The sequence below is a fragment of the Periplaneta americana genome, chromosome 10 (genome assembly GCF_040183065.1).
Source record: "Periplaneta americana isolate PAMFEO1 chromosome 10, P.americana_PAMFEO1_priV1, whole genome shotgun sequence".
NCBI classification, from domain to species: Eukaryota; Metazoa; Arthropoda; class Insecta; order Blattodea; family Blattidae; genus Periplaneta; species Periplaneta americana.
Genome location: NC_091126.1, coordinates 82346870 through 82418958, shown reverse-complemented (window position 1 = coordinate 82418958; position 72089 = coordinate 82346870). Strand labels below are relative to the sequence as shown.

Genomic DNA, 72089 nt, shown 5'->3' with positions numbered 1-72089 from the left:
CTCCCGGCGACAGAAATATTCTGGACTCTGAGAAAAAATGAGTTGCTCTTTTGGTTGGTGGTTGTTTGTATGTTATGACGTAATACATAATACACAAACAACCAACCCCAACCAAAAGAGCAACACACCCCACCCCTACAACTGACGAACGCAAACGTCGGAAATCAAAATCAGCTGGGGCAGCAGTAGTTCGAAAGACACTGAAGATGACACCACACTGGTGACGAAACGGGACCCGTCTGTCATAATATACATAGGCCTAATCTCTTTAAAATTATAACACTTTTAACGTTTCAACTAAGAAAGTTTTAAGTAAAAATAAATATCAGTTCAATTTACTACAGATACAGATCATGCCAGTTTGATAATATTTTTTGCTTTAAAATTTGCTAGTCAGTTGCTATTGATTCATTATATCATTTGTCTTGTATATTAGTTTTATTTCGCTGGGAAGTAGTAAGAAAAATATCAACGAACCATTACTTATTCTTAATGGAAAGTAGAAATAATAATTTTAGCTTTAGGTCTAATATTATAACTGTAATACTTTCACGATTCAAAGTAAACTTAACTATTTATTAAAGAACATACTAGAAAGTTCCGGAGCTTCGGGTGGCAACGCCATGCTCTGTAGGCAACTTCTCTGCCTTGTCCGTGTGGTATGCGACCTATCCTCCAGGCGTAAAGATTCAGTGTGACGACCGATCAAAGGGGAAAGTAATGCTTGAAGTTTTCTTCTATATCCAGGGTCTCGTAAATTTAGAGTTTATTCCTGAGGGTCAAACTGTCAGTATGGAGACGCATGTTGCAATTCCTCGACGTCTTCGTGATGCAGTTCGACGAGAAAGACCCAATTTGTGGCAAGGACAGAACTGGGTTTTTCATCATGACAATACCCTAGCACATCCGTCGCTCTTGGTGAGCGAATTCCTCGAACACAAAATACCTGTCCTTTTACAGGAACGGATTATTTTTGTGTTTAAATTTTGTATTGAATAGGAAGTTTATATTATGGCGTGGATTAATCCCATTAGTGTTGTGAACATTTTAAAACTATAAGTTGGTAAGATGTATGGTGAAATAGTCGGAGGAGGAGTAGAAGATGAGGCATTTGCGTATGAACTCCTACGAATTATACATGACAAACATAAAAATACAGGCCATCTATTGTAACATGTGACAATTTAGACATCGATAGTGATTCGGACAGTGGCGGAACTTTACATGAAGGAAGTGTAGATTCAGAATCTGATCCAGAACCTTCCCCTAGTGAATACGAACCTTCAAGACCTGAAAAACGAGTGGTCCGCACACGAAAAAATGCAAATGTTCTTGACAGGTACAAAAAGGTTACGGAACATTGTGAGAGCCTAAAATCTCGCGGAAAAACAAGAATCCGATTACACCTAAAGCAAAAAATTTTAAGTGTACAGTGAAATATGTAAAAATGGCTATAGAATATTTCAAAAAACCTCCCAATTCAAACACATGGAACACTACAAAAAAGAAATGCTATAGGCGTTCAAAGTATCCCGCCAACAGAACCGAACTGTCCACGATTTTAATTTAGAAAACCCGGGCTATACTGCGTGTTCAGTCCAAAGTGTGTCGTGGCTCGCTGTATGTCGTCATGTGGCTAACCGATGAGCCTAGAGAATTCAATTTTCCTACATTTCCGCAGAGGCGCATTACTTATGTGCCAGAGAAGTTGCCTAGAAAGTACGGCGTTCATTCTGAAGAGTACTTACCGATACGTACGGTAACGCCGGTAGTGGCAGGAATGTGAACTGTTTGGAAACACGTACTGAGGTGAGTTTTTTCTTACTGTCGGGCTATGGGGAGAGCGTTAAGACGATTACTTACGTACAGTATTTGTTGACATTAACTTCGACGATCAACATGGACACGGAGCATTTGATTTGTGTTGTGGAATGTTGCCGTACGCAACCGATGATAACAAATACCCTGCGCACGACTTCCCGCGCAAAACACAGTTCGAAAGAGCACACAAACCGTACAGACCGCCATCTGTTGCTACGACGTTCAAGTTTTACCGTACACTTTCTCAAGTTCAGAATGAACGCCTTGATTAATAGGCAACTTCTCTGACATAAAAGTTGAAACTCGCTTCAAATCGTTGACTCACAACAGTGACATCATGACACACTTTGAAATGAACATCCAGTATTATCAACAGTAATCTCACTAGAAGTTTTGATTTATCTAGAGAAAATCAAAACTCGAGTGGGATTCAATTGACTATTACACGATTAGAAGGAAGTATATAAAGATTAGAAGTAACCAAGTAATCCAATACCACAAAATATTAATTGACTTAAGAAAATACAACTGTCTTCAAATGTATAATTGTACCATCTCAGAAATATATATATTACGCTAGATGGCAGTAGTGTGTTATGATTAGCTCTTTTCTTGTTATCAGTTGGGCCAACTATGGAATCTTCATTGAACACTGTGGATGGTTACTAATCAAGAAGACTTTGTTGATTCATTTTCATTTTTATCAAAACAGTTGCATTTCACTTCAATTATCCGCATCCCAATAATCAACGTCACTTGAGAGATGATTTTCAATAGATCTTAGTATTAAACAATCTCTCATACGTGACTATCCATAATATCATATAGCAGAAGCTATAACATAACCTAAATAATATAAACAAGTGCTAGAAAAGTTTTAATTAGGGATGATGAAATAAACAAGAAAAGTTTTAATTAAAGATGTTGAAATAAAAAATAAACGTGAATAATTTTAAAAGGAACAATTACTTAAAATATAATTTTCAAATTTGAATGTTTTAGTGGTTGGTGGTTCAGTTGATGTTATATTGAACGTGTGCGTAAAAGAAGTGGAACTCGTTGATATACATGGTGTATTTCTCAACTTATTCAGGATTTCCGAATGGTGCTCTTCATTTATTTGTAAATATGGTTTCAGGGAAGATGCATATCTATGACTAGTGTTCTTTATTTATTCTTGTTCTTGAACGCCAATGCGAGTCATATTTGAAACTCCTGTGCATCGACTGGAGTGGTATATAATTTTCTGTTTTTTGACGTCCAGACAAGTGCAATTTGAAATGTTAGCAACAAAGGAACAAATCCTAGGGTAGTGATAAAAACAAACAAATGCTAGGGAAGCGATAAAATTGTGCGATAAGCAGCCATGATTGGTTGAAAGACATCGTTTCGTACCGTTTTATTGGTCAAAAGTAGTATGACGTAGTAAAAGTGTAATAGTCAGCAAAAAAAACACACTTACAGTTATCGGCTACTTGCATCCGATAAGTTTCTGCGACATTTTAAGAAACAAAACAGAATAAGCCCCAGAAAAATAACAAAATTTGTTTCTAGAAAATATGTACAGGATGAGTCTAAACTAATTGAAAGAGCAAAGGATTTTGTGACAGATATAAACGGAATTATTTCCGAAACTCCGTACAATGCTGACTGTGTTCAACACCGACCAGTTTTTATTATTTTGAATACGAGATATCTGGTAGGACTTCACAGACAGGTGCAAAACACACCCAAGCAGTTGTGCAATTATTATCTTCTATGACGCATTCCTATACACTATACAGGTCCATATTTCACCAGCTGGCATCTCAAGAACTAGATTTTACCTTTGTTTCCAAGAACCGAAAGGAGAGTTTGGACCCAAAGTTAAACAAACTATTGAAAGGGAAATTACATTTAATCTTGTGTTTGATGCTAGAAATTCAGGGAAACTCACGAAAATCCATGTGAAAGATGTCTGATGAGTGTGTTCATTCCTCATGTTAAGGATGATATACTACGTCTATAGGATTCATGGAGTGGACAAACTGATAAAAGACATATATTATTTTAATGTACCGAAGTACATATGATATTTCCATGCAGATATTCTGCGTCATCATACGATGAAAGAGTAATGGATCCACTAAGCCACACCGGATACCCACCGCGGCGTCGGACAGAATCGTCTCAGATTAAGTTCCACCTCTTGGGTTCCCTCTAGTAGCCGCCCTCTGCACTACGTCATAGATGTCTATGAACATAGAACTAAAGTCCACACATGTGCTGAGGTGCACTCGTTATGAGTGACTAGTTGGCCGGGATCCGACGGAATAAGCGCAGAAGGCGGCCACTAGAGGGAATCCAAGAGTTGGAACTTAATCTGAGACGATTCTGTCCGACGCCGGGGTGGGTAACCGGTGTGGCTTAGTGGATGAAGCTTCAGCACGTAGAGCTGAAAACCCGGGTTCAAATCCCGGCGCCGGAGAGAATTTTTCTCCGTTCCATTACTCTTTAATCGTATGATGACGCAGAATATCTGCATGGAAATATCATATGTACTTCGGTACATTAAAATAATATATATATGATATGCGCAAATCACTTCGTGATTTAAGACGGCACTTATTCCGTCGGATCCCGGCCAAGTAGTCACTCATAACGAGTGCACCTCAGCACATGTGTGGACTTCAGTCCTATGTTCAGAGACATCTATGACGAAGTGCAGAGGGCGGCCACTAGAGGGAACCCAAGAGTTGGAACTTAATCTGAGACGATTCTGTTCGACGCCGGGGTGGGTATCTGGTGTGGCTTAGTGGATAAAGCATCAGCACGTAGAGCTGAAAACCCGGGTTCAAATCCCGGCGCCGGAGATAATTTTTCTCCGTTCCATTACTCCTTCATCGTATGATAAAAACAGTTTTAATGACCCTGAAATAAAGATGCTTTTACATAATAAAACAATTTAGACGAAAATAATTCCCTCCAAAACCACAAGGTTCATACAGCCACTTGACGTTTACTTTTTTCGGCAGTATAAAATCGTAATTCGGAGAAGAGAAGACCATTACAACACAAAATTATAACTGAAAATAGTACAGAAAATTTGCATGATAGAGTCTTTATAATAAAATTACAATCTGTTGTCTATCATCAGTTCTGTTCCCCCGTACTGCAAGACACGTTAGTATACACGTGGCAGAAATCTGGATATGCAACAAACAAACTGGACATTCACTTTCGAAATATTCTTCAAACTCTACGTCAAGTTAACAGTAGCGAATGCGAAGTGGAAGACTGTGAAGAAGCAGCATTTGTTGAATGCCTGTACTTTTCCATGGCCCTTTGTCAGAACCACTGCATTTTGAATCCACACTACCATCGATAAGGTGAGAGTAGTTTGAAATTTAAATTGGACACAGTTACGCACTAATAAACCAAACGACAATTTGAAAAAAAAAAAAAAGAGATATTTGAGAAATCTGTTGTGGACTTCATTATTTAACTCGGAAAAAGATCAAGAAAGCGATATCTGCACTCTGCTTACATTTATAAGCGAAATTCTTTTATTGCTTAATATTTATTTTGATTTGCAATATTAAATGAACTGCTGATCCCTTGTTAAAAATCGATTATCCTCTTTGTGTTATTATTTAACGATTTTTTTTGTACTAGTATGAGTATATACAATACTTCTTGTCTAAAATTTTTTATAAACAACCAGAGTTACTTCAATGGTCAATATCTCGAAAACAGCTTATTGTCGGTTGGTCTCTTATTGCGTAACTCCGTCCAATTTATATATTCAGAGTGTAATATGTTACAATTGTACGAAGGTATTACATTAAACAAGAATGAAGAGTATAGATTTAGAACTTGTTCCTTAGTGTTTTGCTTGAATTTAACGCATGAATGGCATATCTACATCATTGTTTAAAGTTTTTACATATCGTTAATAACAAAAAAAGCGACACAAGCGACTGTTACCACGTTATCATACAAAAATTAGCTTTTAAATTCAAATAGCCGCGCCCCAGTTCGGACGGTTCCCTTGTAAGTCTATACGCCTGGAGAGTATGCCACATACCACACGGACAAGTAAGAGAAGTTTCCTACAGAGCATGGCGTTACCACCAGAAGTTCCGATACTTTCTCACTCTGCTACTGGATGTTCAGTTCAAAGTGTGTCATGGCTCGCTGTATGCCGTCATATGGCTAGTCGATGAGCCTAGAGAATTCAATCTTCCTACACTTCCGCAGAGGTGTATTACCTATGTGTTAGAGAAATTGCATAGAAAGTACGGCGTTCATTCTGAAGAGTATTTACTGATAGCCTATGTACGGTAACGCCGGTAGTGGCAGGAATGTGAACTGTTTGGAAACATGTACTGAGGTGGGTTTTTTTCTTACTGTCGGGATATGGGGAGAGGGTTAAGACAATTTCTTACGCATTTGTTGACATTAACTACGACGGTCAACATGGACACGGAGCATTTGATTTGTATTGTGGAATGTTGCCGTACGCAACCGATGATAACAAATAACCTGCGTACGACTTGGTCGCGCAAAACACAGTTCGAAAGAGGTTATGGTAGCACACAGACAGTACAGACCGTCATCTGTTGCTACGACGTTCAAGTTATACCGTACACGTTCTCAAGTTCAGATTGAACGCCTTGATTAATAGACAGCTACTCTACGACATAAAAGCTGAAACTCGCTTCAAATCGTTGATTCATAATAGTGACGTCATGACACACATTGAAATGAACACCCAGTAGTACTGTCGGTGACTCAGGAGAAGACGAGAGCGGACTGAGGAGGAAGGGATGTGAACAGACAACGTACGACAACACGTGCAATATTTGTACTGCAGTAAGCGGAAACATTAGGTCTCCTTCTGTTCAACTTAGTTTTAATTTCCATACGCATTGTTACTCATGCCTCCTGTATGAGTAATAACCTGGCCACTGGGATGCTTATCTGAGCGATGTTTATAATAATCAACAGCGATAGTAAAAAAGGTCACATTCTTTCCGCTCGTCTTCTCCTGAGTAACGGACAGTAGAAGATTCAATGCTAGGGTTACATTTCTTCAAATTGTGACGTAATAATGATTTCATATACCATATTTCCTGAAATATCCCGCGCACTCGAATAAGCCGCGTACTCCAATTTTGAAATGAAAAATAAATAAATAAACAAACACACATTATAAAAAACCTTCAACAAATATATTCACAACAAAGAAAAACACCATTAAAAACAAATACAGTTCAGTTAATAATAAATTTTATCAAGAAACAGGATCCTTCTGTCTCAGGTGAATCTTACACTTACATTAAATTTACGGGCTGTAATACGATTTTCACGTTCCTCCGCATCTTCGATATCTATAAGTTTTTGATGCAAGTAAAGGATCGTAATCTCATGCCTTTAGTGGTATTCATTTTCATAAATGAAAATGTAAGACGCACAAACTATATACTTATCAAGCTTAAACTTCATTCTGACACATGCACTGCTAATCCAAACGCCATTTAACAATGTTAACAATTGAAATACCCACTCCGGAAGGTAATAGCGCAACCACCTTGAGAGCTGCGAGAAGAAAATTCGAGCAATGTTGCCAACTTTATTTCAAATGAGCTGTGCACCCGTATTTTTCACTTGTATATTTTCCTAATAAAGTACAAGGGGTATTCGAGAAAATACATTAGACCAGTGGTCTTCAAAACACTGCACGCTCGGGCTAGCGTCTCTTACCCGCAGATAAGATACAGTCCTAGCGTGCAATCGTCGCTGCTGGCGGGTATGCTGTCTCTCTATCCCTTGTGCACGACGGAGCAGTCCCTTACCCTCCACGCACTCTACCCATTTCAGCGAGTGCTGACGACCACTGCTTTAGACTAACGCATTTCACTCTATCAAACTTGTGAGAACACGAATTCTAATAGCGGAAACATATTCATAACAGTACACAGTGGGCTAGAATAAACTCAAAATGGGGCAAAATTATTTTATGTCTCTATTGTTTTCTTGGATGCATAAAATCAATAGTTATTCAATAGTTTTCACTTTTTAAGTTAAAAGTACTTTCACATCACACAGTTGTTTTTATTCAGTATCTGGCTCCTCATCATTACATTTTCATCACCGACATTTTCTTCATGATTGACACTTTCTTCTTCTTTTTCTTCTTCAATAGAGTCTTTCAGTAGCAGTAATTCTTCCTTCCACAGGGGAGTTTTGTGCTTTTTGTATGACTTTCTGATACCTGAAATGAGAGGATCGAGAGATTTGAGAAGTATGTTAACTAAATCTGTCATTGTGTTTTTACGAGAACTTTTCCTTGTGTGGGGCTCTCAATATATCTTAATATCTTTATTATGAGCCTCCTGAACCTCCTCAGATAATTGTCCAATTTGAAGCAGAGCTGAGTTAATAATCTGAGACCCATGGGTGAGACTTTTGTGTAAGCTAGCTGGGAGGTTAAACCAGGGATACTTCTGAAAGAACAGTTTTGCATTTTCTAGCGGATATTTATTGAAATAATCAACTTTCATGTCTCTCCCACTAGAAATTATTCGAAGGACAACTGCAAAACGTATAATTAATTTTTTATCTCTCCCGGTTATGGATGATGTTAATTTGGGATTTGAGAAGAATCTTCTAGCAGTAGGCCTATTCCCGTAGTTTGAGGTTCCACTCTCCTCTGGTTTTGGTTTGCCCACAAGAGGTCCCATTTCATTTCGAAATTGACTCTAAATTTCTTCCTTTCTCCTTTTCATAAGTTCCTGGTCTTTGCCTCGGGCTTGCCATTTCTTAAATTCAATTCTGTATGCTACGTGCAATAAACATTAAAAAAAAGCAGATCCAGGCGTCGAGAGTAAACAAACGGAAGGTAAATGCACTGTAGTCAACAGTTTCTGTTGAATCACACCAATACGATTCATTTCTTTCCGTGATGCTCCACAGACGTAACACACCTGAGCTGATTAAATCCCAATAATAGACTTACAAACTTTTCCGTTTATCATTGTCAGCATCAACTCATGTTTCATTTGTAATGATTTGATATCTATCGCGATTATCGTGGGCACAAGAATTTCTATCTGCTCTCTTACATGAGCAACCTCTTCATTTATTATAGGTATCCTACAAACAAAACTCAGCTCGGAATCCTCGCGGCGCGCATGCTATACCCCTCTTACTTCCCTGCAGTAGGCTTGAGAGCATGCTGGAAACGGGAGCATATGTCATCTGCGCAGACAGTCACGCCCGCTGGTTTCTGCGCACCGAGTTCTCCTTGTTAGATGCCTATAGTTCTGTTGATTACTGCTGCAGTTTACCTAATGCGTATAGGCCTGCAGTATTTGGTTGAAGAGTGTCGAGGATTTTTCCAGTACATTCTTAACACATTAGAGTATTCTTACTCTGCATGGAGAATTAGAGGAGCACAGGATGTTAAAAAGATGTCACTGTCACTATACTGTTCTCCTTCTCTAAATAACTTTGTATTGATGTTGTCCCGTACTGTCATTGCAATCCCACTTATTAAACAATACGAAATTTTATGTTTATGAAGAAAGTGATGGAATTATTGTTGTAAGGCTCTGAATAATTCGTCTGGCTATATGATCTAATAAACTCTGTCATTTCACTTCTGCACTTATTTCTGTCACAGTAATATCACTTGGATAGCAATGCAGCTTTGCTTCTCGAACTTCATTGTACATTGGATATGAATCTACATTTCCACGTTTTGCTTGTAGTCTCAATAAAATCTGCTGGTACGTAGATAATTTCGCATCCATTAACAGGGCTAAAACGTCATCACTACTATATTTTGCAACATTTTTGCAGGAACCACTATTCTCGTTATATGCACTTAGAAATTTTGCTGCACGGATTGGTGTACTTAGAGCATTTTCCATTAGTTTAGTTGCTTCTCTTTACCAGAAGCCTTCAGACTTATCTGAGTAGCAAGAGCAAGCGCAGCAGGATCAGCAGCTTCTCTGAGATGTTCAGTTTTCTCCTCTTAGTCTTCTTAGATGATTCATAGAACAATTTTCTTGGATGACCAGAATGACTATACAATTATGAACACCCAACAACATGTTCAACATGAAATTTATTATATGGAGGCAGCTTAAATTTTGATCCAACGAAATGCCATATTTTTCTTCCTATTTATTTTTCACTCTGTAGCAATTTTGCTATCTTTTATTAAAATTACTGCAGAATGAACTAATTTTTTCTTTAGTTCTGAAGAAAAATCTTGTGGACAATTTTAACGTAATCTTAATTATGAAATAAAAACTCATGTACTGCTGTCTTATTATTATTATTATTATTATTATTATTATTATTTCCATGATTTCACAGTGTAAAAACAGCGGCCATCTGGAATAGTAATGAATAATACTGTACGTAGGTATCTGAATTTTCGAACATTAAACAGAAAAGTGCAATTAGTTGCAGCTGAATACGTCTTTTCTGAAATCTATAGGGTCTGTTTAAACCATCTACACAAAAGTTTTCGTAACATCGAGTGACACGCACTTTATAACTCTCTTTAAATTTTGAAAACTAAAATATATTAGCTTAAATTGTATCTGTCCGAGTTATCACAAATATTTACATTCTATTTAAACCAATTCAAAATTACATATATTCCTAATAAAACCTACTCTTCGTTCTAACATTCTCAGCTATTGTTATTTCTTTATTCATGAATGTGACCACGTAACACACACCACTGTCTCGAGCGCACGGCCTAGGACTGACAGGTGCACTATCGCCTGGTTACAATAGCTCTCTTTCGAGGATGTAGCCACAGTTGTTAAAAGGTGTTATCATGCATCATGACTTTAGTGCTCACCAACATCTCTGCTATGAGTATACACTGTCAAAAGTATTGTAAAAAAGTTCATTTTTCAATTTTGTCTCATTTTTTACTCAGTCTGGCCCACTGAGCAGTAGGACAATCAATTTATAAATGCGATTTCAACAAGTACATTATCTTAGCAAATTGAATATAAATATTGTAACAGATGAAAATAGGAAAATTGAATATTTCCAAGTATAAATATTATGTCAAGTGCAAATACGAATGGAATATTGCTTTGCGACTTCTTCCTCGTTCTCACGAGTTGTCAAGTAATTATTGCAAAAATTAAGCTGTCCGCAGAAATTGCTAGTGATCATTGCCTTTTGTCAATAAATCAATCTTTCTGACATTCTTTGTCTGGAAAGTCTAATACTTCCAATATATAGAGTGTAAAAAAAAGTATCCAATATTATAGGTGGTGATAGTGTACATCAAACCAAGGAAAATATTTCTAATAAGCATGGGTCCTACAACACATACTTTCTGAGATCTTAACACTTGTTCATAGAAAGTGTTCAATGTGACGTCCATTCCTCTGCCCTTTGGTGTAAGGATCACGCATTCTTTGAAATTGACCTGGTTGTTCTTGTATGTGCTGACATGCATTGAAGACGCGATCCTGTAGTATCTGCACATTGTCGATTGCAGTGGCGTAGATCAATTCCTTCATGTGTTTCCATAACCAAAAGTATAGGGGATTTAGGTTCGAGGAACGAGCAGGCCAAGTTGTGATGCCTCCCCGACCAATCCAGCGCTTTTGAAATGTTAGCGTCATGTGTTCACATACATTGAGGGGGAAAATGTGCTGGTGCACCCCGTGCATAAACCACATCTGTAGTCTTTGCTGACATGGCACATTCTCCAGCAAGATAAATAATATGTTAATAAGAAACAACTGATAACGCGTCCGAGTTGATCTCTGTGGCAGCACGTATGGCCCTTAATCTATAGCCAAGAACATGTGCCCATACGTTGATCGAGAATCGGTGCTGATGCCGTGTTTCTTCAACTGCATGGTGATTTTCATCAGTCCACAGATGCTGATTAGGAAAATTCACAACACCATCTCTGCTGAACCCCGCTCATATCCGCAACCAGACTTTTGTTTTCACTTCGGACTATGTATTCCTTAAGGAGATTCAAGAATAACTTAAAAAGTTGTGTATAAAGTGCAAATTAAAATTAAGGTGACATTTAACATTTAATTTTTTAAGGTGACATGTATTTATTTAGCCTGACGAGTTACTCCCTTGGTTTGAATTGTAAATTATTTAAAAATAGCGTGTAAGACGGTCTTAGACTAGAAATGTTTAGCTTAAATGTAATAATAATAATAATAATAATAATAATAATAATAATAATAAAAATAATAATAATAATAATAATAATGTTTTATTTTCGCTGGCAGAGTTAAGGCCATAAGACCTTCTCCTCCACTCAACCAGCCTTAAGTATAAATAAGGGTGTAATTATTTGTCTTATTTGAACTGTTGTATCAGTAAAGCGAGGTGAGTCAGTGAAGTTATGGTTTTACAGTGCAGTGAATAGTTCCGATCAGTGATTATTTATAGAGTCAATGAAATGTGTTCTATAGTGTCAGTGAAATGTGTCCTAAAGTGTCAGTGAAATGCGTCATAGTGCCACTACAGTGAGTGAGATGAGAGTAAAGTGAAAGACTATTGAAACTTATGTAGGGCCTATACTTATGTAGGTTGTATTGTAAAATTAGGTTATTTTATGTTTTATTATTAATTGTAATTATTGTGTTAAATTGTATTGTGTATTCTTATTGTATTGTGTATATAATTATATTGTGTATTTTATAATTGTATTGTGTATTGTAATTTTATTGTGTATACCACTGCCACCGGGTGCTTGCCCACTTGCAGTGTAAATACATACATACATACATACATACATGCTTACATACATACATAGTCTTTCTCGTGTTAAATATTACTGTACCTGGTTAACATGTTTCGGTTTGTTACTGTTAACATGTTAACATGAAACCTGTCAACCAGGTACAGTAAAATTTAACACGAGAAAGACATATAATACACATTCCGAAGTGATATAATGTTAAAAGTAGTGTAATCAAGACGTATAATTTGTTTTCAGTATTCCTTGTGACGTATCAGTATTCCATGTCAGGGATGTTAACTACGGTATGATTCTCCGGTAGTCTGCTGTATTGCAGGGCAGAGGAATGCACTGTCATAAATGGACGTCGCACTGAGCACCTCCTATGAACAAATGTTCAGATCTCAGAAAGTTTATGTTGTTGGACCCACGTGACTGTTATCGTAACAGCCGTTTTTTGTAGGGCCAAAAAATTAATATTTACGTAGATTCTTCGAGCAACAATGCAACTGTAGATTTCCGGCCAACAAGTCGCTCAAATGAATGCGCTCCTTGTATAATGGAAGTTGACTTAATATGAAAATGTCACCATATATGTCGAACTTGGAGTCAGGCCACAAAGGGAAAAACACTGGAGGAGAGGGTTTTCGATCCGCTGCTGTGGATTGAACTTCGGCGTAACTCAATGGTTAGAGCGCTTGGTACGTAGAACCAAGGACACGGGTTCCATCCCCGGCTCCAGAGAAAATTTTTCTCCTCTAATATTCATTGTTACCGTAATAGAAGTATTCTGTAGGACCAAAAAATTAATCTTTACGTAGATACTTCATAATTGCTTCCTCATTCTATTCTCGAGACAGCGATACAATCGATAGTCGAAACGATTCACAAAATCTCTGTCATCAATGATTTCATTTCAATTGCAATCAATAGTATGTTATTACAGAGCACTGGAATCATTAAGGGCCCTATTCATAGACATTCGTAGCGCGGGCTTTCGGTGGATGATCAGCGAACTAACGTTTTTCGTATTCATAAACCAGTGTCAGCGATATAATATGAATCCTATTTAGCACGCTCGTAGCGCGGGCTAGCGAAATGTCTATGAATAGCACCCTTAGAAAATTATACCGCAGGTAAGTACTTTAGGAAAAGACTTAGTTAAATCAATTGTTTCTGTTATTATACTTCCCGTATTCATTAATCACCGCCACAAAATGTAAGAACTATCGTTTTTTATTAAACTAAAATGAACTTTAATATTTCGTTAAGCATTTACATTTAATGTACATATTCTCAGCCTGAGCGGAAAAGAGTAGTACTTATCGCTTGGATAACATGGCGCACTGGATTGAGACGGTAGCCTACGTATTACCAGAATATTTGATTAGATTTCTCGAATGTCAAGGGCATAAACTTTCCACATCAAAATGAAAGTAAAGGATGTGGAAGAGCATTAGGGGTAAGCCTAGTCAAAATTAGTTTTTGCACAACAAACTTCTCAGTTTTGTCGAAATTCGACAGACTAGGTTACTTTGGCGAGAGTCCGTTACGTGTTTGGTGAGCATGCCATTTTAAAAATCATGTTACATAATCAAAATGACGTTGACTACCGAATTATAATTAGTTACAAGCGTGCACCATTCTTTGTGACTAATAAAAGCAGTATTTGCTGTTAAGTTACTGCGACTATTACACATTTACTACGTCATACTACTTTTGACCAATAAAACGGTACGAAAGGAAGTCTTTCAACCAATCATGGGTACTTATCTCTCAATTTTATCGTGTCCCTAGCATTTGTTTATTTTTATCACTACCCTAGCATTTGTTTCTTTGTTTGCCAACATTTCAAACTGCATTGGTCTGGTTAAAAAAAAAAAAAAAAAAGGAAATTACAAACCACTCCAGTCGATACACAGCACTTTCAAATATGACTCGCATTGGCATTCAAGAACAAGAATTATTAAAGATCACCAGTCATAGCTATGCATCTTCCCTGAAATCCTATTTACAAATAAATGAAGAGCACCATTCGGAAATCCTGAATAAGTTGAGGAATAGAACATGCACAGTTGTCAAAAGAAAAAGTGGCCGCTCTCTTGAAGCTAAGTTCCCTTCGGGTATCTTCGCTACAATTAGGAGACAGGCGATGTTACATGTTGTTGAAGCAAGTTGCGTGATATCTACAGTTATAATGAAAGTATTCTGTGTGTTTTTCGATAGCGTAATGGTAGCGTTTCGGCCTCTTATTCGTGAGGTCCTGCGTTCGAATACAACCTCGTGCTTTTTATGTTCTTTTTTGTTTTGTTTTTAAGAGAGAGAGAGACAAAATATACATAATTGCTCCTTTCTCTTTTACGATTATTTTAGTACGTAACTAACATCAGGTTCATTAATGTATTATGCCATGACTATCATTATGACATTGTGGCTGCAAATGGAAAGAAAAAAAGATTTTATTCTCAACAAAAATATTTTTCGTGTCATAAAGAAAACAAGCTTACTGGCGTCTGCCTTAGAACATTCAAACAATTAAGCGTTCAAAAAACAAAACAAAACGCCACGATTCAATATTTAGTCTATCTTCCCCTTATCTCGATCACATATTGCAGTCGAGTGGGCATGGAATCGACTAGAGTCTTTTTAAATAGCGACTGATCTCAGCCATGAAATTCTAAGCATCCTGGACATACATAAGTGGTCTGGTCATGGGCAAGTCTTTCATTGCAAACCCAATATTCTCCAATCTCCTATTTTCTGCCTTCCTCTTAGTCTCCGCACATGATCCACATATCTTAATGTTGTCTATTATTTGGTATCTTCTTCTGCCCCGCACTCTTCTTCTGTTCACCATTCCTTCCAGTGCATCCTTCAGTAGGCAGTTTCTTCTCAACCAGTTACCCAACCAATTCCTTTTTCTCTTTCTAATCAGTTTCAGCATCATTCTTTCTTCATCCACCTTTTCCAACACAACTTCATTTCTTATTCTGTCTGTCCACTTCATACGCTCCATTCTTCTCCACATCCACATTTTAAATGTTTCTATTCGTTTCTCTTTATTTCGTCGTAATTTCCATGTTTCTTCTCTACACAGTGTCACACTCCACACAAAGCATTTCACTAGTCTCTTCCTTAGTTATTTTTCCAGAGGTCCGCAGAAGATGCTCCTTTTTCTATTAAATTTTCTTTTGCTCATGTTTGCAGTTTTTCTTGGGAAGGATAAATGCGGTAACTTCCCGTTGCTTTCCGCACACCACTGTCTCTTTCGAATCTTAATAGATCCCAGACGCCTATTTGACTAATTGGGCCCTCCGGACTTCACTCAAATTCACCGCAAGAGTTAAATATTAGTTCTACCTGGACCTTTGACCCGATCAGATACCCGGAAATCCCAATTAACCTTTGCCCTCCGCTTTTACAAATCATCAGAAAATCTTGGAGGGGAATTGGGCCAATTTTTCCGCAAATGTTTCTATACTTGTGCCCTCGTAGTTCAGTCGGAAGAACGTCGGAATTTACATGTCAGCGTCTCAGGTTCAATTCCTCGTCACTCCTTTTCATTTTATTGTGTTTCAAGATAGTATAATATAATAATATCAAAAGAAAAAACTAACATCAGTATTATGCAACTGTTTTGTTCCAAACCTAATATCAAATTTATGTTATTTATGTCGCTAAAGAACGATAACAGGATATAAATGATAACTTTAATATTATTTATATCGCTAAAGAACGATAACAGAATACAAATTATAATTTGAATATTATTCATATCTCTAAAGAACGATTAAAGAAATAAAATGAAAACTTGAACAAGGCCCGAACTCACAACCTTAGAATCATTAACCAAGCACTCTACCGCAGGTCTACGAGACGCAGACAGGGAATAATTCCATTGTTCCGAAACTACTTCTACAAGCACATACATCGTGTAACATCGCCGTGACCCGAAGTGGACTTTGAAAATATTAGCTGTTCACGAGTGCGGCCACTTTTTTTTTGACAACTGTACATCAGCGAGTTCTACGTCTTTTACGCACACGTTCAACATAACATCAACTGAACCACCAACCACTAAAACATTGAAATTTGAAAATTGTACTTTCAATAATTGTTCCTTTTAAAATGATTCCTGTTTATTTTTTATTTCATCATCCTTAATTAAAACTTTTCTTATTTCATCATCCCTAATTATAACTTTTCAAACGCTTGTTTATTATATTTAGGTTATGTCATAGCTTCTGTCTGATATGGATAGTCACGTATTAGAGGTTGTTTAATGCTAAGATTTATTGAAAATCATCTGTCAAGTGAGGTTGATTACTGGGATCCGGATAATTGAAGTGGAATGCAACTGTTTTAATAAAAATGAAACTGAATCAATAAAGCCTTCTTGACTAGTAACCTCCACACAGTTCAATGAATATTCTATATTTGGCACAACTGATAACAAGAAAACAGCTAATCCTAACACACTATTGCCATCTAGCGGAATACAATGGTACAATAATACATTTGAAGACAGTTCAGTATTTTCTAAGTCAATATTTTATTTTATTAGAATACTTCGTTACTAATAATCTTTATATACTTTCTTCTAATCGTGTAATAGTCAATTAAATCCCACTCGAGTTTTGATTTTCTCTAGATAAATCAAAACCTCTAGTGAGATTACTGTTGATAAAAATATCTTGAAAACATTGATATATAACATCTTTAGGAGAAGTGAAAAATCAAATTATGACTGAGTCAGAAAGGTAATGCTCGTAATGAAAACGTCGATATATTAAACTGTGCTGCATATTTCACTTCTTCTTGCACTGACAACGAGCAAAAGTAACACAGTGTCCCAGATATTACTAGTTCTTAAGAAAAAGGATCCGATGAATAAGCTAAATGTTCTAATGAATCGATGGTTATCAACTAACAATTCACAAAAAAAATCTAAATTCTATGACCTGCATGTGTAATAAACTGGACTGATTTTAATTTTTAATATGTATTTAAGAACTAGTAAATGCCAGTCAGTGTTAATATCAATCTTCTTTTCGCTCTTCCACATTCATTTCATCATTCAAATTTAAAATGAAGAGCAGTAGTTTGGTAGTCAATCATCGAGTGTGTGTGTGTGTATGTATATAAAGGAACATAGTCTGCGGACCTCTGCAAAAAAGAGTGGGTGAAGAAAGAATGATGTGAAACTAAACAGGAAGAGAAAAAGTAATTTGTTGAGTCACTGGTTGAGAAGAAACTATTCACTAAATGATGAATTGGAAGGAATGGTGAACGCGAGAAGAGTCTGGAGGAGAAGATGATATCAGATGATAGACGACATTAACATACACGGATGACATGCGAAGGCAAAGAGGAAAGCAGAAAATAGGAAAGTTTCAATAATACTGAATTTGCAGTTAAGCACGATCCCTTGGGCAGAAAACTATGAATGGGGGGAAAAAAAACACACACACACACACGGTGAACCGTAAATAATGTCATTATTTTCAGGAGGTTATTCTTTGAGATATTTCTAGCAAAAATGGTTAATATGATATTCCTAATTTTTTCTTCCTTTTCGAGATAAATATATTTTGTACGAAACATTTCATTCCGTGTTTTGGGAAAGCCATTAATATTTAATTCCACACACGCTCAAACAATGTAAGAGAGCATTGTATTATTTATTTTTATTTATTTATTTACTGTATGTCTATAATAGGGCAAATCCCCAATTACAATAGACAGTACAGATATTTCTTTAAAACATAGAATTGCAGATAACATGAAAAAAAGATAAAACAGATACAAATGCAAGATTCAAGTGTAAATACAAATTAAAGATGAAAAATGAAAAAAAAAAAAACAGACAAATAGATACTACGTAAATAAAAGACACAGATATAGATATAAATGAAAAATACAAAATAGAAATAAATGAAAAATAGATAAGTATAGATATCAGAGCCAAAAATGTAAAATGTAGGTATAAATGGCAGATTACAGAGTGACAAATAGCAATATTATTTAAAATCAACTCCTTCAGTATATTAATAAGAAAATGTTTATATTTCATATAAGAAATGCTGAAATCTAGATCCCATGTTTTACATATTTCATTGAAATTTGAACACATTTTTAACACTGGTGAAATTTATGTGCTGAAATGTTTGTTTTTTTTTATAATATAACAGTTGACTATTTCTTAAATGTAATGTTCTAGCGTTAATCTAGATTTGTGATAATATTTCGCTGTTATCCAGTAGACCGTTGAATATTTTATATAACAAAAGTTGCTCAGAAAATAATCTACGACTTCCAAGAGACATTAAAATAAATTCTGCAAGTAGATTGTTGTACGACATTTTGTTATGATAATGGATAATTCAAACAATTCAGTTTTATCCTTTAAATGTGCAAAAATTTGATCCGAACAAATGTAATTGTTCGTTCTGCAAAGAAATTTAGAAATGTTACGTTTGTTCGGATTAATTTTCTGCACATTTAAAGGACAAAACTATTTTTTTTTCAATCACTTATGGTCACAATACACTGCTCTCTTAAATTTACTGACAAGCAAACGTTCTGATGGGGACAGGTAAGAAAGTTAATTTTTTTTCTTCCACCATGTTAATAATGTCAAAAAAGTGCTTATACAAATTTTGGCCACTCGACCGCCGTAAAAATTAAGTTCGCCAGGGGCCGTTAACAGAAAGAAAACACAATTTCATTGGACAAATTTATTCGAACAGGCACAGCAATTGTTGAGCTATTTTTCAACATATTTTTCATCGGAATTGAGACATTTCTCATATCATGGGATCGACAGAGAGAGGTGCAGACATAGTCAAACGCTGGTTCCGATCTGAGGCAACTGACTTCTACGACACAAAAATTGATCCCATGGTATGACAAATGTCTTAATTCCAGTGGGGGATATGTTGACAAATAGCGCAACAATTGCTGTATCTGTTTCAATAAATATTTCCATGCAATTGTGCTTTTTCCTATACACGGCCCCAGGGAAAATCACTTTGTGGACGGCCTCGTAATTGCGGTCGAGTGGCCAAAATTTGTATAAGCACTTCTTTTGACATTATTAACATGGTGGGAGAAAAAACATTAACTTTTTTATCTGCCCCTATCAGAACGTTTGCTTGTGAGCACAATGGGAATTAAATCAGTGGTTTTCACAAAACACGCTTTGGAATGATTTGTTTTAGTTGGTTACTTAACGACGCTGTATCAACTACTAGATTATTTAACGTCAATGAAATTGGTGATAGCGAGATGGTATCTGGCGAGATGAGGCCGAGGATTCGCCATGGAGTACCTGACTTCCGCCTTACGGTTGGGGAAAACCTCGGAAAAACCCAATCAGTTGTTCGCCCTAGTGGGAATCGAACCCATGCCCGAACGTAATTTCTGATCGGCAGGCAAGCGTCTCAACAGACTGAGCTATGCCGGTGGCTATGAAATGTTTCGTATAATGCATTTTTTTTTTCTCGAAAAGAAAGCAAAATCGAGAAAAATTGTATTAAACTTATTTGTTTCAATATCTTAAAGAATAACCTTTTTAAATGAATACGTATAAACACATACAGATATACACGCACACACAGATATAAAGAAATAATTTTCATCGTATTTAAGTTTGTAAATCAATTCTTCTTTATTCTTATACGTCTGGTTGTAAAAGGTCTCCGAATTTCAGATTTAAGTGAATAGAAAAAAAAAATATAAACAGAAATACCCTCAATGTCACAAACTGTAGAACAATAGTTCAAAATTAATTTAATTAATATGTATGTGCAATTACTTATTGAAATTAATTCCTGTCGTTTATGGAAAATATTTTATTGGTTAACTCGAAACAGAATACTGATGCACTTTTCTTACACATTGTTCTGTTCCTGGTCGATGTCTCCGGGATATGTGGAGGATGTATATGTCGCACTTGGTGCAGATATTGTGATTGCAACTTGAGAATTTGATGCGGTGGCCTTTGGACGAGTTGACAGATCGATCGGCACATCACTTTGAGATTCCTACAACAGGAAGAAGAAAATTTGATACACAAACATGAGGGGATAATAAAGTATACTAGTATTCAACAACTTTCACAATTGAAGGGTTCAGAGCATAGTGGGCCAAGCGCCATTTATTAAAAACGGAGAAAACGAGGGTTAAAGTTAAGTGAATACCATAGTTTAATGAAGAGTGACATATCATTTAGTTTGAATGTGTATACTTTTTATTACGTGCTATATTTTTCCATTGAATTATGGCAATAACTTCATTTTAACCCTTCTTATCTACAGTTTTAGTGTATGGCGCTTAGCCCACTATGGTTCTGAACCCTTCAATTGTGCGTTTCGTATCATAACACAATGGTTCCCAACATTTTTTGACTGACGACACACTTGACTGAAGCCCACGATATCGCGACACACTTATTTGTTTTTATTAATAATGATATAATAACAACCAGTTATTTTCTTCTGGAAAAAAAGATGATGGAACTCTGTGTAGAATATTTTTAGCGGATGGAGCGATGATTACTGTTCACTGCACGGGAATTTTGTCGTTTTTACCCTCATTTTTTTAATAGGTTACTTTACTACGCTTTATCAACATCTTAGGTTATTTAGCGTCTGAAGGAAATGAAGGTGATAATACCGGTGAAATGAGTCCGGGGTCCAGCACCGAAAGTTACCCAGCCGTTGCTCATATTGGGTTGAGGGAAAACCCCGGGAAAAATCTCAACCAGGTAACTTGCCCCGACCGGGAATCGAACTCGGGCCACCTGGTTTCGCGGCCAGACGCGCTAACCGTTACTCCACAGGTGTGAACTTTATCCTCGTTTTCGTCCAACTAAGACTTTCAAGGTCTAAGCGGAATTCAAAGAAAAATTATACTAAAAACGTAGATATTCACACATATTTCGGTTTCATGATGAATGCAACAAAAAGTGCCGGAACGCCGTTACAGCGCGTACCGCGAGAAAATAATCACTGATAACTTCTATGTAGTGTCGGTCGGACATCCAGTGTTCTAGGTAGATCGATGTTAACACGCAATCGAACATTCTTAATAAACCACACACACAAGCAGCAACTTGATTGACATTAGAAAAAAACAAAGGTATGTGTCAAAAATCCCAACCTATTTATACTGGATGTCGGATAATAGATTTTTATTATCGTTTTTGAAAACTCTGCTATTTGAATTAATGTGAAGTCTGCGCTTTGTGGATTGCACAGAGTTTCTCTATACGTGATCTTATGGTTGACAGGCCAACAGATAGATCAACTGAAAGATGCAGCAGTCTGTTCCTTTGTTTAGATTTCACAATTTTTATGCTAGAAAATGCTGATTCACATAAGTATGACGTTGCAAACGCCAGTTCTAAATGTAGTTTTAGTTTATTCGGCACCATTGACTGATTTGATAAACATTTCCGTATATAAAACACTCGGGATTTTGTTTATATTCATCTTCACGCCACGTAAAACCATATTGCAAATATTCATCACTATATTAACGAAAGGCAGGGAATTTTTTCTCACATTATTTGAAATAGCACTGCTGTCATCTGATCCAGAACTTGATTCAGATTGGCTTTATCGAATTAAAAATCTGTCTATGATAAAATCTAAATAAAACACTTTCGATAAAATAGTCGCACTATTACCCACTCACACGTGTACTATGTACTGAAACTGACCAATATGTTTGGACGATTCTAAACTCCGTTTATTACTAAGTGAGAAGAATAAACGAATTACTAAGCATTGTTGGAGGTGTTCACTTTTATTCGAATTATCGCCAGACAGAAAAATTAAACTGAACATTGTTGCAGGTGTTCACGTTTCATTGGTAAAGTCTGTCTCAAAATAAAGTGTACCATATCAAAGACTTTGTTGTAAATAAAAAAAATGCGTTATAAAGAGAGATTCTGGATGGCATAAAATTTATTTTTCAATTACAAAATTTCACGCACACTCCATGGGGCTGCGCGACACACCGGTTGGGAACCACTGTCATAACACATAAATTATAAGTAGGTTTCTTAGAGCAAAATTGAGATATTTGTCACTACCCACCCTCTGCGTGTGTGGGCAATGGGCATTCACTGTGCAGAGAGACTATAATAATAATAATAATAATAATAATAATAATAATAATAATAATATAATAACAATAACAATAATAAGAGTAACAGTAATAACAGTAATAGTAATAACAGTAATAATAGTAATAGTAATAAAAACAGTAATAAAACAACAACAATAATGATAATAAAAACAACAGTATTTTACCAGCAAAATTGCATTTAACTCTTCTGTCAGAAATATGTCACAAATTAAACCCCTGAAATTAATGACATGGCCCACGGTTCACACCGAATTATGCCTCCAATTGGGAAACAGTTTGGAGATCCATATTAAGATTTAATGTTTTCTATTCGAATGAATATGCCTAATTTATTGTCCATCGAATTAACGATAAAGAATATTAAATATATTATTATTTATTCTGTAAGAAGAAAACTGTCTATACACTTACCGGTATCAATTGATTTCAAAAGTATAAAAAATTAGGGCTTAATATATAGAATTTATTTTAAAAATATATTATGTTACATTTAGTGTAGGCCTAACCTAGGTAACCATAAAAATTCTCATTTGCTAAATCTATTTTACTCCACTATTGATATTATGTCTCTCTTTTTAAGTTTCGTAGAAGGCTTTTATGTTTCTTGCCAGATTTGTTTTGTTAAGGTTACCAGGCACGTTTGAAAATAGTATTTGAACATTTTGATCTAAAATCTGATGATCACACTGGAATTGGCGCCAAGTGTATCTAATCTTTTCACCTTTCTACAAAAGTTGATACATGATTGAACATTTTAAATGCATCACGATGGACGAGTGACGTGTCCAGTTTTATCGTGAAATAGAGCATTTTTATTATTTGCTCACTTAAAGTTTTAGGATTTTTAAGCTGAAAACATGACCCACTGTTTTAATGGAATTGTCGATGAAAAGGTCCTAAATTGTCATATGCTGACGCGGCCTTTATATTACACACTAATCACTGATAGACTCAACTGCCGTAGTATTTCCATATCTCAGAACAAACATATTCACCGGCATGTCTGTATGTATTTTAAGTACTGTAAGACTTAGCAATATCTGCGTCAAATATGCATCTCATTCTGGCAATTTCCTATCTCTCTCTCTCTTCTTTTTGCAACATTTTAACACATTCCTGTAATTTATTGTAATTTCATTTCACACACGAGGTCACAAAGTGGGCGTACCCCATGTATTACGATACTACGATGGGTATGGTTGATTGATTGGTTGACTGCTTGATTGATTAATTGGTTGACTGATATGGACATGTACCTGACAGTTTAACGATCCAAGACATCGGTATGAAGACATTCATTTTCATAGCATAGCTGAATTCTGCGCCATGTCCTGGCAGATGTTTCGCTGACATAATCAACGGCCACTTTGTTGAAGGCATCTTCCACACCTGATCGTAATTGTGCTGTTGTGTTATAGCGGTGATTTCGCACTTCGTCCTTGATGAACACCCAGAGAATATTATCAGGTGTTGTGAGGTCAAACAAAAGGAGCTTGATCATCTGCAGATCCTCTTCCAATCCATCGGTTGGGAAAGGACGTATTAAGGTAACGGTGCACTTGCAATGCGAAGTATTGCGAATGCACGTTTTTCCCATCCCAACATTGTTGCTTTCCTTGGCGGTTCCACACCAAAACGGTCACGAAATGACGTCTTCACTGTTTCCACGGTGTCGCCGATATGAAAATTTAAATTACGGTTTATTTAATGACGCTCGCAACTGCCGAGGTTATATCAGCGACGCCAGTGTGCCAGAATTTTGTCCCGCAGGAGTTCTTTCTCATGCTAGTAAATCTACTTCGCCGGTATGACTTCTTTCATGAAGCCAAACCACTGTCATTGATCTTTGTTCGACGGTAAATGGACTCTGGTCAGCCATGTTTCTTTATAACTGCACGGTTACCATGGTAGCATGTTTAAGTCGAAAACACCGTCTATCTCATCATGTAAAATAATTCGAAAAGTGAGGAGGGCAGCGATCAAGCATGTGATACGATGTTAAACGTCACTTCCTTAGCAAGAGAGATCAACAGAGATGATATGAGAGGGAAGGTTGTAAATGGAAGTCCCGCACATATTGTGTGAAATGTAACACTACATTGTGATTCAGTGTTTTCCTGTATTTCATCTCAGAAATAAGTAAAATGGACAGTCTGTAGCTTCAACTTGCACAAAAGACCATTAAAATATTGCATTGTTGTTCTATAAGTGTCTTGCTCATTAGTTGTACTATAATAAATGCATGTTCAAAACTATGATAGTATTTGTCATAAAAATATTATTATAACCCGCTGGCAGCGCTCAAATGAAGATGGATCCGTAAATGAGTCCAAACATTTTTCTCAGCAATGTAACTGCAATGCAACTGGTTTGTATGTATTCCACAACATAAATTCAAAGTTGCAACTTGTAAATTAAAAAAAAAAACATTTTTGGTCCTTAATGGGTTAAAAAATGAACCGTGGGACAGAAGACGAGAAAATAAAAAATCAACAAAGCGATATACAAAACAATTAGAGACGGCGAAGAAGCAGAAGAAGAAGAAGAAGAAGAAGAAGAGACAGTGAAAAATATGAACGTATTACCTCCATCTCTTCCATGTGTTCGGTGTACTGAACTCTGTCAAGATCCTCGGCTTCATTTTGTGTTTTGCAAACGGCTGCATTTTCCTCACGCCTGTAATCCAACACACAATATGTTACAAACGAATCATCGACCTTTTTATCTTTACCTTCTTCTGCTACTCCTGATCTTACGATTTTGTTTGATAATCGAATTTCTTCAGACTTCTTCAATGCATTATTTAAAAAATGCAACTTTTAGAACTCTATTACACTAGGCAATCGATTGCATGCAACTGATTTCCAAAAAAGTTGTGGGGAATTGGTTTAAATGGGAGCTATTACACTTACTGCAATTAGTTACACAGTCGGAAATCGAATGCAAGTTAGTTACAGGCCACGATTACGTAATTCATAATTAGACTGTGCTAAATTAATTATGTCTTTATATTCCCCGTATTTATTAATCAACACCATTAAATGCAGATTAATATTTTACTTTATTAAATCAAAATGAATTTGAATTTTTCGTTAAGATTTATATTTATAGCTAATATTCCCAGCCTGAGCGGAACAGTGAGATTCTTTTCGCTTGCGTAATGTGACGTACTTGGATGACGACACGGTAATAACAGAATATTTGATCAGATTTCTCGAATGTAAAGGTCATAAACTTTTCACGTTAAAATGAAAATGGAATGTGGAAGAGAATATGGAGTAAGACTAACTAAAACTAGTTTGTGCACAACAAACTTAACAGGTGTGTCAGAGTTCGAAACAAGGTTCTTTTGGTGAGAATCCGGCATGTCTGGTGAGCAAGTTACATACCATCAATGTGAGATTAATAAACGGAAGTGTAATGAGTTACAAATATATAACACCCTGTGTGAGTAATGAACTTATTAAATAGTGTTAAGTTGATGCAATAAACATAACTTCATAACACGGAAATTTTACAATTAGCTGAATCGAAAAATGTAATTTTATTGTTTGAGTCAGGAATGTAATTCTCATGACGAAAATTTCGATGTATCAAACTGTGTTATATATTTCACTGCTTTTGCATTGACAACGTAATGGCGGAATGTCCTAGATATTATTTTCTGTCTACTTCCCTACAAATGGAAGCCAATATATCAGCTAAATATTCTAATGAAGCGATGGAAATTAACCAGCAGTTCTTAAAAAAAAGACCTAAACACTATGATCTACATTGTAATGAAATAGCCCGATTTTAACTTTTAATATTTAGTTAAGGACTTGTCAATAGACCGCAACGCTAGTCAGTGCTAGTGTAAAGGCTGGTCTACAATAAAGCGAGAACGGTAACGACAACGAGAACGAGAACGGAAATAGTTAAAATAAGTGTATTTAAATGTGAACATTCACAATTAACTTTCATATTCCCGTTCCCGGGCTCCGGTAAGCTTCTCGTTAATTGTGAATGCTCACATTTAAATTACATTTTAACAATATTTCCGTTATCGGTCTCGTTGTAGTTTCCGTTCCCGGTTTATTGTGGACCAGCCTTAAAACTCTTTTCCCCTCTTCCACATTGTTGTCATACTTGAAATATTAAACGAAGAACAATATTTCGGGGTCAATCATCATGTGTGTACATACATATACATTTACATAATAATTCACTTTGCATATCACATGCGATTTCTCTCTTACAAGTCTACTTGTAAAAGTTATCCGATGTTATGAACTATATGAATACAAACAAATTATTGATATCGAAACAGAAATACTGCCAATGTCGTAAACTGTACAATATTTGTTCAAAATGAGTTCAACAAGTATGCAAGTGTCTTCAATTTCTTATTGAAGATAACCCTAGATCATATATGTAACAGATATCTCATCCTTATGTTAAAATAGGCAGCACTTTGAAGAGAATAACCGCCAGGATCGCTACCCGTCCGCTGTAAAGGAACACGAGATGGCAGTACAGTCGCTAATGCAATTCAAATTGGAATTATGACGTGACTCCTTATGTAATAACTAGATGGCAGCATAGTAAACCTGACAAAGTTGTTACTGTCAAAGCCTATAAGGCCGAGCTATCTGGGTATATATGATCTAGGAGATAACTGAGGACCTGGATACAATAACAGCGTAAGTCTACTCACGCTGTTATTGCATAAGCATCGTTTTCAAAATCCTTAAAACTTATGCTCTCTGATAAATTTCTTCTTAATTCCGTACGCAGAACCTAGAGATCAGGAGTTTACAGAAATGGTTGCCATGTGCTACGCTCTTATTGCACGGAACAAAATCGATATCTTGGATACAGCGTGAATGGCGCCTACTAGCGAGACATGTGTGAGAACAGTGCATAAAAGTGACGAGAGAAGTAAAAACGTTAATGAATCATACGTTAATTAATACAAAGAATCATCCAAACTTGTTTTCCAATCACAGTGCATTCATGTTCATCTGATAAATTAGTCAAAACTTGTATTTAAATAATATTTGTGCTTTCCATGCAATAACAGCGTATGTTAAGAAAATTTAATTATTTATATCCTTCAAAGGATCCAAGATATTCAAGTATAAACTTTAAAAATGCCTTATCTGATTGTTGGAAACTATTTGTGTAACATTTAACCTCACACTAGTGTTCAGTGTTCAGTTATTCAAAATTAAAACGTTGTCTTTCAATTTCTCAAAATAACTTAAATCTACTTACGCTGTTATTGTATCTAGGTCCTAAATTCCCGTTGATTATGGTAAATATTTTGTTCGTTAACTCAAAACGGAATATTTGTGTACTTTTCTTACCGATAGCGTTGTTCCTCATTAACCACACTGGGATAAGGAGTACTTGTTACTGGATACTCCTCGAAGCTGCCTTCAGAATGTGATGGTATCGTCGCAGGATAAATTGTCTCTGCGACTGGCACATTTCCTTCATTTTGCTACATCAGAAAGAATAAAATTTCTTACACAAATGCCAGGGCAAATATGTCAGTGTTCAATAACGTATTTCGTGAATCCCAACAGATGAATTGAGAGTACAGAGAGCAAAGTTCGGTTACTTGTCACTGCGTACCTACTGCATCTGTCGGCATTCACTTTGCATGCAGATTCTTGTTATTCTTAAAGTAACTTCCGTTTTCATATAGCGTGCGTAACAACAGGGGCAGTGGCGCCGCTCTTGCGGTGGAGTGTACCTTGAATAGTACGCGTCGAACAGCGGTAGAGTCAAGGTCGTGTCTTTGTTCCTCTCTGAGCCACGTGCTGTCAAAATGCGTGCTGCAATCGCAAGTCCCGCAAGGTCTGAGGTACGTTCTGTAATAAGATTTCTTGTGGCCAAAAACTGTAAAGCTAGTGAAATCCATAGCCAACTTTGTGAAATTTATGGGCCAGACGTAATGAGTGAAGGTGGTGCCATATGTTAAAAAATGGGTGAACCAATGTCTATGATGAAGAGAGAAGTGGTCGACCGAGTATCGCGAATGCAGATCTGATTCGTTTGGTTGAAGAAAGGGTTAGAGCAAACCGTAGGTTCACCATGTCGAAGCTTAGTGAGGATTTTCCACAGATTAGTCGTACTCTCCTGTACAAAGTGATTACCGAAGATTTGGGCTACCGGAAACTTTCTGCCAGATGGGTGCCTAAGCTCCTTTCTGAGGAACAAAAGGCTCAGCGGATGGGAGCAGTACTGTCCTTTCTTGAGCGTTACGAAAGAGAAGGTGATGCTTTTCTCGATCAGATTGCGACAGGAGATGAGACTTGGGTGTGGTATGTGAATGCAGAAACAAAGCATTAATCAATGCAGTGGGGCCATACTCACTCCCCGAAAAACCCCACAAAGTGTCGTCAAACACTTTCCACGAGGAAACTCATGGCAACTGTCTTCTGGGACAGAAAAGGAATTTTGCTAGTGGAGTTCTTGGAGACGAATGTCACAATTAACGCTGAGCGTTACTGTAACACACTAACAAACTTGAAATGAGGCCATTCAAAACGAACGTCGTGGTATCTTGAGCTGTGCGGTGATTTTCCTGCATGACAACGCCCGGCCGCATACAGCGCGTCGTAATGCGACCAAACTGCAAGAGTTGAACTGGAAGGTATTGGATTAGTCTCCCTATAATCCAGATTTGGCGCCTAGCGATTATCATCTCTTCATGCACATGAAGACGTGGCTTGGCTCGAAGCGCTTTGACGATGACGAAGAGTTGAAAACCAGCGTCGTATGTTGGCTTCAGTCGCAGGCGGCCGAATTCTACGACTGCGGAATTTCAAAGCTCGTCAAACGCTACGACAAGTGTCTCAATGTGACTGAAAACTATGTGGAAAAATAAACTAGAGTGTATACTTTCAAACTTATTGTAACCCAATTCTGTAACGTCATTCACAGGTTTGTAAAAAGTAAACGGAAGTTACTTTATGAATAGCCCTCGAAAATGTAACAGTACACTGGTGATTCGTCTGCAAGAGGCTGTCTACGTGTAAGGTCCCCGGCGTAGATGTCGATGGGAGCAACCCTCACAGAATTCATTCGTGTTGCTGTGACTGGTGTCATACTGCAGGTGTGGGAAGCTTTTACATCCAGTCACGGCAGTTTCTGGCAGATTTTGAACGCTTCACAAGCACATAAAAATGTCTTCTACAATTTTTTTGTTTAAAGAGGAAACAAAGGAGCTGATACAAACGTGTGAGTATTGCCCAGAGTTGTGGGATGTAAAATTCGCAGACTACATAAATCGCTCTAAAATATGAGCGCTACAAATCGACGGCACAGTTCAATACAGCAATAATTAAGAAAACAGACGTTCATATAATAGCGGTTAAAGTTTTTCCATTATTTTGTATTTAATAATTTAATACAACGAATTCCACACTGAAAAAACTGACATTTCTTCTACACAGAATTTAGATGAGCATATTTCTATTTCTGAACGGAAGTAATTCAAAATGTTCTACTGAATGGCTATTAAAAATAAAATATACATATTTATAACAGAATAATACCCTTTTATGACTGTAATACTCTGCATGTTATTTCTGTAATCCAAATTTAAATTTCAAGCCTAGAAATAAATTTAGAACTCTGTCACAAACCTGGCAATCTTCCTCATCTGAGATTCAAAGACAGCAAAATCCACATGCAAAAACAGCAATCTCCAAATGAACAGCTTTGTCATATTGTTATTTAAAATTGATTCCCTGGTGTTAAATTTACATATAGGAAATAGTTACTGTTCAATTTTCGTTCCGTGAACAACTCTAATAGTTTTTTGCTTATACTGTAAAGTTTTACAAAGTGGAGATTGCGGGCTTTGTTTCTAGGCAACTGAATCTTTTTCGACTGGCGACTCTGAATTTTACAATATTAAAATTGTAGAAGTGATACGAAGTTACTTTTTTACCTATTTTTATTGAAAAAAGGAGAAGACTGCCATAAAATTTATTTAAAATTTTCGTATTTGAAATATAAATATTATTTACGAAAATGTATATTTTTAGTTCAAATTAAACCAGTTTTCCTGATTTCTCAAATGACTGGTGAAAAATGTTTCTATCTTCAGGTATTTGCAGAAATGTGATAAATTAATTTTGATCATAAATTCGAAATTTCATTACTAATAACTGCTAAAATATTAATGGCAGGTGGCAATAAAAAGTTCATTAATTTCGAAATAAAATTATTAACAAAATTGGAATCCTAGACATTTTTTTAAAATTTATGTGATTTCACTAGGTATGAACGAAATTCCGAACCCTCCAGTAGTGTCACAGATAGGACCATGCTCAAGTAAGAGACAACAAGTTTGAAATTTATAGTAAAGGTAAGGAACCAATAAGAAACCCCTTACCTCACCTAACTTTCAATTTCTGCACTTCCAAGGTAAGCATGAAAAGAAGCACAAACAGCTTTAAAAATTGCCTTTGTTTTAGATCTGAAATGAAGATTCATTAAATTTCACTATAAATTACTACATTTCATATTATGCAGCATACCTAAATAAATTGATTGTTGGGTAGTCAGAATGAACAAAATTCATCCAATAGTATTTGAAGAAATCGCCGTACACATGGGCAGATAGCACGACCAGAACTACTCTTTTGTATCAGAGCTGCTGAGAACGTGCATTTTTGTGAAAATATTTAAATTCTTTTCTCGAAAATTCTCATTTAAATTTCATACAGCAGGAAACAAAAGAAAACTTTTGAATAATTATATTCTCATTATCTCTTACGGTAATGTTTTGAAACTGGCATTCATAGATTGAAAGCTCTGTACTTAGTAAAATCCACTTCACCATAAATATCAATACTAAATAAACATGTTCTTCACATATCTTGAAGAATATATTAAAAATGCTTGTTATTTAACGACGCTGTATCAACTACGAGGTTATTTAGCGACGATGAAATTGGTGATAGCGAGATGGTAATTGGCGAGATGAGGCCGAGGATTCGCCATAGATTACCTGACATTTGCCTTACTGTTGGGGAAAACCTCGGAAAAACCCAACCAGATAATCAGTCCAAGCAGGAATAGAAACCGCGCCCGCGCGCAACTCTGGAGCGGCAGGCAAGCGCCTTAGCCGACTTAGCTACATCGGTGGCATATATTATATAAAATCCACATTGGAGTTCGAAATTTTCGGAATTTTTAATGGTCATAGATGTAGGAATATCCAATGTGAAGTAGACAAGTCTATGTAGCATCTCCATCATCAGCATAAACAAATAAGAAGCTGTTCAGTTCTTTGCTAAATACACGTTTCAAGCATATCTGGTGCCGAAGAAGTGGTTTTAAATATGCTAATATGTCCTTCTTCGTAAAATTCTACTGTACATATTTTGTTCATTTAGTAACTACGAATCCATGCGTTTGCGAATGGTGCATAAAAAATTAAATAATTAGGCTTGTAAGAGTTAATAAATACTACTTGTCTAGAAATATTACAAATTTTCCATTTCCTCTAAATCTCTCCAACGAATTTTTCTCAATATTTTCAGTCTTACAATTTTATGTGATAATATGAGGTTATTGAAATAGTTTTGTAAGGGTAATTATTTATAAATTTCGTTCAATCACTCATTAACAGAATAAACTGCTTCCTTAAATTAACTGAGAATATTGGCTATTTTGTCAACATTTTTCTTAAAATACTTTTGTAAACGTTTCATTTAAAACATTTTTCTTAAAACAGGCAAACAACGAGCAAAACTGTATTTCACTTTTCTGCCTGAAATATCGCAGAAATTAACCCCCTGAAATTAATTACACGACTTGCGGTTCATTCTAAGTCACGTCTTTAATTGAAGAACAATATGGAAATACATTTTAGGTCATTAAAGCTTTTTATACAAATGACTACGCTTAACTTGCTTGTCCATTGCGTTAACAATGAAGAACTTTGAAAGCAATATTTATAATGTAAAAAGAGAATTAACTATGCACTTGTCAATTTATCTGAATATTACAAGAGAAATTTAGAGCCTAATTAATTATACAGGGTTGTTTCCGATCTCTGACAACGAATTTGAATGGCGTCATGTACGTCAAGAATCACATCGACAGCTGAATTGCGGCGAGAGGTGACAGACCAGTAGTGAGTGATTTCATAATCAGAGTGCACGATGTATCACAGTAGCAATGCCTTTTTGGGAGGGGTACATAACAACTCTTCCCGATGCCAAGTACAGTTAAGTGAAAATCATAGAAGCCTGCAAAACACGTGGTTTAGTTATTTCCAAGAAAGGCATCTTGTGGGTAATTAAGACTGGCAAAGCTCGGATGGGATTAATTCCAGAGTGGAAAAAGCAAGCAAATCCACCCCCGTCATAAGTCGCCGCACCCCACGAGATGATACAAATTAATTCCATTCGAGCTTTACCAATCTTATTAAGTACACAAATGATGTCTTTCTTGGAAATAACGAAACCTCGTTTATTGCAGGCTTCTTTTATTTTCATTTAACTGTACTTGGCATTGGAAAGGGTCGTAATGTACCCCTCCCAAAAAGGCTCGATTTTCTTGGGAATTTCTGCTGAGAGTGGCCGTGCACTCTGACTATGAGATCACTCACTACTGATCTGTCACCTCACTCCACAGTTCAGCTGTCGTGCGACTCCTGACGCACATGACGTCATTCAAATTCGTTATCAGAGATCGGAAACAACCCTGTAGATATGTATATGCAATTTAGTTTCAAAATAAATTTTACATTTAGTAAAATATACTATAACGACTAACATTCTTATTTCCAAAATATACTTCCTTCCCTTATTGTTGTTACGTCTGTCTTTTTAGGTAGTCTTCATTCGTTAAACGTTTTTTTTTTCCTTCCAGACCAATAATTTTATTTAAGACAAGCAGACATGATGCACCCAAATACTTAGCAAAATTCGACACTGAACGCACACAAATTATCAAGAAACAGAAAATGGAATGCTGAATGAAAATATTTGTGTATCAATTAAAAATTACCAATATCAATATCGGTTTACCTCCTGTACAGTAGCTGAGCATGGATGAGTCTGCATACGCCGTGACATACTCTGAATCATTAGCTATATCGGCAGTAAACAGCTTAATGCTTTTAACATACAACAGTTCCTTCTACACTCGAGTTCCATCGGCGCGCAACTAAGAATGATGCGTTATAATCTGACTCATAGCATTAAACATTATATGAACGTAATGAACTTGTCATTAGGAAATAATTAACAAGTTAACTGGCAATAAAGGAATGAGTAAATATATTTGCCTAGTGGCGTATATTTCCCATTTAAAGTGACCGAGTACCCGGGTAAAATATTCCAGTTATGGAAATTTATTCCAAATAATTCTTATTCCGTTACGTTCGGTTTCAATTCGCGTATGTGTATCAAGTGTATAGGTATGTTAAGCGAGCAAGACGGGGCAATATAAAAGGACAATAATTAAAATGTTACAAAGGGAGAAATAATACATAAGTTAATTTAGAAAAAAGCATGTGAAAATAGAATTCAAAGAAATGAAAAACGACTACAGAAAGGAACAAAAGAAGGAAAATTTTAAGAGAAAAGAAACGATATAAAATGAAATAATCAAGAAAATACAAGAAGAAATGAAGAAAGGGAAATTATAGAAAGAAATCCACAGGGAAGGAAAGAAAGACAAGATAAAATAATTTAAATGAAATAATACTACGGAAGAAGAATTGGATTGGAGAGACGGAAGATAAAAACAATTTATTCAAACATAAAAATTATATAAAATGAGGAAAGAAGGGAAATAAGGCGGCATGAAATGAAGGCAATTAAAATTAGGAATTAATGTAAGAGAGGAAGATCGCAACTGAATAAATAAACGAGTAAATGAATGGATAAATGAATAGATAGGTAGGTAGTTAGGTAGACAGACAGACAGACAGACAGAGAGATAGGTAGATATATAGATAAGTGGATGGATGGATGGATGGATGGATAGACAGAGACAGACAGACAGGCAGACAGACAGAGAGCCTAAGGGCCTGCACGCCACTCCATTCCAAGTAGTACATTGGGCCCACCCAAGCGTCCTACATGCAATAGCATTTCACATCCCATGCCCTACCCCCTCGTATATAGAGAGATAAAGAGAGGAATACATAAATAATGAAACAACAGTGGAAGGAAATATGAAATAAATGAAAAAAACGAGGAATGAAAAGAAATGAATAAAAATAAAATTGTCAGACGAAGAGAGAAATAAAGGAAATTATAAACGAACGCGCAAATTTAGAAGAAACAGTGACAACTAATATAGAAATGAAGCTAGCACCAAAAACGAAAGAAACTATGGAATATGAAATGAAGAATGAAGAAAAGCAGTGCTTGAAGGAATGTGCAAACATAAAATTAAAAGAAGATGGATGCAGTATGGAATAAAAAATTATATAGGCTAGTAAAGAGATGGAAAGTACTGAAACATTTTTGAAAACACGCCAATGAGAACCGAACTCTTACGCTCTCTCTTGCAATATTCATCTCGCTAATAGAAAGCCACTATTATATTTCAATTTTAATTAACCCTTTCAGTCACGAATTATGTTTTTGTTTGGAAAAGTCTAATCGTTTTTTGTTTATTCCTTTTAGGTTCTTGTGAATTGCCCACAGTCTCATTTTTACAGCATGATGCCTGGATTTCCAGGCATGAATTGTCCATATGAGAGGACTCGCTCTCAACAACTCATTGTCCATGATGCGGCATTGAAGTTGCTGTCTTCTGTAGAGGATGCAGTGAATGAAAGGGTTAATGTTATTCATTAATAATTATCATTTCAATTACGCATTAACCGTGAATATAGTTTAGAAACTGTAAAGGTTTACTCATCGGAACTATTTTGTATTAGGCCCTATTTTCAATTTGCAGAATTACAGACGTGGACAAATTATTACACTAAATTAATTATATGTGCAACAAAGCTGTATTTATCGGTAGAAATAATGAACAAAAATGTGTTTTGAACAGATATAATGAACAGAAAATTGAGTCTTGAGGTTACTAATATTTTGTGAACATTCCCTTATTCCTTATTAACACGTTGATTTTGTCAGGGATGCAGGAAACCAAAGTTTGACACTTTCTTTGAATATCAGCATCATCTGGCCAGTTATCAGACAGTGCTTAAATGAGTCCATGTTTTGTTGTAAGCTTCTTTTTGTTCACTTTCTTCTTCAGCATAGATCACAGATTTTCAATTTTGTTCATGTCCGGTATTCTTGAAGGCCATGGGAGAATATCTTCTGCAGTATATAATTAAAACATCAGTAGTACCAACATAGCCAGAAAAAATGTGCTTAACCATTGGAAAAATATACCACAAGATGCAAACAATCATATTTACAACAATAGAGACTCTGTGAATTATACTGATAGTTGATATGACGAATTATATTATATTATGTTACATTATGTTACATTATCATAATCATCCTATCACATCATCGGGGTAATGTAACTCCGCCTTCCAGGCGCCCCAACCTCAGAAGTGGGTTACAATTAAGCCACAGCCAGGAGAGACGACCAGAAACGTCGAAAAAGACAACCTGGTGGCATTGGATAAAAAAAAATATATTATGTTTCCAAGAAAACGTTTTAGTCTAATAATTTGTCCACGTCTGTAATATGAAAGATGTGGGACAATATGTTTGAATGAGTAAATAAATAAAAAGGTGCTGGTATTTATAATATTGTCGGAGCTGATAACTCTGTCAATATCACTGATTTTATTATGCATTGCTTCTTGACTGAGATCATTGCATCTGAAATCGATTTCCTTTTCAACTATTACAGGATATGATGAGCGAACCAAGCGTATTTCTTAATTGGTTATTTTACGATGCTTTATAAACTGATATGAGTATCTAGCGTCTGAATGAGATGAAGGTGATAGCGCCGGCGAAATAAGTCCAGGGCCCAGTGCTGAAAGGTACCAAACATTTGCTCTTACTGAGTTGGGAGAAAAATTCGGAAGAAAACTCAACCAGGTATCTTATACCAACAAAGATTTGAAACAGAACCCGCTCGTTTCACGCTCAGAAATGCTAACCGTTACCCCGTAGCGATGAACGAAGTGTACGTGTATCCCGTCCAATGTATCCTTCGTTTCGCAACTCACATTTCCTTCTTCAGTCACTAAATTTACTGCTGAATGTGTTTGTACTCACCTCTGGAGGCAGTTCCACGATGGTCACAGTCGACCTTTCATTGCTTGTGAATTCCCGGTTGATGAATCGTCGATCGTGGCTGAACATTTCCTGAATGCCATATTGTCCATGCTGCAAGTACGCACTGGTCGACGTATGCTGCTGAACACTGAAACAACAACAACAACAACAACGTTAATCATAAAAAATATGTAGGAAATGAATCTTCTTTCAACACCCACATTGAGAGAGCCATTTTTCTCCGATGTTACAATACTGCGAAATACCAGGAGGAAATGCAGCGGAAGCATGAATAAACTAATGGATCCATTTAATACTTAGTAAACTTTAACAGACAGAATATGTCCGTTGGAAGTACAACATATTGGCCGAAACCTGCCAATTGACAATGAAACAAAAATAATGTGTTCAGTGAAACTCGTTGAATTGTATTTATACATAGTCGAAATTAACTACAAAACCACTGTTTCATTCCAGTTAAGACGCTCTGAAATATCTGAAAAACTAACGTACAGTTTCCCTGAAAAGGAATGAGACAATTGAATATTCCTAAGTCTCAGATGTAAGACATGCGCATGATCAGAAACCAGAGCACTGATACACAAGATAACGAATATTGAGTTACTTAGATTCAAGCTATTTGGTTTGTTACTAGCATCGTTCCGGAATTCACTTCAAAAACTGCAAAAAATATGATAATATTACGTAAATAAAAGATAAAAATATACGTAAATCGTGTAGTTAAATCGACAATGGACCTTCACGACTAGATCGACACTCCGCACAGAAAGGAAAGCTTTCGTGACGTTGCAATAGCTCAGACGCTAAGCTCTCTGCGTGTTGTGTAGAAAAGAGCGAGTTCGATTCTTAGTCTACCCATATATCGACGATTTTTTTTCACTAAATAACGTTGAAATAGAGTTTTACGAAGTCCTCAGATTAAGTGTTATGATCACAGAAATTACAAAATTACAAGTTATAATATTATAAACGTTAATCTAATGAATGCATTTATACATACACACACATACACACACATACAATGTAAATGCATACACAGACAAACGTTTACAAAGGTTTAGAGTCCTTAGGCTATGTCATTTGTTGAGTAATTATTACAATATTTTATTAGTAGCTTTCCCATATGAGGGTACACGGGAATAACGATCAAGGTCCATTTTAGAAAGTTTCGAAAAAAACGAATTTTAAAGTTTAAGCACTTAATACTTTGTTATGTGTGTATTTAATAGAAATTGACGTAGTGGAATGTCAAGAACGATGATTTCTTATTACTAGCTAGACCACATGATAGTACTTCCTTTCCACTATAAGATAACATTATTAACTCAATTTCGATTTTTGATGGACCTTGATCGTTTTTCCCGTGTACCCTTCATATGTGTAATAAATGCACTCGCACAAAACAATTTTTGTTAAAAGTGTGGCTTTGGATTATTTCATTCTCACCCCTTCAGTTGATTTTAACTATTTTATCTACGTGTTTTCAATAGTGTTTAATTTAATGTGCATTCAATTCCATTCATGTTATGATTGAATGTAAAAGCAATGGTGCAGTTATTCACTAATTACATATGTTAATACTAATTATTAAATGCAACTGTTAAGTAACCAATTGTAGTATCTTTTGCAAAATCTTTTATGTTTAAGTTGTCAATAATATTTCTGTACCATATACTATAAAACGTTAAAAGAATTTGCAATAGATTTGGAATCCTCTACTTTATAATCACTTGTTTTAATGAAAAAAATATTTTCTTTCTTAGAATATCTACAAGTTTAACTTTAATAATATTCCGAATAGCTTTAATTGCATTATCTGATTTTTGTACTTTTCTATTCAAATGTATTCTATTTCCCTCTTTCATAATTTTTGATAAATTACATTGTACTTCTTGTAATATTTAAGAACATGAGGATCATTACATTGCAGCTCATCACATAGACATTCTTCTTTTTAATACATGAGATTTTTAAGTCCCTGCGTTATCTACATTTTTTTACTTTTGAATTTTTCACAACATTGAGTGGAGAACATCCACTGAAGTGATTCTGAAATTAAGTGAAGGATACAATACATTTACTCTTAATATCAGTAGTACCAGTATCATATACGTTTTTCCAAGATTTATTTTGTAGACATAAATGTAAATAATCACTAGATACAGCATTTACGACCCTTTTTTAGTTTATAATTAATATTTTGAAATTGTTCAGTGACATTGGAAACACTTAGGATTTGTTTATCATGTTCAGACAAGCCATCAATTATAGATTCTGTCGAATAGAAATTCAGTCTAATTCTGTGTACAAACATTTTATCAATGACTGTGCTACTTAAGCTTGTATGCTGGTGGAAAAATTGCGCTACGACTAAGGTTGTCAGTTTCAAGGAGTGAATTTAATGTACTTTTACGGAAAAGTTCCGAGAGATAATCTATGTTTATGTCACTACAGAATAGCCACCTATGCCCACCGACGCCCTCGAAAGCGAGACGAATTGTGGAATCACGTTATTGACACCTGGGAAGATCTCGCCGGGGATCAGAACCTATTCCACAATCTCGTGACATCCATGCCGGATGGAATTAGAACTGTAATAGAAGCTGATGTCATGTGGACAAGATTTTAAGTTAACAGGTCTCTTTTTGTTTCTTATGATTATTGTTTGAGGAAGAATACTTTTAACTTCCAGTAAGATTTTTTTGACGAGGTTCAGCCCACTTGTAAGACACAGAAATTGGGCATAAATTATTCCATATTTTTCGACAAATTAGACAGTCGAAGAACTCTGAAGAAATTGAAGAAATTAATTACACCTCAGTAAAAAAAAGTTTTACCTGGGATCGAACACGAGACGTTTCGGTTATATAGTTGAACCGACACGCTACTATATGAGCTACCGAGACAAGACAGTGACAACAGCAGTCTAGAATGTAGATCCCATAGCAGGCATTTGCCATTCGGTACAGAGAAGCAATGATAGTTTGTGACCCGAGCTATGTTGTGAAATCGTGGCCTTAGATGGCTGTCTTCTTCGTGATTCTTATTTTGGTCCTTGTCCTTGTTGTGGTCCTCGTAACAATTCTTGCTGCATTTGACATGTTATGTATCGTTACGTCGATATCGAGTGAACCGCGCTGTAGAACTTTAACTTCCGACGACCAAGAGTCGTCTCATTCCTTTTAAGGGTAACTGTACGTGTGGACAATTATAATAGAGAATTTTCACACCCTCACCGTACGCTAAACGCTTAACGCTAAGTTAACGTCATTGATGAAATAGCCAATCAGATCCATTCACCTCACGTTATTTCAATAGCGCACCCGCTATCTCTAGATGGATAACGTGGACGTGAACGAAGTTTACCGTAGGCCAGATTCGGTGTTAAAATATGGCATCCCGTTTGAGAATTACCACTGTGTGGACGATATCCATCTACATAGAACAGCTCAAGATGGATAAATTATTCAGAGCGAAGTACATGAAAGCTCAGGAAAGAATTTTTCGTTTGAGATTCCAACAGACTAAGGTTGAGTCGTGAATATTCAGTCAACAGAAAACACTCCTTTGTTTAATTCGTCATAACTATAAGACCGTATTCCGAATCTCAGCGCTGAGCAATTTGATGGCATCACGGTGTTCCGAATTTCAGCGATGACGTCACTGATGCTCCATCAGTGTCGCACTGGATCCATCAGCTTGCAGAGGTAGTGGCAGTATCCATCAGCGAATTTGATTGATTCTTGTATAGGGCGGGAATTAGCAGACCGATCTGGTAGAGTTCCCGGGTAGCTCAGTTGGTAGAGCGTTGGTACGTTTAACCAAAGGCATCGGGTTCTATACCCGGCCCCGAAACAATTTTTCCCTCGAAATTATTCAAATCAATTTTAGAGGAAGTTATATCTGAAAGCTTGATTTTCATAATACACGTCGTTAACAGAAAACCACAATTTAAGTCACACAGAGTTAGTGTGCACTCAATTTTGGTTGCTTGACGGTTGTCAGCTCCCTTTGAGGTCTGTGGATACAGAGGGGGAGAAATTGGATCGGTGACTGGTAGAATTACCGGGTAGCTCAGTTGGTAGAACGTTGGTACGTTTAACCAAAGGTCTTGTGTTCGATATCCGGCCCCGGAACAATTTTTTCCCTCGAAATTATTCATATCAACTTTACAGGATTTATACCTGAAAGCTTGATTTGCTTCGATGTGATCTGTTCAGAACAGACATTTACTCCTTTAAAATTTGGTAAGCAATAAATTTAAAAAAAAAATTTTTTTCGCGTTAGAGGGGGGGTCAAAGAGAAACATTTTTGAGAAAGATGGAAATTACTTTTAATCAAAATCTATATTGGTTTCCGAATTATGGCGAGTTAAGGAAAGGAGCATTTTCGCTTGACGGAGTATTCATGACTCAATCTTTGTCTGTTGGAATCTCAACGAAAAATTATTATGTACTCTGGCCTGAATAATTTATCCGTCTTGAGCAGTTCTATGTAGATGAATATCGTCCACAGTGATAAATCTCAAACGAGAGACCATATTTAAACACCGAATTAGGCCTACGGTAAACTTCGTTCGTCCACGTTATTCGGTTAGAGATAGCGGGTCCAGTATTGAAATGAAGTGAGGTGAATGGCTGTGATTGACTCTTTCACCAATGACATCAACATAGCGTTAAGCGTTTAGCGTACGACGAGGATTCGAAAACTTTCTTTTCTAGGATCCATTCAACACCCGTTAAACTCCAAGGACTCCAGGGTTCCCTATGATTCGGTAACCCTCTAAGACTGCCCAGGGAAGGAAAATAAGTTTTCATGGTCCGACTGAGAAACAGACACTCGAAAGTCACACACATCTACGTCGTCTCCAAAGAACCGGCAAAAACTTCTGATAGATGCCAGAACATTCTAAGCGTTGTGACCTTCTTTGGAGAATAACCAAGTTACTTTGGATTAAGACTAGGTTGCACCATCCCAAATGAGTTGACGGAGGAATTCTATAACCCGGTTTAGTTCTGTTGTACAGAAAATTCTTCTAAACTATTGGTCGAATCTAATAATATTCAGTATAACGTACAATATTATCCTATACTATACTGCAGTTTCTTTCCGAATTCAGTCAAAACATTTACTCCTTCCTGCAGAGGTAGTAGGGAGAAAACCCACACTTCTTCGGACGTTAATTACTTGTCAACCTTTACATCTTAAGGAATTACTAGTCAATACGTAAAAACTCCAGTGATTCTGTACTAATTTACCAATGTATAAAATTTTCTTATTGAAAAAAATTTACAGACGAAGGAATATTCAGTGACATTATGGAACTAACATATCTGACTTTGGACATCACTTTAGTGGCGATTATCATAAACAAAAAAAAACACTACAGAAGTAATTACAGGACACGAATTAATATTTCATATCAATTTGTGCTATTAACAACATTAGTAAAGCTATTATTTCAGGGCTAGGAAGGTCATTCTGTCGGTGGTATGTTATGGCTCCCACCTAAGTAATATTCTATGTACACTGTGTTGGGGTGGCGGTAGGACTGAGAGTTACGATGTGCTGCTATTGTCCCAGTTATTCTATGATATATTTTATATGCTTCACCGCTCAAAATCTAATTTCAACAGAGAAATAAGCGAAAAAAGTTTCAGAACTTGCTTCCAGTTAAGCAGAACATCTACTATCTCTGTCTTTTCAAAATTGATAAATTCCTTAGTTTTCTTTTCTATCTCTAGGTATTCTATATCGAAATTTTTACATACATTGCATGAATTACAATAAAAAAATTGCTATCTTTTAAAACTTTTTGTCATTTTTCTTCGAATGCGAAATAGGAAACACTGAAAATAATAAACTAAAAAATTTCGTTACAAAATAAATATGTGCAGGTAACAATGATGATAAAATCTGCAAGTAGGGGAAAGTAGCCATGAATGGACCAGCTAACGATTTCTTATTTTATCTAACAAAGATAATGCCTTAAAATTCCGTTCATAGGCTTGAACAATTATATTACTAATAAGGAATGACAAAATGAAGTTTCAGGGCTACATCCTATTTATATCTGTTTAAAGATTAGCTCGTAAAAATTCGGCTATTGGTTCAATGAAGGCGTCAGAGTTCCATGAATGGACCACCATGTTCTCATGAATGGACCAAAAGAAAAATTTAAAAAAATATATCTCAAAATAATGTCAACAAATGACAAACCATAACAATGAAGAAACATAGATTCGATTAATGGATGTTGAAGTTACTTTTAATCCAATTGTAATCTTATTTTTAAACTGAAAATATGAAAAAAAGAACAGTCCTTGTCATTTCAATGTTTTAAAGTTTTAGGCTATGTCAAATTAGCTAATACAGTAGTTAAAAATGTTAGCATACAACTTTAAATTACATTACAGCAACATAATGATGTGATTGTACATATGAAATTATTTTCTGGAGTCTGAGATTATTCTTATACTGTAGATAAAACAGTCTTCCTTTTCAAGACACACATGCCACACATAGTATTTCTTTTGAGTCCGCCTAATATTTGCACAAGCTACATGTACTCATTTCCTGCAAGACATACACTGAATCATATTTTCTTCGATGGTTTCTTCATACATGAAACAAAACCAGGGATCTTGATTTTGATTGCTTCCTGGAGGGAATTATTTTCCATGAATGATGACTTCGCCATTTTCTAATCACACTTCAAGAGCGCTGAAGAGGTTATACAAAATGTATGAATATACAACTAAAAAGGAAGCAGACGGAACACTGCTTTCAGCTATATATGTCATTTCATAACTTAAAGTCATTAAGCCAATGTGTTCTGTACTTAAAGTTACTTTAAAATTACAGTAAAAATAGCAAAAACGTATCTGAGCATCTTGTTCAGTCCAAGTGTTTGCTGCCGCCATCAAAGAAAACTCAGGAGTGACATACACGAGGGGGAAGCCTTAAGGTGACGTTTCACGCATACGCAGTCAATATGACCAAGAATATGACAACGGTGCATTGATGGCTAATCTCCCCTATTTATTTCTCCCATTTTTTAAACTATTCAGTTCTTTTATTATAATATTAAGTTTTATAAATTATTATTGTTCTACTTTATTTTCATGAATAATTAAAAAAAACATTGAGAAAATGGAATTCTATAGTAAGCAATCAAACAAGATAAAGTTTTGCAATAAACAAACACACATTCAAACCTTAGAAATTGTGTAATTGAGGGATGCTCTGCAATAACAAGGTATGTGTGAGTGAGTATTTGGCAGTAAATAAAAGTAACATTGTTTTCATTAACAAAGAAAGATCTTTGCAAATCTGCGTTTCTGAATTAGGCCTAGTATTACTGATATTTATATGCATAAGTTTCATTTATTATTCGTAAAAATCTAGTTATTGAATTTGTTATTTTGATACATTAATTCAACGAGTAAGTGGAAAAAGGATAACATACCAAAAAATTGAGAAATTAAACTGAAGTAGCCATTTTGTAGACTTTTGCTTAAGCTATCCAATGAGTGTAAAAAGGGAAATATTCCCATATCATTATTAAAATCAGCACTGAAGCTTCAGTTGAGTGGAAGAAGGATAATATTCCAGAAATTTTATCACTTTTCTACTCAATATTGCATTGACATAAGTCCAAGGTCATAGTTTTCTGCCATGTGACAGAACATTTTCAATCATTAAACGACAAGTTTGAAGATTAGATCGGATTTACTCTCCAAATCAGTATGATGACATCATTCGAAATGCAAAGAAACTCAACCCTCCATATCAAATAAAGATGCTTCAAAACAATCAGGTACTCAACTTCAAACACTGGCGGCCACAGTATTTCAAGAAAACATCTAAAGATATTGAGAATAAAAACCTGATATTCAACATCAGTAAGTACAGACAACAGATAATGAAAGGCTGTGTCGAGGCTTCAGAGTACATTGATGGTTTGCAAAATGGAACATTCAGGTTGAAGGAATAAGATCATTGGAGCTCCCCACTACTGCAGCATATAATGGGAAACTTGAAATCAATATCAAAACTTAGAGGACATCTCAAAAGTCACGCACTACATACTGATGAATACAAGTCATTCTATGAAGGCATCCTTAAGTATCGAACATCAAATACAGCAGACAGTGATAAGGATGAATACAGACTCATATTATGGTCATCACTGTATACAGTAAAACTATTTTAAAGTGTTCTGTGTTCTATTGAACATTTCATGTAACAAGAAAACGTTATAGTTAATAATTTTATCTGTAGTCAAAATATTAAGAGGAGAAATAATAATATTTCAACACATTTATTTAATAATAACACTGGTAAACAAAATTAAGCATATTTTTTGTTAAAAGGTAAATTAATTTTATTTTATTTTATTTTATTGGGTTATTTTACGACGCTGTATCAACATGTAGGTTATTTAGCGTCTGAATGATATGAAGGTGATAATTCCGGTAACATGAGTCCGGGTTCCAGCACCGAAAATTACCCAGCATTTGCTCGTATTGGGTTGAGGGAAAACCCCGGAAAAAGACCTCAACCAGGTAACTTGCCATGACCGGGATTCGAACCCGGGCCACCTGGTTTCGCGGCCAGACGAGCTGACCGTTACTCCACAGGTGTGGACTTAAAAGGTAAAGAATGGGCGATTCTTACAGATTTCAAATATGTTTTCAAAATTTTTCTATCACCCAGGATTTTTGGGTAATTATATGAAATGAATTCAAACTTTTATATTATCGATGCCTTACAATATTTTACCTAAAATTATATTTATTTACCTAAAATATGTGTGAAATAGATATAAGGCTATACTTCGCTTGAGGAACATCTTTTTTGGAGAATCCAGAAGTAGTCTGACAGAATACTTTGATTCCATTTTTACTAGTAGCGCCTTTCCATTTAAGAAAAATCCTGATGAGAACGCTCACTACCCGAAGGTTTTGAGGAAAGAAAAAATAAATGAGAATCCGAGAAGTTATTTTGAGAGATAATATTACATCCCATCACGTTATAGTTCGGAATCAGCTAGCTGGCAAGTTGTCTATAATCTTCTGATCTGTGGTTCCTAGAATGTAACAGTCTGTTGAATGATCCTTAGGTTCCCAGCATATCATTGAAACTGGAAAAGCCATATGACAGGATCATTTTAGCCAACTAGTTAACAGAATCACATGGAGCACAACAGATTTCAGGGGCCCAGTTCATGTCCTCATCTATTTTGCAATCAAAAGAACACTCGTAAAAATTGTTTATGTGATTTATACAGTATTTCGAGGTATGTTTGACTTTATAAGATACATTTACTACACTTAAAATTAGGGCAGAGAAAACACAGGTTATGAAACTTCTTTCATGAATGTAAGTTCCAACTCAACTGAGAATTAATACTAACACTCACAGTCTAATGAGGAATAAAATTTATTTTTATGCATTCTAACTTCACAGACAACAATGATATAAAGTTATAGGTCAATTGTTAAAGCAATAAAATGAAATATTTTAAATATTTACTTTCCATTAGCATATGTATGTTTTTTAAAATTACAAAAAAAAATGGTGGGTGGTATAAAAATTCTGACTTCATTTTTAGAATCATAAGATGAATTACATAATAAACAGCAGAAATTGTACATTTAACAAAATCACTCTTGACCAGTGTAATTATTAAACAGATAAGTATTTGACTTTGAGATTGTTTGAGTGAATACTTATGGTGCTATTCATAGACATTTCGCTAGCCCGCGCTACGAGCGTGCTAAACTAGCCGCGGCTATCGACTGGTTACTTGTACGGGATTCATATCATATATGGCTAACACTGGTTTATGAAAACGAAAAACGTTAGTTCGCTGATCATCCACAGGAAGCCCGCGCTAAGAATGTATATGAATACGGCCCTTAATGACTAGTTCTACAATAGCCTAGTATTAACTTTTCCAATACAACCCTTAGCTTTTTATGTAAACTTATTTTTTTTTGTTTTCCCACCAACTACGAAAGTTGGAATCTTATCCCTTCTCCACTCACTCATTAATGCGCCGACTATACCAAGGCATGTATACATACCTTGTTATTGCAGAGCACACCTCAATTAGCAGAAGTGGCAATAGGAATTACGAAATGGTCAGCATTATGTTGTTGGGAATTAACATTTCTCTATAACAAACTCTGCTGTATACTTCACTGTTTTTTTTTTCTTTTTGGGCTTGCAATGCCCATAGTAAATGATGAAATGACGTAAATATGATTTCCTTTTTTCTTCCCAAAAAAAAAGATTACATTACATGCACTAAATGATTTGATGAAACAATAGCAATAGATTATCAATTCTAAAACAATGACTAGGGCTCGGAAGTTGATGATCTAACAGTAACAGGAAAATTATCTATAAAGTTATCTTAAATTTCTGAAAATATAACATTAAAACAAACATTGGGCAAGATTTTAGCAGCAGTAGTAGCACCAGCAGCAGCAGCACCAGCAGCAGCACCACCAGCACCAGCAGCACCAGCAGCAGCGCCAGCAGCAGCAGCACCAGCACCAGCAGCAGCGCCAGCAGCAGCACCAGCAGCACCACCACCAGCAGCTACCAGCACCAGCAGCAGCAGTAATAATAATAATAATGTCTCCGAAATTACACCAATGTACATTTAAATATTATGAGGAAATGAAATTCCGAGACATAACTCTTAATCAGAACTGCAGTAAAGAGCCATCACCATTCGTAAGACCTCGAGTTTGAAGGATAGCCGGTTATCTTTAAACACATTCCTGTATATTGAAAAATTCCTCTCTACCTCAACTGACGTCATGGGCGCATACTTGAAGTGATAAAGATCACCTGGTAAAAAAAAAAAGCACTGAAGTCAACATTTTCACCTTTTAGAACTTTCTCGACTTTAGACATTGAGTGGTACACAATGTTGTTTTCCAATAATTTTTCCATTTTCCTCAAATCCCTTGTCCAATTTCCCTACACAATATTGCACATTTTCTTCAAAACCTTAATTAATGCTCTCCTCTCTTTTCTCTAGCCATGTTACTGTTGTCGCCAAAATTTCAAAGTTACCGTTGATATAATTATGTCAAAACTTCCCTTAATTTGAAGATGAACCAGCAAGTCTTGAGAAATTGCTATAGAAGCAGCACTTCCTCTACCAATACTCTCTTCACTTTTAAGATACAATATGTTGACTGCGAGCATTGCGGTTGCAGTATTTGACTGTTGCGTTGAATGGGGGAAGCATGTAACATGTCAAGGTTGATGCAACCATAAGGAAAATTCCTGTATGACGTAACCGAATTATACAAGCATTCTATAGTAGATTCTCGAATATAGACTACGATTACACCGTTATATTGGTTCATGTTGAAGTGAAACGAGTTTATATTTCATCCTGCATTGTCTGTGTTGTCTCAGAAAGAAATATTATTTTTCATCAATTTCCGAGCCCTAATAATGACAATATAATTTTTATGAATATTATGTTTCAAAATTCACTTGATTTTAATTAAATGTAGTGACTGAAGGAATCACTAAAGGACGCAAAGAAAGTTAGTTTAATATAAATTGTTAATAACCAATAACAGAAAAATATAATTTAGAACTATTTAGTCCTATTCCATAAAACATAAATGTCTATGTTACCTATAGAGCCGTTTCGTCTTGTAAATATTGTAATAATTCAAAAGTAAAATGAAATCCACTTTTATTTTGTTAGTCATCTCGCCTATGTTCACACTCACGCACACACACACACATCTACATACAGTAATTATAAATAATTTGCATTTTCACTGTAATAACTTCGTAATTCCAAATTTGATTTGAATTTACATTTGTAAAATGTATTTGATATATAGGGCTGTGGAATTAAAAATATTCATATAGAAACATAAATTGAGGACCGTTTTTGCAAAACTTGCTGACTGCAAAATTTGCAAAATTGAGATTTTGATGGATTCGTTAACATAAGGCAGGCTTCTACATGATGTTCAAAGCGTTTTAGTAAAATTGGGTTATTTCCCTTCATTGTAGTGTGTCAAAGTGTGATCGTTTTTTCAGAACTTGCTTTCTGCTATAAGTGAGACATACAGCAAAACGTGCTTACTGTAGTGTCTTGTCTCTCCTGTAATTTTTTTTTTTTTCAGTTAGCAAGTTTTGCAAAAACGGTCCTCAATTGTCAATATCGTAAACAGTAGAAAATGGTAGAAAATATATGTAACTTTTAAGAAAATATATGAAATATCTTGTGGCATTAATTTCTATTGAATATGGTAAATATTTTGTTCGTTATCTGAAATTGGAATATTAATGTTGTATTCTTACCCATAAAAGTCTTGTGGAATGTCGTGTCTGCGAAATGCAGGCTGTAAAACACTTCTAGTTCCGTGCAATATCCTCTCAGCGTCATGGTATGCATTGTACGGTCCTCCATGAGGAATCACTGGTTGTGAACTAGCTCCAGGTCTCTACATGAGGAAAGAATAAAATTCATGCACAGTTATAAGGGTAAGGATATCACATGTCAGTGTTCGAGGCATATACAGGGTGTTTCACGAGGATTTACCGCCAATTACGGAGCTTATTTCCGTAGAAATTCTGAGCAATGAAGTAATATAAACATGTATCCTAATCTCAATATTTTCAGTTACTGGTACACTAATTTTAAGTTGTTTATTCTTTAGTTTTTTAGTAATAGAATATTACAGATAAAGAATGAACTATTCAGGAGTATCATTTCTTTAATTAGGTTGTAAATTCCATAGTTGCTTCGTACAGATTTTTTCTTCGATTTTTACCTACAAAATTATATTTTTCTTACGGATTTATCACAACAGTTATTACAAATCACGCCACTCTTGTAAATTCTTCAAGACTATACATTAGCATACATAGTTATACTGTAAAGAGTCAAGTTCAAGTCGTGTGATTTGTAACAATTTTTGTGATAAGTGCGTAAGAAAAATATGTTTTACTTAAAAATTGAAAAACAAAACAATTAACAACACATTTTAGCTTCAGAACACTAGCCAATTAAAGAAATAATGCTTTTGAATAGTTCATTCTCTATTTGTAAAAGTCTTTTACTCTTAAAACTAAAGAAAAAAAGGTATTTTACTAACAATTTTAATTTAGTGTAACTCTAAAAATATTGAGATCAGGAGACAAGTTTATATGACTTTTTTGCCCAGAATGTCTTCGGAAATGAGTTCCGTAAGTGACTGTAAATCCTCGTGAATCACCCTGTATTTCGCGAATCACAATTCATGAATAAGACGTATTTAGAGCAAAGAGAAGACGCTTGTCACTGCAAAACAAAATGCGTTTGCGAGCGTTCACTATCCTGGCACAATATAACCATAACATTTGCAAGTTCAAAGAATAAAGATGCTCCACCACTAAGCATCGGTGAAGGGAAGGGGAGGATAGTTAAGGGAAAGGAAGGGAAGAGAAGGTGTGAACATAAAGAGCAGAAAAGAATAAACCAAGAGAAGAAGAAAACAAGAAGGAAAGATGAAATAACTGAAAAAGAAATGGAACGAGGAAAAATAAAAACAAAAGTAGAAAATGAAGAAGCAAGGAACAATATAAAATTATGGAATCAAGGAGAGACGAAAAGAAATCAGGGAAGGAAAAGTAGAGAAGGGGATCCAGAAGGAAGGCAAGAAAGTCAGTTTGAAATGTACTTAAAATAATAATATAACGAAATAAGAATTTTAATGCACAAATGGAGTACAAAAATTGAAGCAATACAAAGTGATATGAAATGTGGAAGATAGAAAGGAAAGCGGCATGAAATTAAGAAAATAAATCAAGAATTATTGTAAGAGATAGAAACAGAAAAAATCTACTCAAAGGGAATAATCCACTATCTCAATAAATGAAGTAAAAACGTTAAGAAAGAATGTAAGAGTCGAAGAAGTAATAGTAGAAGAGGAGAAAAATAACAAGAAAGTAAAAAATGAATGCAAGAGTTGGAGAAGAGGAAAAAAGTTGACAAGAGAGAACAAGAAGACAGCAAGGATGCAAGAAAATAAGTGAATGAATGCAAGAGTGAATGAATAAATGAATGAATGAATGAATGAATATATAGAAGAAAGAAAAGTTAATTGACGTAAAAGAAAATCTAAAGAAAGAAATGCACTCAAAGGGAGAAAGGAAGAAATATAAACAAGAAAGAATGGAAAATCACAAATACCCTAAATGAGTAGAGAATGTTCGAATGAATGATTAACTGAATGTAAGAAAAGAACCTAGATAGAACTGAGAAAAGAAAAACGAATGGGGATCTTATGGAATTAAGAAAAGGAATACATGAATGAATTAATGAATATACGCTAGGATTGAAAAAAAGGTTTTCAGATCGTAAGAGAATTACAAAATTAGTTACGAGTAAGAGACTGGAAGAAAAGGATGAATTTAAGAGAGAGAAAAAAAGATGAAGTATATGAATGGACAAATAAAAAATAAAAAAGATGAGAAGTGGAAGAAATGAATATAGGACAAAAGTGAAAACTAAATTGAGAATGTAAGTAAGATAGGAGAACAGGAAGAAAGGAGAAATAAAGAAATGACGCCGAAGTAAACATTTAAACAAGATGGAAAGAAAATAAGAAAAGAATTGATGAATGAAAGCAAAAGAGAGGAATAAATGAAGAAATAAGTGAATAAAAAATGAAGACGGAGAATGAGGCAGGGAAGGAAGAAACTGTGGAATAAATTATAAACGCAAGATGCAAGAAAATGGATGGAAATAAGCTTAACAGAGGCAGAAAGAAAGAATAAATACATAAATAAAAATTAAGAATGAAGTAGGGAGAAAGAAACTGTGTAATAAATTAGAAACGCAAAACTGCAAGAATAAGGATAGAAATGAGGATAACAGAGAAAGAGAGAAGGAATAAATAAATTAAAATTAATAATTAAGCAGGGGAGGAAGAATCTGAAATAAATAAAAAAACTAAGTCTACAAGAAAATTGATAGAAATGAATGAATGAATGAATGAATGAATGACTAAATAAATAAATAAATAAATAAATAAATAAATAAATAAATAAATAAATAAATAAAATTGAAGCAGGAAAGGAACACATTGAAACAAATTATAAACACAAAATTGCAAGAAAATGGACAGAAATGACCATAACAGAGCAAGGAAAAGGAATAAATTAGTAAATAAAAATTAACAATGACGCAGGAGAGTAAGAAACTGCAATAAATTAAACAAAGTAAGATATAAAACTGAAGCAGGAAAGGAAGACATTGAAACAAATTATAAACACAAAATTGCAAGAAAATGCACAGAAATGACCATAACAGAGCAAGGAAAAGGAATAAATTAGTAAATAAAAATTAACAATGACGCAGGAGAGTAAGAAACTGCAATAAATTAAACAAAGCAAGATTGCAAGGAAATGGAAATAAACATACAAGAGGAAGGAAGAAACAATAAATAAATGAATAAAAATGAAGAACGAGCAGGGAAGGGAGAAAACATGGAATAAATCATAAACACAAATTGCAAGGGAATGGACAGAAATGAGCATAACAGAGCAATAAGTGACTGACTGACTAAGAATGGAAAATGAAATACGGGATGGAGAAACTGTCTAATAATATATAAATGCAAGACTGCAAGAAAATGAATAGAAATGAACATAACAGAGGAAGAAAGAAGAAATAAATAAATGAAAGTAAATAATAAAGCAGGCGAAGAAGAAACTGTGTAATAAATTACAAACGCAAGACTGCAAGAAAATGTACAGAAGTGGATATAACATACAAAGAAAGAAGAAGTAAATGAATAAAAATGGAGATTGAAGCAGGGGAAGATGAAACTGTCTAACAAATTATAAAGGCAAAATTGCAAGAAAATGGATAGAAATGAGTACAACAGAGGAAGAAAGAAGGCATAAATAAATAAAAATGAGAATGAAACAGGGGAAGAAGGAACTCTGTAAAAAATTATAAATGTAAAACTATAAGAAAATTGATAGAATTGAACATAACTGAAGAAGGAAAAATAAATATATAATTTGATATAAACAAGAATTAAGCAGGGGAAGAAGAAACTGTGTAATAAATTATAAACGCAAGACTGCAAGTAATTGGATAGAAATGAGTATAACAGAGGAAGGAGGAGGGAATAAAATATACATAAATAAAACGAATGATGAAGCACGGGAGAAAGAAACTGTTGAATAAATTATAAACGAAAGACTGCGAGAAAATGGATAGAAATGAGTATAACAGAGGAAGGAGGAGGGAATAAAATATACATAAATAAAACGAATGATGAAGCACGGGAGAAAGAAACTGTTGAATAAATTATAAACGAAAGACTGCGAGAAAATGGATAGAAATGAGAATGACAGAGAAAGAAAGAAAGAAAGAAAGAAAGAAAGAAAGAGAAAGAAAAAATAATTAAATTAATTTAAATGAAGAATGATGCAGGGGAGGAAGAAACAGGATTAAATTAAAAGCGCAAGACTGCATGAAAATGGATAGAAATAAGCATAACTGAGTAAGAAACAAGAAAATAAAGAAAGCAAGAAGAGGAAGAGTTGGAAGAAAAGAGGAAGGAAAGAAACGAGGGGAAATAAAATCGCACGAATGACAGCAAATGGAAATCGAAAGCAAGTCAAAAATTATAGTAAGAATGAATAATAAATTAAATGTTAGTGATGAAGGAAAGTTGGAAGACTGGAGGGAAAGAAGTGAGATTTTAAGGAACAAAAATATGATTGAATCAGTGAGTGAACGAGTGAGTGAATAAGTGAATGTGTGACCGAATGAATGAATATTCGAAGGAAACAAAGTTGGTATATAAATTATATAAAAAGAGATTAAGAAAATATTCTATTGACGATTAGCGAGGTTAAAATATATGGCAACGGAGTGGAAACAGAAGGAGGTAGAGAAAAAGAAAGAAACAAAGAAAGAAAGAAAGAAGCATTGTAACAGACATGTTGGTAATCCCAGTAAATAAGAAGTGAGAAAGGAAAAATGAAGTAGCCTATTAAAAAGACACACGGACGGTAGAAGAAATAAAATGTAAGTCAAAAGTGAAAAATAAATACTGCGTGTTCAGTTCAAAATGTGTCATGGCTCGCTGTATGCCGTCATATGGCTAGTCGATGAGCCTAGATAATTCAATCTTCCTACACTTCCGCAGAGGTGTATTACCTATGTGTCAGAGAAGTTGCATAGCAAGTACGGCGTTCATTCTGAAGAGTAGCCTACTTACTGATATGTACGGTAACGCCAGTAGTGCCAGGAATGTGAACTGTTTGGAAACATATACTGAGGTGGGTTTTTTTCTTACTGTCGGGATATGGGGAGAGGGTTAAGACGATTTCTTACGTATTTGTTGACATTAACTTCGACGGTCAACATGGACACGGAGAATTTAGTTTGTATTGTGGAATGTTGCCGTACGCAACCGATGATAACAAATACCCTGCGTACCACTTGGCCGCGCAGAACAGAGTTCGAAAGAGGTTATGGTAGCACACAGACAGTACAGACCGCCATCTGTTGCTACGACGTTCAAGTTATACCGTACACGTTCTCAAGTTCAGATTGAACGCCTTGATTAATAGGCAACTTCTCTGACATAAAAGCTGAAACTCGCTTCAAATCGCTGACTCACAACAGTGACGTCATGACACACTTTGAAATGAACACCCAGTATGTAGAATGGAAGTAAATTAATAAGAAAGACAGGAAGAAACGTTAAAATAAATAAACAAAGCTGAAGATGTTGTGTAAGGTAAATGGCAGAAGTTCAGAGAATTGGGACCGTCCAGGTGCGGCCCAGACGAAAGTCTGACGAAACTATTTCTGTCAAAGTGCAGTCCGGGATATTTTATTACGTGGTCCATATGCGGCCAGACAGATTTTAGCAAAAAACTCTGATAATGACGTTAAATATAATTAAGGTAAGTTGTGTTTCGCTATCCAATCCCTCTGAAATAAAACAGCCCTTATATTTGTTCTTTAAGTCGTCATGTTTACATATGACACCACCGCATGACAACCTTCGTCAGACTGATGAAAATTATATCGTAAGTGACGCAAGATTTCCCCCTCAACATATATGCACAACAAATGTTTGCTAATCATTTTATTCACGTCTAAATGGGTTATTTTATACAAGTGATAGTAATATTTTTTTTATTATTTTTTATAGTTGTTCTAAAGAACATCCAAATCGCAACAAATGTAAAGCTCAGAAGCAAACAATCAAGTAAAAATAAGATATCCAAGAAAGAAGAGTTATTAAGAATACAAATCACTACGGTACAGTTCGCAAAGAGTTTTCTTTATGTTTCTAACAGTCTAAATGTGAAAGATATGTTTTTTGTCACCTCAGATGAAAGCCTCTACATTAAAAGACAGGGTTATAGATTTACAAACTTTTTTAACCATATGAGTAACAAATTTTACACAGGCAATATTACATTGTTCCACTATAGTATCGACACCTCTCCTCTTATTTAATAATGCACTGTTACAGACAGTCATAATTATGCAAAATGAGAGAAAAAATTATTTTTTATTCATACCATAACACAGGTATTCCCGGACCGCACATGAACGAGCTCCTAAATCTTCCGGGGCCGCACCCTGACAAAAATCTTCGATTCTGGATCGTACATGGGCATTCCGACAGAAGAAAACATCACCTTGTGGTGGCTATGTGGTCATCCGTTCAGTCTGCCATGCAGGCGATTCGGGTTCTAGTTCCGTTAAGGTTTGAGATTACTCATGGAAAAATCAATGGTGACACGTATGGAGGACAAGATCGCAGTTGGGGATTCCTTGTGCTCCTACGATTTTCCCATATTAGGCATCGACATCATTCCGTGACTATGTCTACATTCCATTATGATTCTATAACATTCCCTGAATTCCGCGGTGGGAGCTGGCCTAGGGACGAATTTGGTTGCCTGCTCGAAACCTGGGTAAGCGGCGAAACTTAAAGGAGTCAGTCAGCGTGCTTTTGGGAATACGCTCTAGCTTGAGTGTTAGTGCAATAGATGCTAGTCAAGAAAATGACTTGGCAATGAAATTGAGGGAGGAAGGGGGGAATAAATAAAGAATGAAGCAAGATGGTAAGGACATTTGTAATACAGTGAAACCTCTCATTTAAGGATATCGAAGCGACGTGACAATCTGTCCGCATCTGGGAGGTGTCCTTTATTGGGAGGGAGGGTCCCCAATCTAACAGTAAATTTATAATATGCATTATGTATCCCTTCACGTTTTAAATTAAATGTATTACTGTAGTTTAATTCTAAATACAGTCTACTGTACTACAGTAAATTCTTTGCAACTTTGAGCTACAGTAGATACGACCGAAAAAGGAAAATACAGTACTGTGCCATGCAATTTTATTCTAGGTCTACAGTTATGCAGTATTATAATTTACAGTTTTCAACTTAACCTTTATGTTCAGGTGCCATCTCTCTCGAAACAGAACTGATTGAAGTGAAGAGAATAATCCTACTAACCCTATCATGTGTCGAATACAATTTCACGATCGCGGAAACCTTGGACCCATCAGACAGGTTAAATTTTATGACTTTATTTATCCACCCGATTCCAGCTAACAAGGGGTAACCAGTTGGGCTAGTGGTAGCCTACAAGACCCTTATTGTCTTCTTTCATATTAAGGAATTTCTGTACAGTTTTCAAAATTAAATTTTCCATTTTTGTACCCTAGTAGGGATTGAAATCCAAGTTCTGTCCACAGTCACGAGGTAAAGCAAGCTTTAGGACTGTGAAACAGCTGTCCGTGTCTGAGAGTGTCCGTAAAAGAGAGTTAAATTTATCATTATTTCTATATTATTTCAGTTGGGACATAAAAATCTGTCCGTATATGAGGAGTGTCCGTATCTTGGGGTGTCCGTAAAGAGAGGTTACACTGTAATTGGAAAACGTGAGATCCTAGAGGTGCTCGCTTCTGAGTCGTCAGCATGATAATTAGCCCAAGAAGACATTGGACCCTGGGCACTGAATTTAGTTGATTGTGGAGCTTAAAAATAAAGAAATCTCGAAAGGATGAAGCAAAGGTGAAAGTAATAGATGAGGAAGTAAACAAACTAAGGAAACGAAAATAGAACAAGGGAACCAACAAAGAGGAAACGAAAGGATAGCATAAAAATATGTTCAAGGGAAGTTGTAAATGAAGGAAATGAAACCAAAGAATGGGAGGAAGATGGATGTAATAGGGAATAAAGAAAATAAGAAAATATGTAAAAATACGGAAGCTATAAAAATTAAATATAACACGATTATAAGAATTTAAAACGTACATCATCTACCAGGGTTAAACACATTTATTCAAAGCAAATGTGTTATTTTTTACTGGAGCGATTTCTAAGTTAACTTAATTCGTAATAATACTATATTAAAGATGGCAGCAATATTATTGTTAACAGGTAAATCAGTAAGGATTTTGTAATAGTAATTACAACATTGATGACTAAATACTAAATACTAAATTATTCGAAGTCAATGAAATCCATTTTTTATAACTATTAAAGAATATGCGAAGGAGAAAAGTGTACGTGAATTTGGTACAAGATATTATTCGTTTCGTAATATTTGCACTTCCTTCTTCACTTATGGAACCACACAATAATTATTGCTGAATGTACTCACCTGTGGAGGTACAATTACTCCAGACGTGCTGGGTTGTGCGTCGTCAGCACGGTAATTAGGCCGAAAAGGCGTTCTATCCTGGGCACTGAAACAATGCACACATAGGTTTTCTGTCAAATACGCCCGAAATTAAATTATATCCAACGTTCTTAATAACTAGAAGGCTATTTATAGGTTAATGTTACTACAGTCTGAAATTAATGAAAAGTATATAAAAAAAACTAATGAATCCATTCAACATTTGGTGAAATCCGAGAAATCAGAAGATCGTTTATAATGCGCTAAACTTAAAAAAAAATAGTCGGAGGTAAGAAATCGAGTTCAAATCGCCATAGAGTGAATGAGGCTCTCTAGTCACACATACCTTCGTTCTGTAAGTTGGGCCGCATGCTGCAGAAAGGGACAAAATCACAAAAAAAATTTGTAGTATCTCCATAATAAATAATGCCAAGTGTCAACATTTTGATCAAACTACATCCTTTAAAATGCTTTTGGTTAAAGCAATAAGTACGCAGTTATATTTATTTGGGAATTTTATTATTTATTATAACTTCAAATGTTTCTTCCCACTTTAAGTATCTTGTGAACTGTTTTCTTTCCGCAAAATGTGGTCAATTTATAACTGTCAGAAGATTCTAAACATTCGACAGCTGCTTAGAGAATTCTCCAGATCTCACGCAGTAAGACTAGAGTTCGACATCCCAGATGATTTGTAGGATTTACTGTACAAGGTGTCTGATGTAAGCCGTTCAAATTTGTTTACGCAGCCCAATATCAGTCCAGTCGTGCGGGAGGTATTCAATGGTTTCGCAGGCGGAATCAGTAGTGTGTATTAGCTTCCATGTGAATGTCTATATATGTTAATTTTGTGTTAAACATGAGAAGTCAATTTGTTAATTATTTATTTTCTTTCGGCTTTCCAATGTTTCCTACAGTCATGCCTACCATTAGATGGCGTTTTATTGAGTGAATCGCTCTTCTTATAATCCCGATATTATTTGTTAATGCTCGAGTTATCTCCAATACCTCAAATTAATTTTTGTTTCATTTGGATTAACTGACAGACATAATATAAAAAGTACCTTTAGCGAAGAAACAATAGCTAGTTTTAAAAATTTACTCATTCATTTGAATATGTTTTGAGTATTTCACTTCAAGCGATAGTATCATGAGTATGTCACAAACTGGGGAGGACAAGAAAAAAACACTGGATTCAGAATATGACAAATCACATGGTCTACGACAGCGGTATTCAATCTACGGTACGCGTACCTCAAAAGGGTACGTAGGGTTGCCTGAACATGTACCCATTCCACTGACCCACGGACTGGGAATGGAAATATACTGACATATATTATTATATTTGTTGCTAATTATTTCACTTCACATATTTTCATTGTTTTTCCTTTTGTTATTTCTCATAAAATTACAATGCAGTTTCGGGATGCGAAGTAAAAAAGATTCATTTGAGAGTACGCTGGCGAAAAATATTGACTACAACTGGTCTACGACAAACCAGATCGACGATAACCCGCATGGAGTTCAATCATATTGATGTATTCTGCTCTCTGGAACATGTTACATTCAATTCTTCCCTCGTTACCTTTCTTTTCACACATTCGAAACGTGAATGGTTAGCGATGATAGGATTCAAGCTTTCGTAGGTACTTTCCGTTTAAAAGCAGTTTTAACTGTAACGTCCTAGGATCAAAGGGAATCGGAGTTCGAAATTAAAAAAATACGATAAGAACCGGGGATCAAACCTTCAGAACTAATCAAAATATTAATTGAACTCATTACTATAGCTGAAAGTCATGAATTACCTTGTGAAATCCGCGTATTAGATATGAATGTTACTTTCCTCAAACGCATCACATGAATCAATATATTAATCAGTCCACCCGTCACTATTTGTTAATTTTAGGTGTATTAAATCATTATTCAAACTAAAATACAAGCGCTGCGAATTAGAGAATTCCCCCTCGTCCTGTTGTGCTTGATGCCTAAAACAATTTATAAACGGCTTGAGTCAGACACTCTGTATAACACAGATTTATAGATGGTGGAAGTGAAATAACTGCATATTTGAGGGCGAATAGCTCATGTTATACGTAACGAAATAGTCTACAACCATATTGGTGGATTGTTCATAGTTTTCTCAAGAAGGAATGTTTCTTTTTTCCGAAATATTTAAGACCCTCTTATTCGGTAACTATTGGGAATAGGATCGGGATTTGTATCTACATCGATATAAAATCTAATAAAGTATCATTTATCCCTCTGGCTTATTTCAATGGCGTGAACCATTTTTGTGTAAATTTGATTTAAAGACCACAAATTTCAAGCCACTGAATAATGCGAACATATTGCAACGTTGTAGTCAGAGAGGGAGGTGATAGTAGTTCAACTAGGGTGACAGACATGAGTTCGTTAACCTCACACATCTGTATAACGGTAAGAAAGAGCAGTCTGTTAGTGGCGATGTTGCCATATTGCTGAAATGTCCAACTTTATTTTCTAATTAACCGTGTATTTTATCACAAAACATAATATAGGTTTTCTATTCCTTTAAGTGTATCATATCGTCCTTTTAAATATGCAGGATTATTTCACTTCCTCACTTTTGAATAGGAAATTCTTGTAAAACATTGGTCGGGTTTTTTTTTTAATTAATCGGTAGGTTTCACATGTCAAATATAACTCTCTTAAGCAAGAACTGACAGTAATTCATTGAAAATCAATTCAAACAATTGCGATTCACTTAAAAACCATCAGACTACTTTCTTTCTGAGTATTTATATTACATACACGAAAAATGTGACAAAATGCATTCCAAATAAAATTATTTTAAATATTTCTTCAAAATATATTAATGAAATTGCACATGGTTATACTGTATCTAGCTTCCTTTGTCAATTCAGACAATTTTAATTTCTTTTGCGAATTTAGACAAAGCATTTCCTTTTTCCTCCAGGTAAATGCAGATTTGGTAGAGCGACACAATCCGCACTTCATCAAATGTAACGTTGTAAACCCTTCAGATTTTAAGAATCGATTACTAGCTACAAATCTCCCATGCTTACATAGGAATATATATATATATATATATATATATATATATATATATATATATATATATACCCATTCACAATTATACCTTACAGAAGTTAAGTTAGGAAGAAATGAATATGCTTAGATTTATCATGAAACTCTTAACATATTTTATCATGTAAAGCACTTTTAATTATCGAATTCCATAAATAGAAAATGTCATAAATTCATTGTAATTTAAGTATTAACTACTTAATGTGATAAAGAATGGGTGAAGCGGAGAAAAATTCTCTCCGGAACCGGGACTCGAACCCGGGTTTGAGCTCTACGTGCTGACTCCTTATCCACTAAGCCACACCGGATTCCAGTTCCGATGCCGGATTGAGTCCTCTTAGTTTCCCTTTAGTGGCCAACTCTCATGCTATAGCACTGTCGCAATTCTTAGCAAATCAAAATTTATCTGAAATCTTACAAATTATAAATAAAATGTGTTAATTTGGTGAATATAAAGACTGCTATTTTATGTTCAATCTACCAAATACAAGTCAGTACACAGTGGATATGCAGTAAGTTGAATATACAGGGTGAACCATAATCAATGTCATTAGTTTCAGGCGTTATCCTTCCAGAAAATCCAAACAAAAATGTTTAATACAATTTTGCTAGTTTTTCTTTCCTCTTCCCGATGAAAACTTTTTTATAATAAATATTTCAAAGCGTGTTTTGGGAAAGATACTGATTTAATTCCCAATATGCTCAGTCAATTTAAGAGAGCTGTATACTATGATAATAAATTATTCAAAGAATTATAGCTTTTTTCTTTAAAGGGGCAGAAATTTGATTCTAACAAATGTAACTTTTCATTCTGCAAAAGAACTTTTAAATGCTATATTTGTTCGGATAAAGTATCTGCATATTTAAAGAGCAAAACTAAATATTTAAATCATTTTTATCAAAATACACACCCTTCTTAAATTGACTGAGTATAATGGTAATTAAATTAATGGCTTTCCCAAAACACGCTGTGTTAATGTTTCACAGAAAACAATATTTATCTCGCGAAAGAAGCAAAAACTAACAACATTAAATTAACCTTTTTTTGTTTTGAATATTTCAAAGAATAACCCCCTGGAATAAAATTATTTATGTTACTTGCGTTTCACCTGTATACTTTGTGTTAACTCAAGAAAAAATATATTCATAATTATGGGACTACTATTCGCAGGATGAACAATGTGTTGAAATTTTACGAAACACAAACAAACATATACTGATTGTGAGGAAATATGTATCATCTTCAATGAATTAATGAGTGAATTAATTCATTAATTTGTTAATATATTATAAATGATTCGGGGAAATGGGGGAGAAAGATTTAAAACGAAACTGAAAATGCGTTCTTGAAAAGGAAAATGGAGTTGACAAGTGTTTAAGTGAGTTTCTAGCCTGTTATCACTTGTCTCACTCTCAACATTGCCGTTCCATATGAAGGAGAATTTTGAAGTGGAAAGCCGAAATCAGTATAAAATGGTACAAAATAAATGTTACTTATATTGAATTACTTCCAATAACTTGTGACTTTAATTTCTATTGAATATGGTAAATTTTTTGTTGGTTATCTGGAAATGGACTATTAATTCTGTATTCTTACCCATAATAATCTGGTACAGTTTCCTGTCTGCGATATGGAAGCGGTAAAGGAATTGTAGGTCCGTACACAATCCCTTCAGGGCCATGGTATACATTTTGTGGTCCTCGCTGAGCAGTCACTGCTGGAAAACCACCTTCATGGCTCTACATGGGGAGAGAATAAAATTCATACAGAGATAATATAAGGGTAAGGATAATATATGACAGTGTTCCATACGTCGTGGGCATATAATTCGCGAATTCCAACGGTTGAATAGGAAGTATTTACAGCAAAGACATGACACTAATTGTCACTGCTCAACAAAATGCGTTTGCGGGCGTTCACTATCCAGTCACTATGTAACATCAACACTTGCGAGATCGATGAGTAAAAGTGCTCCTTCACTGAGCCTTCGCGAAGAGAAAGGAAGAGAAGGGGAGTTAAGGGAAGGGAAAGAAAGAACAGAAAAGAATAAACAGTGGGAAGTAGAAAACAAGAAGAAACGATGAAAGAAATGAAAACGGAATAAGGAAAATAAAAACACGAAAGAAGGAGAAAAGGAAGTAGCAATGAACAATACAAAATTATAGAATCAAGAAGAGGCGAAAAGAAATCAAGGAAAGAAAAGTAGATAAGTGGATCCAGAAGGAAGGGAAGGAAGTCACTTTAAATATACTGTACTTAATTTAATATAACGAAAGAAGATTTGGAATGGAGGAAAACAATTTCAAGCAATAAAGAGTATTATGAAATGTGGAAGAGAGGAAGGAAAGCGTCATGAAATTAAGGAAATAAATCAAGAATGACTGTAAGAGATAAAAATAGAAAGAAAAGTCCACTGAACGGGATGTAAAAGGAATAATCCAATAAATGGAGTAAAACGTCAAGAAAGAATGTAAGCGAGAGAAAAGCAATGGTATAAAGGGACAAAAATAACAAGAAAGGAAAGTAATGAATGCAAGAAATGCAGAGAAAAAACGTGACAAGAGAGGAAGACAAGAAGATAGGAATTATGTAAGAAAATAAATAAACAAACAAACACACACAGACAGATAGACAAATAAATAAATAAAAGTTAATTGGCAAAGAAAACACACTCGCAAGTAAGAAACGCACTCAATGGAAGAAAGGAAGTAAGAAATATATCCAAGGAAGGATATAAACAGAAAGAAAGGAAAGTCACAATTAAAAAAGTAGAGAATATTTGTATGATGATTAACTGAATGTAAGAAAAGAACAAACGTGGAAGAAAGTAGATAAGACTGAATGGGGATCTTATGGACTTAAGAAAATTAATACAAGAATGAATTAATGAATATACGTGACGATTGGTAAAAAGGTTGTTCAGGTCATAACAAAATAACAAAATTAATTACCACTAAGAAACAGAAAGAAAGGGATGAATTTAAGATAGAAAAGAAGATGAATGAAGATATGAAAGGTCAAATACAATATTAAAAAAATGATATAGGAGAAGTGGAAGAAATGAATATAGGACAAATGTGAAAATTATATTGAGAATGTAAGTAAGATAGGAGAAGAAGAAGGAAGAAGAAATAAACAAATGAAGCCGAAATAAACATTTATATTAGATGGAAAGTAACTAAGAAAAGAATTGATGAATGAAAGTGAAAGAGAAGAATAAATGAAAAAACTAAATGAATGAATGAATAAATGGATAAATAAATAAATAAATAAGTAAATAAATAAACAAAGATGGAGAATGAAGCAGGGAAGGAAGATACTGTGGAATAAATTATAAACGCATGACTGCAAGAAAATGGGTAGAAATGAGCATAACAGAGAAAGAAAGAAGAAATAATTAGATAAATAGGAAAGAAGAATGAAGCAAGGAGGAAGAAATTGGAGTAAATTATAAACGCAAGACTGCAAGAAAATAAACAAACAAACAAACAAACAAATAAATACATAAATGCATACATAAATACATAAGTACATAAATAAATAAATAAACAAATAAATAAATAACTAAATAACTGAACAAACAAACAAATAAATAAATAAATAAAGATGGAGAATGAAGGGGAAGAAAGATACTGTGGAATAAATTATAAACGCATGACTGCAAGAAAATGGGTAGAAATGAGCATACCAGAGAAAGAAAGAAGAAATAATTAGATAAATAGGAAAGAAGAATGAAGCAAGGAGGAAGAAATTGGAGTAAATTATAAACGCAAGACTGCAAGAAAATGGAGTAGAAATGAGCATAACAGAATAATAAATAAATAAGTAAATAAATAAATAAATAAACAAGCAAACAAACAAATAAATAAACAAAATAAATAAATAAATAAACATGAAGAACGAAGCAGGAGGGGAAAAAATTGAAGTTATAAAAGCAAGAAAATAAGAAAGTGGATACAAATGAACATAATAGAGGAATAAAGAAAGAATAAATAAAAAAATAAAAATGAAGACTGAAGCAGAGGCGGAAGAAATAGCAGTGAATTATAATAGCAGGACTGCAAGAAAATGGATAGAAATGAGCATAACAAAGGATGAAAGAAGGAAATAAAGAAAAGGGGAAGAGGAAGAGTTGAAATTAAAGAGGAAGAAGGAAAGAAACGAAGAAAAATAAAGTTCCACGAATGAGAGAAAGAATGTAAATCGAAAGTGAAAAATTACTGTAAGAATGAATAATTAATTGAATGTAAGAGATGAAGGAAAGTTGGAAGGCTGGAAGGAAGGACAGAAGTAAGATCTTAAGCAAGGAGAAAAATGATTGAATGAGTGAGAGAATGAGTGCGTGTGTATGTGACTGAGTGATTGAGTGAGTGAACTATTCAGTGAATGAACTAGGTAATGAATGGATTAATTGGTTATTTAATGGAAGAATGAATGAATCATTGGACGAATGAATAATCGAGAGGAACGAAGTTATATAACAAGAGATTAAGGAAATATACTATTGGTGATTAGCGAGCATAAAATATATGAAATCAAAATGGAAACAGTTTAAGAAAGAAATACAGAAAGAAAGAAAGAAAGAAAGAAAGAAAGAAAGAAAGAAAGAAAGAAAGAAATATTTTAAGAAGTTAGTTGGGAATCCCAGTAAAAAAGAAGAAAGTAAGGAAAAATCTAATATTAAAAAGACACACGGACGGTAAAAGGAATAAAATGTAAGTAAAAATTGAGAAAAAGATAGGTAGAATGAAAGTAAATAAGGGAAACATGAAGAAACGGGGAATAAAGAATGTGTAAGGTACATGGGAAGATGTTCATAAAATTGGGGCCGTCCAGATGCGGCCCAGACAAAAGTCTAACCAAAAAATGATCTCCAAGTGCAGTCCGGCATATTTTATTACTTGGTCCATATGCGGCCAGACCTAGACTTTAACAATTAAATCTGGTCATAACGTTAAATGTAATTAACATATATTGCGGTTCGCTAACCAATACCTCTGAAATAGGACACTTCTTATATTGGTTCAAGCAAAAGACATGTTTACATAATTTGACCACAGTCTAATATTACAGTCATGAAGCTCAATACGTAGTAAATATGCATCCATAGATAGTTGCTAACCACTAGGGTCGCTACTAACGCCTCATTACAGACAATGCGAAATAGTACCTGCACAGTCTATTGTTTCCAGTGCACTCATAAACTCAAGCTTCGTGACTGTATATACTAGACTGTGATATGACACAATGGCATTACAACCTCCTTCAGAATACTGATTAAATATTGGAAAATTATATCGCAAGTGATGCAAAGTTCCCCCCTCAACATCTGGTCACAGTTCAACGCTTCAACATGCCCAACAGCAAATGATTGAGGGTCATTTCATTCACGTATACAAATCATTCTAAAATATTTTATTTATATACTTGTTCTAAAGTACGACTAAACCGAAACATATGTAAAGCTCAGGACCAAACAATCAAGTATAAAAAGATATCCAAAGAAAGGAATAGTTATTAATGATTCAAATGATTGGACTGCGTCAGAACTCTGCCACTTGGCTACAATTCGCAAAGATAGATTTTTTAAGTTTCCACTAGCCTAAACGTCAAACGTCTTTCGTCACGTCCGATGAAAGACACAACTTTAAGACAAAAAGGCAACAGATTTACAATATTTAGGAATTATTATAAATCAGCATTTGCGTTGTGATAAACAAATCGATTTTATGCGTATAAGTATAAGAAAGACAATTTATAAATTCATAACACATCGAAATTTTATCACTAAGAAGGCATTGATGATAATATTTTTAGCTTTAGTACAATCATTAATACAATATGGTATAATAAATTGGGATAGAGTAGCATCATCTGTACTTAATATATTTAATTTTATTACACAGAAGATTAATCAAAATTCGTCTAACCAAAAATATGTATTACCAAACAAATTTAATGTACACAGATTTTAAAGTATTAACTATTGAAGAAATTTATAAATATAGTTTACTAACTTACTACCACAGAAATCAAATAAAACATAAATCTAATCGACATGAATATCGTACTCGAAAGTAAAAGTCTACTTTGCCATTAATTCAGCCTAAATGTCATACAAGTGCAGCTCTTAGACATGGTGCTAGTTTCGGCCCAAGACATTATAATAAAATTACAAGCCATTTTCCAAATTTGAAATATTTTAAAATTGAAGCTTTTAAAAAGAGACTTATAAAATTATCCATGATATATATATATATATATATATATATATATATATATATATATATATATATATATTCATTAAGCATGAGGTCTCGCCCACCTCATTGAATATTACACGACTACTCTGAAGTAGCCAATGTGTATTATTACTATTTAATACGAGAAAAATTCGTACCGGCACCGGGAATCGAACCCAGGACCTCTCAGCTCTGCGCGCTGAGCGCTCTTTCCAACTGAGCTATGCCGGGACACATAGTAATAATACACATTGGCTACTTCAGAGTAGTCGTGTAATATTCAATGAGGTGGGCGAGACCTCATACATAATGACTATGTGATGTATTAACTGTTAGCAGTTTTCACAAACTGATGTTGAATATGGCCATAAAGTCATTTAAATATGCGCTCCTGCATATATGACGTGTATCGTCTCAAATGCAGGTAGTAAGGCCGTAAAAAGCAATACGAGAGGGGTTCGGCCGGCGCCGTGTATCGTGTCCCGGCATAGCTCAGTTGGAAAGAGAGCTCAGAGCGCAGAGCTGAGAGGTCCTGGGTTCGATTCCCGGTGCCGGTACGAATTTTTCTCGTATTAAATAGTAAATAGTAATATGTCTACAAATACATAATATTGAGAAATGTGTGCAATTTTTTACCTTTTATTTCTGTCGACTATATTCATGTGTTTATTGAATATCACTGGTTTCTGTCTGATTGTCAATTTATATTAAATGTGCTTTTTCTATCTTTTTCTCTTTCTTCTTCTCCTTTTTTTTTTTTTTTTTTGCTCTTGTGTGTTATTTATAGGTTTGAATTAAGTTACTTACTGTATTTAGTAAACTGTCCTTGTAAATTTTATGCTATATTATTGGCTAAGACCACACCGTACACGGTAGTGGCTAGAAACATTTTTGTTTTATAATTTTAATTTGTACTCACTAGCTAATCAAAATCAAAATCAAATTAAATTAAATTACATTACATTAAATATGTATAACAAATTTTACACACGCAATATCAGAGTAGCAATACATACACAGGCAATATATCGGAAGCTGTCATCTTATTTAATAATGCATTGTTACAGGCAGTCATATGTCTACAAAATGAGAAGAAAATTATTTTTGTAATCATACCATAACTCAAATATTCCCGGGCCGCATATGAATGATTTCATAAAATTTCCGGGGCCGTACCTGGTATAAATATCTGATTCTGTGCCGCACATGGGCATGCCAACAGAAGAGAACATAGCCTGTAGTGGTCATACCTTCAACCTATCACACAGCTGGTACGGGTTCGAGTTACAGTTAGGCATGAGATTACTCATGGAAAAATCCACAGTAACACTTGTGGAGGACAAGATCACAGTTGGGGTTATGTCGTTGTACTACAGTTTTCCATACAATAATTATTGCTGAATGTACTCACCCCTGCATGGACCACCATTCCAGACGTGCTGGCTTCCGCGTTGTCAGTACGAAAATTAGCCCGAGAAGACATTGTATCGTGGGCACTGAAACCAACACACATAGGATTTCAGTCAAATTAAACTACATACAATGTTCTTAACCCAGATCTGCCCACTGTCCTTTTAAAAGAACAGTGTGCACTGTTTTAAATTTGAGTGCTTTAAAGTTTGTACAAGTGTAATTTTCTGTTTGACAACAATGGACAGTTATAGGAAACCATTGTAGAAAAGAAACCTTCTATTGTCAGTTCACTGACTTTTATACACAGTCTGAAACAAGATAGACACAGTCGAGTAATATTAGAAAATTCTACACGCCCAAAGAAGAAAAAGTAAGTAAAATCCTAGATTATGCACAGATTTGATTAATTTTTGTACTCTACTTTGAAAATACGTGACAGATTTATATTTCAGTTACACATTCAAATTATTGTTTAATTTTCTCCTATCACAGCAGTATAAAGTTAAGTGTCCTTTTAAAAGGACAATGGGCACATAACGGAACAAATTTTGTGGTTATGCTTTTACGGACACCTGAGTCTACATGAAGCATTACAAATAATTGAAAATGACGAGGGAGATTTCGATTGCAATGATATAGCTATAGCCATGTTTCCACCACAGAATGCTTGTAATGATATTACTGATGAAAATTGTGGAGAGGAAGATTATTGCGAAATAAAACAGAAATATAAAGTACTTGGCCTGGGACCTGCTATTGTACTGCAGTATTCTGATATTCTGACCAAAATTGGCCCCTTCTCTTACCATAATTTCTTTGATAATTTCTTCACTACAATCCCACTATTAGAAGAACTTTGTAAGAGAAACATAAGAGCTACTGGAACAATAAGGGAAAATACTGGATACGCCTATCTCACTGCAAGCGCAGACTACTGCGCTCCGTTCATAAATAGATGTTGGCCTCACTGCGTTAATATTTGGGAACACTGTACCCTATGCTCTTCTTTATGACAGATGAAGCTGGTTTCATCTGTCTGGTTATGTTGACTCATAGAATTGCAAATATTGGTTGCAGGATAACCCATATATTTTGCATGAAGAACTCTTCACCCAAAGAAGATAGGCGTGTGGTGTGCAGTGTCAGGAATGCATAATATCCGCTCCAATTTTTCCAATGAGACGATGAACAGTGCAAGATATCTGCAGATCTTTGAGTCTTTCTATACACAATTAACAGAAATTGAAAAGGAGTATGGCATCTTTCAACCTGCCACACATCCAACCAGAGTATGGCCCGTATCAGTGAAGTATTTCCTAAAAACAGGCTTGTCAGCAAAAACCTGTGGCCTCCGCGATCGCCGGACTTAATATCCCGTGATTTTTATTTATGGGGAACTCTCAAAGGCAAAGCATATGCTAACAACCCTTGGACAATAGACAAACTGAAACAGAAACTTATAAATGAGTTAAATAACATCTCACCTCAACAATTACACCGTGTTAACAACAATATTGTCATACGAGTGCAGCGATTTCTGGATGCCGATGGAGGGCACTTTCAGCACTTGTTATAATCCGATAATTGTGGCCTGTGCCATATTATGCTACATTTACATAGGAAGTTGGTTGTGGAACTAATATAATGTAATATAGTGACACATGCGAATGACAGTGGTTTTATGTGGGACACCAGTAGAACATCTAAGTGTCCCTTTTTTCAGTAGGTTATTTTACGACGCTTTATCAACATCTTTGGTTATTTAGCGTCTGAATGAGATGAAGGTGATAATGCCGGTGAAATGAGTCCGGGGTCCAGCACCGAAAGTTACCCAGCATTTGCTCATATTGGGTTGAGGGAAAACCCCGGAAAAAACCTCAACCAGGTAACTTGCCCCGACCGGGAATCGAACCCGGGCCACCTGGTTTCGCGGCCAGACGCGCTGACCGTTACTCCACAGGTATGGACCTAAGTGTCCCTTAGTCATGAAAGGAGACATGAAAAAGGAAACTCGTGGATATTTTGATCATATAGTAACAGAAGATCATACTGTAATATTGTCGTAACAATATGTGGAAGTGTTTCTGAACAACAAACTGGAAGAATAATAATGTGGTGTCAGTGGCTTCAAATGCATCAAGTGTATTTCCTGTTCACACAGTAAGCCGATTTTCCAAATCTCAGAAAAGAAATATCATTGTCCAACAGCCTTACCTCGTCCGTGTCTACAGTTCCAGAATGGGTAGAGTAGACCGAAGTGATCAAAACATTAGCCTATAATATAGAGTGTCGATTAGAGGAAAAGAAATGGTACGTGTCTCTAATAACACAATGCATTGATGTGTGAGCAAAATTCTTGGCAGATATACAGGCAAAGTTATGGAAACATGGACCATTTTACGTTCCGCAGGAGAGTTTATATAGCTCTTTTAGAAATAACAAAAAAGCTGCTCCGAAAAAAAGAAGTCGACCATCAAGTTTACACAATGCTGACTCCCATCATGACCATATGGATTACATGATTATACTTCAGGCTAAACAAACTACGTAGATGCAAAGTTTGTAAGAAAAAAGTATCGAGGAAGTGTTTCCCAATTTACCATCAAAAGAAATAATTTATTTAAAAAATGCTATAATGTCTGGATGAAGAAAACAAAGAATGCTTTGGACAAACTTTTCTTATTTCACATTTCAAACTCAGTAATGACATAAGATAATATATTTTAATATAATTTAAAGTCAGGATGATTATGTAAATGCATGTTTATTTGAAATTAATTAACAACTGTGTAATAGTTTTGTTCTAAAGTGAAATAAATTATACTTACATTAGATATGTGTATTATGTATAAAATAACATAACGGTACTCGTATGTGCCCATTGTCCTTTTAAAAGGACACCGGTTTTGAGACTGAAATAAAGTCACTATTTTCATGAAACATTATTTTAGTGATGTAACAATAGAAAATGATTAGGAATGTTAGAAAAAACAATCAAAATATTTTTAAAAGTTTTCTGGGCACATCTGGGTTAATAACTAGACCACAATTTCTATATTACTGTTGCTAATGTCTGAAATTCATGAAAAAGTGAAATGCAACTATTGAAGCCATTCAACACTTAGTAATTAAATTGACTTAGCATATTGGGAATTAATTCAATGGCTTTCCCAAATCATGCTATATTATTGTTTCATATAGAAAAATGTTTATGTAGTAAAAAAAACACAAAAAAAAGAACAAATTTAAATTAAACTTTTTTGTTTCGAATATCTGAAAGAACAGCCCTCTGAAACTAATTATGTTACATACATTCCACCCTATGTATGTACTTCGAATTAACTCAAGTAATGAACATATTATTTTTATCATTATAGGCCTGCTATTCGCAGGATGAAAAAGTGTTGAAATTTTACGAAACACAAAGAACGTATACTGATTTTGAGCTATTATATACAATCGTGAATGAATGAGTTAATTAATTAATGTTATGAATGATTGAGAGAAATTGGGGAAGTAAGATTTACAACGTAAACGAAAACTCGTTCTTGAAAGAGAAAATGGAGCTGTAAAGAAGTGTTTATGCGAGTTCCTAGCCTGTCGATAATTTTTCTCACTCTCAAACTCGCCATTCCATATGAAGGAATACTAGAGAATTTTGAAGGGGATAGCC

The 72089-nt window shown here is 35.1% G+C and overlaps 1 protein-coding gene and 1 long non-coding RNA gene across 2 annotated transcripts; both read right to left on the bottom strand.

The window, feature by feature from the left end:
* Nucleotides 1–20373: 20373 nt before the first annotated feature.
* LOC138707310 (uncharacterized) lies at nt 20374–37079 on the bottom strand. The gene is made up of 4 exons (XM_069836619.1): nt 36937–37079; nt 28060–28196; nt 25297–25387; nt 20374–20601 (listed from the first exon to the last, which is right to left on the bottom strand). The coding sequence occupies exons 1-4, from the start codon at nt 37021–37023 to the stop codon at nt 20449–20451; spliced, it is 468 nt and encodes a 155-aa protein (XP_069692720.1). The 5' UTR covers nt 37024–37079; the 3' UTR covers nt 20374–20448.
* A 12239-nt stretch (nt 37080–49318) lies between these two features.
* On the bottom strand, nt 49319–62481 carry LOC138707309 (uncharacterized). The gene is made up of 3 exons (XR_011334160.1): nt 62358–62481; nt 57656–58045; nt 49319–49454 (listed from the first exon to the last, which is right to left on the bottom strand). It is a non-coding gene; the product is annotated as an uncharacterized lncRNA (long non-coding RNA).
* Nucleotides 62482–72089: the final 9608 nt, after the last annotated feature.

Excerpts from the sequence above, each read along its gene's own strand:
- LOC138707310 (XM_069836619.1), bottom strand. The coding sequence starts at position 37,023 with ATGTTCAGCCACGATCGACGATTCATCAACCGGGAATTCACAAGCAAT. Across the intron at positions 25,388-28,059 it reads AATGAGGAACAACGCTATCG|GCGTGAGGAAAATGCAGCCG; the intron begins GTAAGAAAAGTA and ends GTTGGATTACAG. Across the intron at positions 20,602-25,296 it reads AACACATGGAAGAGATGGAG|GAATCTCAAAGTGATGTGCC; the intron begins GTAATACGTTCA and ends TTCCTGTTGTAG.